This window comes from Protopterus annectens, chromosome 7.part0 (assembly GCF_019279795.1).
Source record: "Protopterus annectens isolate FY-2018-M chromosome 7.part0, PAN1.0, whole genome shotgun sequence".
Taxonomy (NCBI): domain Eukaryota; kingdom Metazoa; phylum Chordata; order Ceratodontiformes; family Protopteridae; genus Protopterus; species Protopterus annectens.
This window is the reverse complement of record NC_056739.1, coordinates 541,938,164-542,010,252: the sequence shown is the minus strand read 5'-3', so window position 1 is coordinate 542,010,252 and position 72,089 is coordinate 541,938,164.

The window sequence follows — 72,089 nt, the reverse complement described above, 5'->3', positions numbered from 1 at the left end:
GAAATAATAACCAAAATAAACTATATATAATATGTACAAAGACCTGAAATAGACTTAAATATTACACTCCTAGATAGATAAATAAAGAAAATGCATAGACAACTTTGATTTTTCATTAAAGAAAGTCAGGATCTAGCTGAAGAATATCAATGAGAGATATCACTTTCTTCCAAGGATTGTTGATGAAAGGTTTAGGATGGATCCTGTGTTCTTTGACTGGTTTCCTTATGTGCTGTTTCCTGTAAAAAGGATAAAAAGTCTTTAAAAACTAGTACAGTCCAAAGTAGAGAAAGGTTATCCTTATTCAAAGCAGGGGCATTATTAACATTAAATACAATTAAAGATTTTGATAATGAAAATGAGTCAGAAAATAAAGTTTTTTAAAAAATCATATAAGTCACACCAAAACTGTTTTAACAGAGGACAGTTATAAAAAATGTAAAATCAACCAGCTTTGCATTCTTGTATTTATCTCCAACAAGTGATATTTTTGCTTTTATTAAATTTAGGTAGCTTATTAGGAGCTAGGAATGCCCTATGCAAAAGTTTCAAGGTAAATATACTCCAATATTTTGACCAAGATGTAAGTTTGATGGATGATAAAATTTGAGATCTGTACTCATTTGGCAAACAAGATATATGACCCATAGTAATATGATTCCAGTATTTATCTTGTGGTTTTTGTCTTATATTTTATTAAGATTTTATAAAATTTTGAGGTTAGATTTCCAATTTTAGATTTATTGTAGATAATTTATTAAGTTAGGTGTTTCTTTAAAAAAATGAGTTACTAAAGATTTTACAAATATCATTGGAAGAGCTATCACACTTTGTAGCAGTAACCAATCAGGAGAATTCAAACCAAAATCCTTTATATGTTAACGAATTTCTTTAGCTCCGAGTTCTCCAATACAGTGTTGCCAACAAATGACATTTTTTGCTTCCCTAGAAATACGTATGTTCTTATAAATTTAAAAATAGTGATACTAAAGGGAATTAAAGCTTCCAACCAGATTTTAGTGTCAACATTGGCAAGAATAATGTCTAATATTAAGTACAAAGTTTATAAAATTACATTTTGTAGATATAGAGATATTATATTGTGTAAAACAGCAAAGAAAGTGCCAGAATTTATTAGTCTGACCTTTTAACGAGAAGCTAGCTAAAAGATTACTGTCATTTTGTAAAATAGTTAAATGTAAAGATTTCCAGTTAGAAATATAATTTGGATCTACTCAGTTCAAGATGATTTTAAATATTGAAACTGTGATGTAGGTTTCAGTATCTGGGAAATTAATCCCTCCCTGATACCATGGTCTAATCTGGAGAAGAAAAGCTATTCTATTTTTATTAGGGAACCACATGAAATTTAATAAGAGCTTATTTATGTCATTAATATTTTTTTCTGGAAAGGGCTTGAGCTATATATAATATACTGGGTAGAATAATGATTGTATTAGTTGAAGTCTATATTCAAAGGAGATGAAAAGTTTATTCCATTCATCAATGATATTTTTATTATGTTTATATTATTATTATAACACTCTGTTAGTGTCTGTTCTACAGATATAAGTAGGACTATACCCAGACAATCAAGGGAATTTGTTTGTCTTCCAATAATATGATTATTACGCCCCCACTCTGGGACAGTAATCAAGGAGCCCCCCCACACACACGCACACCTGGGAAAGGTTGGCACAGATTAACTAGCTATTCCCCCTTCTGCCCAGACTATAAAGTAGTTACTGCTACCAGACACTCCAAAACCAGCTACTCTAAGGGTACCCAATTATATTGAGTGAAATTAATATCAATATAAATGGTAATGTTGACCAAATAGCTCTGTCTTCACGAGTGGCCACAGTGTCACCAATAGATATAAGTAATCTCAAAGGTTAAAATATTCTCTAAAGGACCAATAATAAAAGAGACCAGAGTTTCAATCACAGGAAATATTAAAAATAGCATAGGTGGACATATTCCCATAGTTACAGAAAAAGAATACTTAACTAATCTCACTCTATTTTCCTGACTGATTTAAAGAATTATTATTTCCTGGTTACTTACTAGAGCAAGGCAAGATGAAGTAGGTGAGAGATCTTTCTTTGTCAGGGTACAAAAAACAGACTGCCTTGAGACTTCAGTCTCAGCTAGCATTAAACAACATTATTTTATTAATGGATTACAGAATGACATCACATTCATCTGGTCATCTAACGTCTGGTTCCCATGCAACCCCCCTTGGCTAGAAGCTGTCAGGATTTAGCACATATGTGTCAATAATACAGAAACAGAGAGCCTTGCTAAGACCTGCTACAGCTCCTAGAAGTCATAAAACAATTTCAAGCCTCCACCCTTCCAGAGTAGCAATTAGTTCACCTAAAAAACAAAGCAAAAACCTTCCTAGTAGAGGCTTTTTGCCTCAGACATTGAGAACGGTAAGATACAATCTTTATTGCCTAAAACAATTAATTTAATTTCAAACTATTTTCATAGGTGGATTGAGATTAACCACTTTCATTCCAATATTTTCTGTTAAAACACATACGTTTAGACAGTTACAATAATACATGTATATTTCTTTTTCTGCCCAGCAGGGCACACAGTTGGTACATTTTTTCAACACAAGCATCTGTAGAAACCAGTTTGATATACAAATGACATATAATTCTTTACAAAATTCCAGCTAGTTGTGCTGGCATATGCTACATATCCACTGCCCTAGTTCTTCTGGCATAGTTGGCAATACCTCATATCATCACAGTGATTTTTACAAATTTTTATTTATTTTTTTGTTTAATTTGTATTTAGATTTTGATAATTTAAACTGAAGACCAGAGACAGATTGAATCAAATTTATTAAAGATTCCAATTCTGAATGTTACTCTTAAATTAGGTAATGTTAGTAAAACTTCATCTGCAAATAACATGGTTTTTGAAGAGTATTGATTATATACATCAAGACCATTAATCCTTGGATTATTTCAGATTAGAACAGAAAAAATTTAATAGCAAGAGCAAATAAGATTGGAGATAAAGGGCAACCTTGTTTAGTACCTTTGGATATAAGAATGGATTCTGAAGAATAATGACCCAGTTTAACATATGCTAAGCTGTTATAAATATTTTTAAAGAGAAATAAATGAAGGTGAACAGTCAAATAAATTTAGACCTTTAAATGAATAATCCCAATTAACGAGTCAAATTCTTTTTCAATATCTAAACCACTTATCAAGGCTTCTTCATTTTCTTTATTTAAGAAATCAATAAGGCTTAATATTCTAACATGATCATGGATATGCCTATTATATATAAAATCTCTCTGAACATGATTGATTATTTAAGTTAAGGGTTGTTTTATTCTACCAATAATAATAGACATGAAAATCTTGTAATCGTTGTTTAGAAGAGGTTCGTTTTTAACATTGTCAGTAATTATTTCTAAATCCCAATAACTTTCCCAACCACAAAACATGATGGAAAATATAAACAATGCATTATTATGAATAATATAAGACTATTTATAACTAGGAAAGTAATAAATATTAATTCAGGCCTAATGAGAAAAGGAATAACAAAAATATTAAATGAAACATTATTATGATATAAATATAAAACTTTAACATCAGTCATGGAATTTTCAAAATTCCTAGTCCAATAGATAAACAAAAAATCCATCAGACTAACCAAGATAACTACCAAACTATGTCAAGTTAAGTTCTAGAGATTAAGAAGTAACTAATGGAGACTATATTAAGTAATTAAGGTAATTATAGGATGATCATGCTCTATCAAAAAGAAGATAAATTAGCAATAATGTGTATTTAAAACTATGAAATTATTCATATAAGAAACTGGGACCATTAAAGCAAATAAAAAAAAAATCTAGAAAACACCACCTAAAGATGTATTTTAGGAGTAATTATCCAGTAATATTACTTAAGTATATCTTAATTACAACTTATAATTAGCAATTAATTTGTTAGAAAGGATTTATATTACTAGTAATTCTTAACCGGTGTGTAATAAAACTTGTATTCTCTTCTTATAGGTGTTTATAGGTTCATAAGTGCTTACTAGGGTAACTACCACAAGGGCCTTTTAAAGCCTAGCCATGCATCCCAAATCTCTGATGAATTCTGATACCCTTGATAAGTGTAAACATGGGCCTGGGAGATGAACCATTTATAGTTTACCTTATTGTATCACAGACCTTCTTCCAATTATAAACATTTCTTCTTTCCTTTTCCCCTTTCTTTTCTTATTTACTTTGTTAGTGATTATATATTGTAGCATGTGAAAACATTATAAGATCTAAATAATGAAAGATGTGAATTGTACTGTACATTTATAATTATAGCACATGTTATCAGAATAAATACCAAAGAGATTCTATTCAATATTAAACAGGTGGTCAAGAATGTAATTATAAATGCATTTTCTGAGAATCAGCTTTATATATTGATCCTTATCATACCTCTCAACACAAAGTCTGGTCAAAGCCCCTATGAATGTGGAGAACAAAGGCCCAAAGACAGGTATTGACTTCATACTCTGTCTTAATAAACCTGGAAAATTTCCATGAATAGCAAAACTTGCTCCAGAATGCACTCTTCCAAAGAAAATTAAGATGAAACTCAAATGCATGCTTTACCAATGAGTCTAAAACCTAAACCACCTCAATAATTTGTCAAAATCATAGATTTAATGAGAACCATCCAAAGTATAGGGGACAACTCTGGATGTCCTGCAAAGATTATGTTTATTAGATTAGGTTTATGGCCAATACCCACTTATTTTCTCGTCACTACCCTTGGCAAAACTCCAGAAAGTGCTTGGAGCATCCAAAACATGTGTAGGTAAATAACAGTCACATATGCATGTGCTTGTCTTCCCTTGCTTTGCATCGGAAGATTCATTGGGGTTTTATGCAACTGTTGTGCCATTTAAATTGGATATCACTTAAATTGGTCCAGCCTAGAATATACATCATGATTTTAGATTTTCCTCCCACTACACTTCAGGTAACTTACAAATTGCCATATTCTCACATTTAATTATCAAAGGAATAAAATTTGAAATAACCTAACTAGAAACCCCCCACACAGATAGATAATTTACCCTCTTAAGAGCCCTTGTTCTTTACAAAATTAAATTAATTATTGCAGATTTACTTCATATATGTTACTTGTACATTCATTACACTTATTAATGGATAATGTCCACATCCGCTAATATTTCACAGCTTAAGATTATAGATAGGCTTCCTAATAATGCATTTGGAAGGATAAAAAGAATCTTTGTGCATCAGCTAATATGTCCCATTAAACAAACAATCCCTTGCTATCCATAATTCCCAATAAATAATTTGGGTGTTAGTGTGGGGACAGGAAGCCTTATTCTTTCCCATTGCCATAAAAACATGTGGAGATTAACGCTTTTTTCTCTGTTCGCATGTTTTTTTAATCCTCATAGATTTGAAATCCCGAAAAGAACATCACACCATTAGATAGTATGTCTTGTTGGAAAACTTTGTTCTTTAAATAATTTCAGAAGTGGATGGATTTCTACATATAACTGATTATTTCACATTCCAAAAAGACTATTATAGATAGGGGACAGCCTTTACACACAAAATGTAATAAGTGTAATTATACGTTTCCAAAACAGTAGTGAATGTACTGAAATGAATAGAGTGTAAATTATGTTGCCATATCTATTTGATAAAACTGGGCCAGCAAATAAATTACAGTATGACAAAATTAACCCTGGCATCGCATTTTTTTCTTTGCTTTCTCCTTCTCAAAGAATGATCAGTTAATATAATAAAATACAATTTAAAAGTGCTCAACTTTGCATCTCATATTTTGACTAGGATGATATATATCCTAAACTGCACTGTATCACAGTAAACCTTTGAATCCAGTACAATCAGAACTCCAGTCTTTTGTTGTTGTTACTTTATTCCATACTGCTCTTGATTTACCCCCTCTTGAACATAATCTCTCATCATTTTCTTGACTAATCTTACTTGGCTGGAAAAGCTTTAAATGTATATAATAATAATAGTAAAACAAACATGTGACATTTGCACTTTAATCCATTTCCAGTCTTTTGTGTTGATCCAAATAAATAAAGATGTGATCTGTGAATAAAGATATCTTGAATTCTTCACTGTTGCTCTATAGTCGCTTAAATCAGATGTTCTAATTTAAGCCCCTAATACTCCAAATATAAAGTGAACATCAAAAATGACAGTGAGCATCCCTGCTAAGTTCCCATGCTAACTGTTTATATATATATATATATATATATATATATATATATATATATATATATATATATATATATATCTTATATATATAACTTCATAACTGTACTTGTTTTAACTCATGTTTTTGGAATTTTATAAACTGCCTCCATCAATTCAATATTCATTCATAAAACTTAAAAGAGCTTCAGAAACTTAATTTAGAATCATTCCATTCTTCGGAAACCTTATCTACAATTAAACATTTACATGTAATGTAACAAAACTGTTTTTATATTCATGTATGTGTATAGCTGTTACTACAATCTAATCATAACTACTACTTCCTGGAAGCAGTGAATTAAACAACTCTAGATGCTAAGATAATAAAGGGGCACTAGTGTTGCTTTTAATGAAAATACCCATGACACTAACACACACATAAAAAAATTTCTTTGCATACATATATATGCATTTTTCCTTCCACCTTCCCTGAGTAGTATTTTAGAGATAAATAGATAGTGGAAAACGTTGGCACCAGTGACCAATATGTAGGGTATTGAAGTATTTTATGAATGGCTAAATAAAAATATTACCATATATTCTTAAAATAGTGAATGTCGGATAACATTAGGATAGACTTTTCTTTTTTTTTCAGTAATCATTTTATCTCTTTGAAAGGGAACAGCAGTTAGCTGGACTCATGCTGAGAAAATATTAATAAAGGCAGCAAAGCCAATCTGTATACAGAAATGAGGTTATCTACAATTTAAAGTGCTTATTTATAGGGGAAAGGAAGTAATCTTGGTCCACTCGACACACGAAACACGTTATAGAGGAAGCACTTATAGCTTGCCTTGAGTACAGCACAAGTAAGAAAGCCTTGTACAAACCACAGCTACAAACAAAATACCCAAATCCAAGAGCAGCTCGCAAAATATCTTGAGGTAAGTGTAGATACTTCTGATTGAAATCTCTTCTGAATATAAAGGTCAAGATGAAACGAGCAATCTTTTTTTTTTTTTTTTTAGATTTAAGGCAGTAATCCTATGTGCAGAAAAGGAGAAAAAAAAAAAAGAAAAAGAGACAGACACATGCATTCCCTATGCACATCTTCCAGCATGACAAATGAAGCAAGTCACTACACACTCACACAAACAAACCAGACATATCAAACTCTCCACTTCCAAATATACAGCCAAAACCCCAACAGGAGAAAACAGAGCAGTCAAGCCCAATGAACCTGAGCACCTGCACCATGAACTAACCATTTAACAAATGTTAAATAAAATGAACTGTAAACAGTTATTTGTGCTGTAAATCAAGAAAAAAATTATTCATGAGAATTAATATGTGACTATGGTAGAGATGTATTGTTACTTGTTAAAAAAACCTTTGAATTATTCATAGGTTCATAGGTTCATAAGCAGGTACTAGGCTATTAGCCCTAGGGCCTATATAAGCCTAGCCAAATAGGTACCCTGGCTTTCGCCACCCAAGAAAATTATTTTCCTGTGCCCCTGTCGAGCAGAGCCACAGAAGTGATCCCAGGGGTGAATTTCCTATTTCCCATCCAGTCATCAAGATTTTTCTTGAAGAGTGCTAATGAGGAGCTCTGTTTGACATAGATAGGTAGTCTGTTCCAGAGTATGGGAAGTCTCTGGGACAGGAATCTATCCCTCCAGCATGTTCTGTTTATTGTGGTGACATGGTTTAGGTCCCTAAATCATGTAGCTTGGGGGGATTGGGATTTCTTTAAGTGGAGCATGTCCAACAGCTCTGGGTTTGACATAGCTTTGTATGTTAGGCAGAGATCGCCTCTGAGTAGGCGATATGCGATGGAATAAAGCTGGAGTTTTTTGAGACAATCTGCGTAGGGCATCTGTTTGAGGTCAGTAATCCTTTTTGTGAGGTATTTCTGTGGCCTTTCCAGTTGTTGTAGATGTCTTGTGAGGTACATACCAAAATGGGAATTGTACTCTATAATGGGTCTAATGAGTGATGAGTAGAGGGGAACAATGACCTCTTTTTTTCTGGATGAGAAACCATTTGTCATGAGGTGATCCATGTAGAAGCATTTCCTGACCATTGTGGTGATGTAGTTATCAAAGGAGAGACTACTGTCCATCTGTGTCCCAAGGTCTCTTATCACACTTTCGGAGTTAAGTAGACTACCACTTATGTGGTAGTTCATGGGTACAGAGTTTTTACCAAAGGGGATGACAATACACTTTTTGGCATTGAGCTTCAGGCCATGGCTTTGACACCAGGCATCTGTATTGAAGACAGTAACAAAGTTACCTGTGAGAATTAATATGTGGCTATGGGGTCTATGGTTAATCATCGAACAGCATGTTAATTGAATGGCTGTTCATGAAATACTAACTGTCGAAACTTCCTTTGATCAAATGGCCATATCATCATAACAATTTTCATCTAATGATGGTAGTTGTCCAAAATAAAGGAAGTGTTACCAAATACTTAGTTATCAGTAACATAGCTATAAGGAAACCTGCCCTTTCCCCACTGTAGTGCTACATCAGAATTGGTATATATAATTAGCAGGGGGTGTGGGGGGCACAGTCTCCCATTAGAGGAACTTTAGTACAACACTGGACACTCATAATGTGGGTGTGTGTGCCCCCACACCCCACTTATTATATATATGCCAACTCCGAGGTCGCACTACAGTGGGGAAAGGGCATATTTCCCTATAGCCATGTTACCACTAAGAAAGTATTTTTAATGCTTCCTTTATGTTGGTCAACCATCATTGTTTGACAAAAATCATTATGATGATATGGCCATTAGATTAACAGAGGTTTTGACAGTTAGTACTTGATGAATAGCCGTTTGATGAACATGCTGTTTGCTGATTAACCATAGACTGTGGCTAAGATAGAGATGCATTTTCTACTTGTTAAAGTCAAATAAATCTGCGAATTATTCACTGAAGACAGTAAACAGAAAAAGATGTGTTATTTGTCTGGTTCTTACCAAGTTCAGATTTTGGTGGTTGACATTATAAGCTCAGATAAGAGTTATTAAAACACTAAAGAAATTTGACTAAACAGGACTAATTTAGAGGTTGATGCTTTGACAGCTTTACTGGCACTCACAAGGGAAGATTCTGACTTTTGCTTACTTTTCTTTAAATCAGTCTAGGAGTTTATTTTCCAAAGCTCTTTTCAGGGAAGAAAATGACCAATCCATGTCTTCTGAAATGGGAGTAATATTGTTATTTTTGATGAATGGTAAAGCTTCTTCTAGGTTTTTATTTTGTTTGACAGGTGTATTTAAATTTTAGCTGGATAGATTATTTGAGCTTCAATGTTATTTTGTTTAAAGTCTTAACAAGAAGGCAGCTTTTTTCCTTATGGCCATTAGTTTAGTTGAGTAATCATTGTCAAATCTGATTGAGTTCTGTTTATACTTGCTCTTTTGATACCATAAGAAAGTCCCTATTTTAGATTACAATCTCAGAAATCCAAGTGTTTAGTAAAGAAATTATATCCTCACCTTCATATTTTTCTGGAAGACCAAAAGTTCCAATGCTACATCTTCTTTCTCTGTTTTTTCAGATCATCATTTTTTTTAAGAAGCCATATATTCTGTTTAAGAAGTAAGTCAGTTTGGGATTCTTTTACTTTTAACCTCCCATCTATGTCATTCAAGGCAGTTTCCATGTCAGAGATTTTAAATTGTTGTTGTTGAAGCAGATTTTTGAAAACATCTGTTTGTTTAAGGCAGCTCTCTCAAGGATTTCCTAAATTCTCTTGGAAACTGTCCATTTTCAAGATAATTCCTGTACAGTGGATGTCACTAGTTGTAAGTCTTTCTTCAAGGATGTGTCATTGTGAGAATGCTTAGAACTGTTCATCTTTATTTGATGAGATAGTCTCCAGATAATGACAGGAACATATTTTTAATGTTTCCACCAAGGTCCACTAGGTTCCACTAGTGAAAAGGACCTTGTTTTTGATTTTTTTTACTGTTTCTAGATGTTGTAAAATAATTCTAGTGTACTAATGTTACTATGTTACTCTGTTTCTGTATTGTCATATATTACTGTGGAGCTTTTCTCCTTTGCTCTCCACTAAAAACAGGCCTCTGACCCAGTCAGACATACCTGGTCAACAAATGTAATAAATAAAATAAAAATAAAAATAAGGTTGAAAATAATGAAGTCAATACTATTATTAATAAGTTATAAAAAATTCTAAAAAAAGTGATTATTTTCCTGTATTTATGTTTAGTTCTGTAGAGCTCTTAAATTTTGTTGCCTTTACTTGGTCACCGTAGCTCTCCCCATCATGTCTCTCTTCATATAGTCCAGTGAGGTACATCTTAGGTCATTTACACCCACATGGACTATGACTGTGTCATACTGGTACTTATAGTTTAAAGACCCAAGTACATCTGTGATCTGGTGGATCCTGGCTCCATTGCTCACTGCAACTCTGGCTACCTGCTAAACATAACTCCTGGAAATATCTCACAACCTCCAAGCATTATAAATCCTAGTACTGGCCTTAGAAAAATTAGAGCAGAGGGTCAGAAAGTGAAGCCCTTTCTTATTTTTCATAATAGAACATTTTTATATTCAAGTCTTTATTGTTACCATTAATAAATTAAGGTTGGTTTATATGTTTAAGAAAATATGTTCTCATAAACAGATTGGACTTTATGGGAAGCATTATAAATCTAGAAGGAGCAAGACTCACTCTGAGGGCCAAAATCACAGTGTTATGCCTAAATCATGGCAAATAAGAGTTATGTTCCTGAACTATACAACATCACTCTAACCCACAAATGCATACCCACCAGACCTCATTCTAGAGCATAAAATCTTACCATAGCAATTAAATGTTAATCAAATGGCTGCCTTCATATCAGCATACTGCATCCTCTTTTATATATAGCAGAGATATCCTCCCCATTCTAGGCTCAACTATAATGCCCACAATAAGACAGGTAACCTAGCTCCTCCCCACATCTACAATAGTGTCCTGATACTAATAATTATGAATCATCAAATCATCTTTAACAAAGTACAAGATACACATGCTTGTATAGCCTTTTCCAACCCTGACATACTTGTCATTACTGAAACTTGGCTAAAACCAGAAATAAATGATGAAGAAATTAACCCACCAGGCTATAATATTCTCAGAAAGAATAGGATAAATAAAAAAGCAGCTGGTGTTGTTATAATTTACAAAGATACTCTAGACATAATATATTATAGCACTATATGTACTAACAGGAGATAATACCAATACAGCTGAAGATGTTCAATGCAGGATATCTCATAATATTCACATTGAAACCATAATACTTGGTAATATCAACATTGACTGACAGCTCACTAATACAATCACCCCAGCTGCACAATAAATCTCTATAACTTCACTCCTAACAATAGTTACTTTTGACTTTGACTTTTGACTATCAAAAAAACTGCAAGATACAAGAAAACTGCAAATATCCAGTCTAGACTTGACTGGACTCTTATCTTCAACCCACTCAATATAAGCTCCTTTTGATACTTACCTGATACAGTCAGTGCCCATCTCTACACATTTGCATTAAGACAACTAAATTAAAAAAATCAAGTCATCTACAAACCAGTACACAGTCTCACAAAATTAAACAGAGAAACTTTCAAAAATTGACTAAGAAACTGTAACTGGCCATACCTAACGACTCAAGTGTTTAACAAAGCAATATCTAAATTCAACACATTTATTAATATGCTGAATTAATATGCAACACTTTATAGAAAAAAAGAGTTAAAACAAACCTTGTGCTATGGTAAACTAAAGAAACCAAACATGTTATGGCTATAAGAGAGAAAGCATAATCAAAATGGCTTAAAAACAAAGGACAGAGTACCTATCAAAATTTCAGGCACTTTTGAAACCTTACTATAAAAAAGATTAATTCAGAAAAGCAATCCTACTGCCAACTGCTCCATCACAAATATCAGAGCAATCCAACACACTTCTGTTTTATCCTGGCCAATATAACACATTTTCAGCCACAGCAAACAACAGAACAGACAGCATTGCTTCCCATTTCAATTCCCATTTTAAAAAAAAAGCTGTTCTCTCCTTACTCAAGGATAAACCGTGTCCCCACCCACAACCCCACAAAAAACCTGAAATTCAGCCAGGTCAAGTTTAGTTTCCAGCCTGTCCTATCAGCAACTCTAAAAAAAATCTGCTTACACTAAAATCAGTCACCCTAGGAGCAGACAATGTATCTGTTAAATATATAAAATAGCAGCAGACACCCTTGCCTACCCTGTCTCTATCCTTATAAACCATTCTATCTCAAAAAACTATATCACAGCCTCTGGAAAAAAAAACACTCTTCCATTATACCCCTCCACAAAGGGGAGGCAGGAACACACCCACAGAATTCACCAACTACAGAACTATAGCTATGTTAACAACACCATAAAAACTCCTGCAAAAATATATCCATTCACAACTCTTAAAATACCTCATAAGAAATACCCTTCTCTCCAACATCCAACATTGTCTTTATCCCAAACATAGGACCACAAGCATCCTTCTCAGTTTTGCAAACACTATATACCACATGAGAAATTCTGGTCACTTAATATCATCTATTTACCTTGACTTAGCTAAAGCATTCAGCACCATCTCTCACCTAAATCTACTCACCAAAAGTTCACCCCTCAACTTTTCCCACTCAGCCCTTTCATGATTCTATGCTATATCACAAATAGTAGGCAGTAAAATGGTTTCAAGACTTTTCAGTCTTCCTCCTGTTTCTGGAGTCCCACAGAATTCAAAACTTGGCCTATTCTTATTCAATACTTTTATAAAAAAAAAAAACTTCATACACTCTCCAAGCATGCAACCCTAATAAAATACACAGAAGTTGCCATCCACGGGATTCGCTGTAATCCATTTAAGCACTGCCAAGAAATCTCACCATTGTCTAAATCCTACAAAAAAAAACAAAAAAACAAAAAAAAAACAGTGTTTCATCCCAAAACATTTCGCAGTCCAAAAAAAATCTATCAAAATACTCTCAAAAAAACCCACCAGAATGCAAATAGAGCAACAATCCAAGCAACTAGAAGTCACAATAGATAAACACCTAAAATTTGATCTAAATATTCTTCAAGCTGTAGATAAACACCTAAAATTTGATCTAAATATTCTTCAAGCTGTAGAAAAAAAACACGTGTAGAAACAGGCAACCTGATGTCCAGATAGTCAATACTAACCACAGGAAACAAAGTCCAAGTTTCTTCTTTAACGTAAAAGTATTTTATTTTTCAAAAAGACAACGTTTTCGCCGTGACCCCTGTCACAGCTTCCTCAGAAGAAGACAAGTAAAACAGCTAAACTGGTCTGTTCAAATACTCAGTTAACAGGAAGTGACAAATAATTGCACTTCCTGCACTAATTTGACTCAATAAAAATAATGAATAAAATCATGAATAATCATAAAACTCCATTGAATTATCTATAAATATTGTATGATAAAAGACAACATAAAAATGTTCTTACTAGTGCATTTACATTAACATTGTAAAAATGATGCATTAAACCCACAAAATAATGTACATATAGGCATTACCTAAAGTAGCTCCTTAGTTTAAGAACACATGAAATGTTACAGTTCTCATTGAGGCCATCTAGCCTAAATGCATCTAAATTCAACTGCCATAAAAGTTCGACACACTCAAGAACTATCTGAAAGGGGCCTCCCCTATCGGTTAAAGGTACTTGATCAATACCCATAAAACAAAAAGAGTGGTCAGGGTTACTGCTAACATGTTTTGCTAAGGCATTCTCTAAAAGAGGTTTTTATGGCATAAAGGTGCTGGTATATTCTCTCTTTTAGTTTACGATTGGTTTTTCCTATGTAAAAGGAAGGGCAGGAATTACACAAAGCAATGTACACCACTGACTTTGAATCACAAGTAATCCTCTGCTTGATGTTGTATTTTTTATTCCTAACTATAAAGGAATTTCCAGTTCTCATCACTTTACACATGTTGCAGCATCCACATTTAAATGAACCTCTAGGTCTTATGTGACCATAAGTGTTAGAAGTATGCTGTAAAAGTTCTTTCAAATTATTACTTCTCCTGTAAATTACATAGGGGCTGACCTAACTTGTCAATCAAGTTAACAGAATTAATAACTAGTGGCCAGTTTTTTAAGATAATGGCCCAAATTCCTGTTGAATTCAAGTTAAATTGGGTTATAAAACTTAAAGAAAAGTTTCTCTGCTGATTTAGTAAGGAATTTTGGTGTGCTAATTCATTATCATTAGTAGACCTACCTACATTAGATTGATCAAGTAGTGGTTTATACAACCCTTTTGTTCTTTTAGTGTCAACTTCATTTATAAGCCCTTCTAAAAGAGGGACAGGGTATCCACGGTTTATAAACATACCTTTCAAAATTGGCACTCAGCTTTAAAATCGCTGTAAGTGCTACACATCCTGCCTGCACGTACCAGTTGTCCTTTGACAATAGATTTTTCTGCCTAGGTGGATGTAGACTAGTGTAGTGCAGGAAAGAGTTGCAGTACGTCTGTTTCCTGAAAATGCCAGACAAATAAATCTCTTCATCTACTTCTTTAGTTAGTCTCACGTCCAAGTAGTCTGTTTCTATTGTTGAAAACCTATAAGTAAATTTTAACCATTGTGTAGAATTGTTCAAATAGTCTACAAAAGTTTTGCTTCAACTTCAGTCCCTTTAAAAGGATAAATATGTCGTCCAAAAACCTAGTGTAATATTTTATCTTCTGCATTACAGTTTCATTAGATAGTATATAAAGGTTTTCCCAAAGGCTACAAACAGGTTAGCCACACTGGCTCCAAGGAGCCCATGGCTATTCCACATTTTTGTAAATAGAATTTATGTTCAAAAACAAAAAGTTTGATGACAGTACTATGCTCAACAGTTCTGTTACAACGTCAATCTCCACTTGTGGTGCATTTAAGTCTTTAAGAAGCAGTTGAATCCATTCAACTGCCTCATTGTGAGGATGGATGTATATAAATCAATGACATCCACAGTCAAAAGTTACACTCAAGGTCAAACTTAATACTGTTGATATCACGTAAGAAAGACCAGGAGTCTTTGCAAATAGTAGGTATTTTCTTTACATATTTTGATAGAATACTATCTATCAATTTTGAACAGGGTAGGTCATAGAAGACCTACCATCTATTAATGCCCTCATGGGAGGATTCTTTTGGTCTTTGTGTATCTTGGGTATTCCGAACATTACAGGCAACTTTGGCTGAATAATGTCAATATAGTTGTATGTCTCTAAGTCTATTTTGCCTGCTAGGAAAAGGTCACGGAAATACCCAGGGTACCTTGAACTACATTAATCTCATTAAGGGAAGAAGTAACATAGGCATCAGATGATAACACTTGCATCATTTTTTCTGTGTATTGAGCGTTGTCGAACACTACCAAGCCCCTCCTTTGTCAGGTTTCAAAACCTGACAGTTAAAGAGCCCAGGTTTTTAGCCATTCACGTTGTGCAAGTGAAATATTCATCTCATTCAAAATACTACTTGATTTTTGTGTAGAAAACAGATGTCTTATATCTAATTCACACATTTGTTCAAATAGTAATAAATTTTGTTGTGTAGGAGGGTTAAAAACGCTAGTCAGTTTCAATTTGTCATTAACATTTGTTGTTTCATTGTTAAAATATAATTTTAAATTTAACTTGCGATGTAGCATTTCAGATCAATCAAAACTTTAGCTAAACTTCCATAGGTACTTGGAATAAAAGTGTATCCAAGAGCTAACAATTCAACTAAGTCAGAATCTAGTTCCAAAGATGAAAAGTTATAGATAGTAAAGTCTTTCCTTGTGTTAGTATATATAACAGGGCCTTGCAAAAATCCCTCGGACCTGTGGGAGAAACATTGTCTGTTAACGTTTCCTCCAATACACATTCCCTTGTTTCTTCTGTTGATTCCTAAAAACTATATCATTAGGGAGCTCTAAAGGAACCTGCTTATTCTGGTCAGTTCTCCCTGGTCCTCTTTGGTTCTTATAATTGTAGTTAACAGCAGTGGACCCTTTTAACCTATTACTTCTTCTAACTTCCTGTCTAGGTGTATTAGTAAGGTGTTCACCATTTTCACCTTCCAACGAAATTAATTCAGCATTAACAGAAGTAGAAGGCCCATTTAAACCAACAGTATTGGACCCTGCACTTGGAATGTTCAAATGGGAATATGCTTGGTTAGAAAAATAAGCTGTTCTATCCCTTACTAACTTCTTATTTTTGTTAATTTTAATTTAAGTAACAATGCATCAATGCTAGAAAAAATACGGTCGTAGTCATATTTAAACTGCAAAAAAGTATTAATTTTGATTTCTTCATCCAAAACATTCACTTCAGAAATAAGAGACAAGATATGCATATCATAATGTTTAACTATCACGTTTAGCAATTGTAACCCCTGTTCCTGAAACAAACATTTCAATTCTGAAAAATACACTTGGTCCAACAGTAGTCCAGAAGGAGTGAAGTTGTTCCTAAGGCCTTTTGGAACCAGTTTCTCATTTAAACATTGCCTAAAATAAGCAGCTTCCAGCTGCAGTTTTAATTTAAGCAACTTAATGTCAAGTACCTTTAAACGGTCACTAAACCAGTTGTTGTCGTTTTCTTGAACAGGAAAAGAGCTGGCAGTTAACCCAGTGTTAGCCTGACAAAAGCACGGGTTCTCTTTATTAATCCAGTCGTTCAAGGTTCGGCGTTCCTCCACTGGCTCCGTCCTATGCTCCTCATTTAAGTTAGATGCTGGTGGTGTAATTGGATTAGCATTAGTTCCTACAGCATGACTAGTAGAAGGGATCCGAAAGATGCATGGAGTTGAAGGAAACAAGTCCGTTTCCCTACTGGTAGAAGCAGTAGCGTTTTGAACAACAGAACTTCCTGCCTGTTGTTTATTTGGTCGAGGAGGCAGTCCTCTAAGCTGTTGTGCTGCAGGAAGTAACGTAGCAGACCCTTCGAGTCAGAAACTGAAACAACATTCTGGTTTGCAATAGTTTCAGACTTTTCTTTTCTATAAAAAGTTGGAAGTTGCTCTAAAACATCCATACGAACATGTAAAGCTTCCAATTTTTGTGAGATGGAAGCCAATAAAGAGAATAAGTCTGTTTCACTTGATTTTTCAAAAGTAGCTGTTAGACAAAGGTTAGGACTAACAGGACTGGCAGGAGTGCCTGAATCCATGGCAATCAACAAACAGTCAAAAATGAGCAAACAAACTTGTAAAAATGTGTGAAACAGACTTATTCTCTTTATTGGCTTCCATCTCACAAAAATTGGAAGCTTTACATGTTCGTATGGATGTTTTAGAGCAACTTCCAACTTTTTATAGAAAAGAAAAGTCTGAAACTATTGCAAACCAGAATGTTGTTTCAGTTTCTGACTCGGAAGGGTCTGCTACGTTACTTCCTGCAGCACAACAGCTTAGAGGACTGCCTCCTCGACCAAATAAACAACAGGCAGGAAGTTCTGTTGTTCAAAACGCTACTGCTTCTACCAGTAGGGAAACGGACTTGTTTCCTTCAACTCCATGCATCTTCGGATCCCTTCTACTAGTCATGCTGTAGGAACTAATGCTAATCCAATTACACCACCAGCATCTAACTTAAATGAGGAGCATAGGACGGAGCCAGTGGAGGAACGAACCTTGAACGACTGGATTAATAAAGAGAACCCGTTGCTTTTGTCAGGCTAACACTGGGTTAACTGCCAGCTCTTTTCCTGTTCAAGAAAACGACAACAACTGGTTTAGTGACCGCTTAAAGGTACTTGACATTAAGTTGCTTAAATTAAAAAAACTGCAGCTGGAAGCTGCTTATTTTAGGCAATGTTTAAATGAGAAACTGGTTCCAAAAGGCCTTAGGAACAACTTCACTCCTTCTGGACTACTGTTGACCAAGTGTATTTTTCAGAATTGAAATGTTTGTTTCAGGAACAGGGGTTACAATTGCTAAACGTGATAGTTAAACATTATGATATGCATATCTTGTCTCTTATTTCTGAAGTGAATGTTTTGGATGAAGAAATCAAAATTAATACTTTTTTGCAGTTTAAATATGACTACGACGTATTTTTCTAGCATTGATGCATTGTTACTTAAATTAAAATTAACAAAAATAAGAAGTTAGTAAGGATAGAACAGCTTATTTTTCTAACCAAGCATATTCCCATTTGAACATTCCAAGTGCAGGGTCCAATACTGTTGGTTTAAATGGGCCTTCTACTTCTGTTAATGCTGAATTAATTTCGTTGGAAGGTGAAAATGGTGAACACCTTACTAATACACCTAGACAGGAAGTTAGAAGAAGTAATAGGTTAAAAGGGTCCACTGCTGTTAACTACAATTATAAGAACCAAAGAGGACCAGGGAGAACTGACCAGAATAAGCAGGTTCCTTTAGAGCTCCCTAATGATAAAGTTTTTAGGGAATCAACAGAAGAAACAAGGGGAATGTGTATTGGAGGAAACGTTAACAGACAATGTTTCTCCCACAGGTCCGAGGGATTTTGCAAGGCCCTGTTATATATACTAACACAAGGAAAGACTTTACTATCTATAACTTTTCATCTTTGGAACTAGATTCTGACTTAGTTGAATTGTTAGCTCTTGGATACACTTTTATTCCAAGTACCTATGGAAGTTTAGCTAAAGTTTTGATTGATCTGAAATGCTACATACGCAAGTTAAATTTAAAATTATATTTTAACAATGAAACAACAAATGTTAATGACAAATTGAAACTGACTAGCTTTTAACCCTCCTACACAACAAAATTTATTACTATTTGAACAAATGTGTGAATTAGATATAAGACATCTGTTTTCTACACAAAATCAAGTAGTATTTTGAATGAGATGAATATTTCACTTGCACAACGTGAATGGCTAAAAAACCTGGGTTTTAACTGTCAGGTTTTGAAACCTGACAAAGGAGGGGCTTGGTAGTGTTCGACAACGCTCAATACACAGAAAAATGATGCAAGTGTTATCATCTGATGCCTATGTTACTTCTTCCCTTAATGAGATTAATGTAGTTCAAGGTCGCACGTGGGTATTTCCGTGACCTTTTCCTAGCAGGCAAAATAGACTTAGAGACATACAACTATATTGACATTATTCAGCCAAAGTTGCCTGTAATGTTCGAATACCCAAGATACACAAAGACCAAAGAATCCTCCCATGAGGGCATTAATAGATGGTAGGTCTTCTATGACCTACCCTGTTCAAAATTGATAGATAGTATTCTATCAAAATATGTAAAGAAAAAACCTACTATTTGCAAAGACTCCTGGTCTTTCTTACGTGATATCAACAGTATTAAGTTTGACCTTGAGTGTAACTTTTGACTGTGGATGTCATTGATTTATATACATCCATCCTCACAATGAGGCAGTTGAATGGATTCAACTGCTTCTTAAAGACTTAAATGCACCACAAGTGGAGATTGACGTTGTAACAGAACTGTTGAGCATAGTACTGTCATCAAACTTTTTGTTTTTGAACATAAATTCTATTTACAAAATGTGGAATAGCCATGGCTCCTTATGGAGCCAGTGTGGCTAACCTGTTTGTAGCCTTTGGGAAAACCTTTATATACTATCTAATGAAACTGTAATGCAGAAGATAAAATATTACACTAGGTTTTTGGACATATTTATCCTTTTAAAGGACTGAAGTTGAAGCAAAACTTTTGTAGACTATTTGAACAATTCTACACAATGGTTAAAATTTACTTATAGGTTTTCAACAATAGAAACAGACTACTTGGACGTGAGACTAACTAAAGAAGTAGATGAAGAGATTTATTTGTCTGGCATTTTCAGGAAACAGACGTACTGCAACTCTTTCCTGCACTACACTAGTCTACATCCACCTAGGCAGAAAAATCTATTGTCAAAGGACAACTGGTACGCAGGCAGGATGTGTAGCACTTACAGCGATTTTAAAGCTGAGTGCCAATTTTGAAAGGTATGTTTATAAACCGCGGATACCCTGTCCCTCTTTTAGAAGGGCTTATAAATGAAGTTGACACTAAAAGAACAAAAGGGTTGTATAAACCACTACTTGATCAATCTAATGTAGGTAGGTCTACTAATGATAATGAATTAGCACACCAAAATTCCTTACTAAATCAGCAGAGAAACTTTTCTTTAAGTTTTATAACCCAATTTAACTTGAATTCAACAGGAATTTGGGCCATTATCTTAAAAACTGGCCACTAGTTATTAATTCCGTTAACTTGATTGACAAGTTAGGTCAGCCCTATGTAATTTACAGGAGAAGTAATAATTTGAAAGAACTTTTACAGCATACTTCTAACACTTATGGTCACATAAGACCTAGAGGTTCATTTAAATGTGGATGCTGCAACATGTGTAAAGTGATGAGAACTGGAAATTCCTTTATAGTTAGGAATAAAAATACAACATCAAGCAGAGGATTACTTGTGATTCAAAGTCAGTGGTGTACATTGCTTTGTGTAATTCCTGCCCTTCCATTTCCATAGGAAAACCAATCGTAAACTAAAAGAGAGAATATACCAGCACCTTTATGCCATAAAAACCTCTTTTAGAGAATGCCTTAGCAAAACATGTTAGCAGTAACCCTGACCACTCTTTTTGTTTTATGGGTATTGATCAAGTACCTTTAACCGATAGGGAGGCCCTTTCAGATAGTTCTTGAGTGTGTCGAACTTTTATGGCAGTTGAATTTAGATGCATTTAGGCTAGATGGCCTCAATGAGAACTGTAACATTTCATGTGTTCTTAAACTAAGGAGCTACTTTAGGTAATGCCTATATGTACATTATTTTGTGGGTTTAATGCATCATTTTTACAATGTTAATGTAAATGCACTAGTAAGAACATTTTTATGTTGTCTTTTATCATACAATATTTATAGATAATTCAATGGAGTTTTATGATTATTCATGATTTTATTCATTTTTTTTTATTGAGTCAAATTAGTGCAGGAAGTGCAATTATTTGTCACTTCCTGTTAACTGAGTATTTGAACAGACCAGTTTAGCTGTTTTACTTGTCTTCTTCTGAGGAAGCTGTGACAGGGGTCACTTAATTAAACGTTGTCTTTTGAAAAATAAAATACTTTTACGTTAAAGAAGAAACTTGGACTTTGTTTCCTGTGGTTAGTATTGACTATCTGGACATCAGGTTGCCTGTTTCTACACATTTTTACAAGTTTGTTTGCTCATTTTTGACTGTTTGTAGAAAAAAAACACCATCAACTTTGTTTAATATACAGAAGTAAACACTATCACAATGACAGCACTAGAAAAGACATTACATCAAGCTACTTCCTACCATCTGTCTTTTTTATACTTACGTCAGCTAGACTAACCTTCATAGCACCCAAACCATGAAACTAGAAAGTCATAACAAAACATTTCTTAATTTGCCTCCAATCTTCCTGCACCACTGCATTGCCTTAAAACATCTATACTGGCTGGAGTTCCCACAACATCTTACCTACACCAAACTAATTACTGTCCATAACCTAATATATAAACCAGAAGATTGTCCAGCACTACAAAAACAAACTATTATTCCCCAGTCAGGGAACTACACTCACAGAAATAATCTAGCTAAATATTATTCTATTGCTATCCTTCTCAACACCATAGGCTAATACCTTAACTGTAAGTGCCAAATGCTCTTTCCTATTTCACTACATCATAATGCTGCTCTATGTAATTTTCTGCCTCCTAACTTATGCTCTGTTTTAAAATACAAGTCCCTGTTATTTCATTCCTCACTCCTGAAAGGTTATTTAAGTACTGATCAACTGCTATTCTCTTTCATTTAACCATGGCCGGGATTCACTAATCCTCCGTGGAAGACCAACTAAGTCTTACTCGGAAATGGCAGATTAAGAGTATGATGTCAGTGCATCATGCATATTCATGAGGGCGTGCTGACTCAACTCTAAGGCTAACATGGAGCGTGCACGACTGCAGGGGGTGTGTCAGACTGGCGAGCAGTCCAAATATCCATGCCCCTGCAAGTGCCTAAACAGCAAATGTCAAGAGAAATGAGCGAGTCCGCTCAAATGTCTACATACCCAACACTACACTCCCCCACATTCTAAACCCCTGTGCAAGTTTAAAATGTAAAGCTTTCCGTTTTATTTATTTTTTATTCCTGATATAGCTGCCCGTATTTGCGCGTGTATGCGTGGGTTTTCCCATTGCTTAGCTACAGTTAGCAGTGAAGACATCAAAGAGAATAATAAACTACTTATATGCAAATTAAGCCAAATAGTAATAGCGTAGTGGTAGAGCCTTCGCACAAAGAGGAGGCATTCCCGGTTTGAGTCCCAAAACACCCCTTCCCATTTTCTGTAGGAAATCTATGCATAAAATAACTCCTGGCATTTACCTTTTAATTGTTAGTAAAGTGCATTGAAATTACTTATGTTGTAGTGAACGATATTATATATATAAGAAGGTGGAATGGTTATGCATACTGATAAATGCATAAGTAACGATCTTAAGCAATGTGAAGCACTGCTAAGCAAAGTTTACTAGTATTAAGCACAGTTAAGTATAATTGCTCATAGCTTAGCAATGCTTTAATTAGCGCAATTGCTTTGCTGAGCTGCGATTGCCAACTAGCGCAAACAAAACATGTTTGCGCTGAGCTGCACACCGCGCTAACTAGCACAATGTCGGGCAAGGTCAGGCAACGTAGACCAATGCAGAGCAATGTCGAGCAACGTTGGGCAAAGTTGAGCAAAGTTGGCTAAACACAGCCACACCTCCTAGCCGGTCTGGCAATTAGTAAAATAAAAGCAATGACAGGCCTGGAACCCGGGATACTATGCACCATAATCACAGTACTAAACCACTAAGCCATGACAGCTTTACATATGGATGCATTTCCAACACACTCATATATATCAATGGAAGTTTACCCATTGCTAAGCAGGTTTGCTTTTAGATGAGAATTTTCAAAACCGCCAATCACAAATAAGTGAGGGAAATGAGGCATATTTAAGCTCCATAGGCAGGAATAATTGCCATAACTGGTTGTAGCTCCCATCTGCAGACAGTATGGCTGGTGTCGGAGAGGGCTCTCATTTTCAAGCGCAACGGTGGGGCATTGAGGTGTCAAAGTAATGGTTTGGCTCCTCATCCATCATCATGATGCAAGACTCCTGCAGGGCCAGTTTCAGGGCACTGAGTACAAAGCGGAAGCCTGGAACCATCTAGCACATGATCTCACCAGTGCCACAGGCATTCCTCGGACTGATGAGCAGGTCAGACACCACTACTCAGACCTGAAGAGATGCAAGGAGGAACGACTGAACCAGTGGAAACAGGAGGCCCGTGAAATGGAAAATGCCCCACTACTGAGTATGTAGCCATGTAATAAAGTATGTAAGAATTGCTATTGTAGTCTATATTATGGATAGGTATGTCTCAGTATCCCTTCATTTACTTCACAGCTGCAAATGTCCATGCTGCGAATCAGCAAGCCTATGCAGATAGGCTGCTGAGGCTGCACCACCAGGCAGGTTAGTAATTATGCTGCATGTGTTGTCATATTAAAGAAGTGAGAAAGCCTGAAAAAGAGTGTTGTCACCCATTAATAAAGGTATAATAAGTGTTGAATAACTTCTCTGCATGTACTATTATATAAAATAAGTGAGACAGCGTGAAAAGGTGGTGTAACCCATAAATAAAGATATTTACTTTTGTCAGAGCTGCAGAGAGTGAGGATGGCGAATGAAAGTAATGTGAATATTGAACTGCCTTATGTACCGAGAGTGTTAGAACCTACTTCAAGTGTCCTGGACAGATTTAAGACTTGTGTCTCTGGGAGTACAAACCTACTCATGGACTTTAATCCAGTCGTAGATGGAGGAACTGATACTCAGTTAGGTATGACTAACTTGGATGTTTCCAAAGACTTACATGAATTAGAGACTGTGTTTACTAAATTAATCAAACTACAAGTTCAGAGACATTATTTTGAAGTATGTTTAAATAAGCAAATCATACCTCGTGGGCTAAGAGTACTAAAATGCCCACCTCTGGTACTTCACTGCCAGATCTTCTATATCGTTGGCAGCAACTCAACCTTGAGTTGAGTTTTAGCTATATGAAACTTTTGATTGAATTTCACCTACCTGAAGAGGAGAGATTGAGATTGGTTGTTAACAATTTGTTTAAAGATTTTGAATGCAAATATAGTAATAATGAAATATGTTTGAGTAAACTAAGAAAAGTTATAGAAGATGTGTTATTTTAGAGAAACGGATGTTAGACCAGAAAAAGTAAAATTACCAGGATTTACCAGATTTTAGAAATAATAATGTTTTCACTTGGCCCAGGGAAATGACACCGAACTCACACTTCAATTCTGATTTAAATGGATCTCAGAGACCATCAGGTGTAACAGGTAAAAGTTTCAGGAATACCACCTTAACCACACCTGTTAACAAACCAGATAGTTATCAACAAAATATTAACACAGAAAATAGATTGTCCAACAAACTCACCCCACGTAATAAACAGAGTGATGGTCCTGAAGTTCCAATTATTGGAAACAGCACAGGACCTGATCCACAGTTGACAGAATCTAATCATATAGAGACAGAGACTCACAGCCCCTCACAGATACTAAGTAATGGGAGAGAGAACCAAGGTGAGTTAGGTGAGAGTTTGACAGGTTGCATCACAGACGTACAGAGATCAGGTGCAGCAGTAGTTAGACCAAAAACAAACAGTGCCATTTTCAATTCAAACAGATGTCCGGCCCCCCTCCCCATAGCCCAGAACCATTTTTTGGACAAAAGAAGGTCCACAAGCAGGGGGAGACAGAAAAGGAAAGGCTCAATAGACGAACAGGAACAAGAGACAAAATCGTTAATCATGAATTTATCTGGTAGGGCACTGAATGAATATGAAATACAGGTCTTAAGTAAAGGCCTAGGTTTTATTCCTACAAAACCTAACGATCTAGTAGATACTATTATAGAAACAAAAATGTATGTTCGGAATTTACAATTAAGGTTGGATTTTGGCAACTCAGATAGTAGCCAAGTTATGAGTAAGCATCGTCCAAATAGTACATATGTTCCACAACTGAACCCGACTATAGAGGTATTTGGGAATGTAGTGGAAGATGAAATATATAGAAGTCATCAAGAGAATAAACCATCCAAACATGGACGTAATTTAAACTATAAACAAAGGCAAGCTTTGAATTCATTGAGAAATGACAGGTCTATTGTAATAAGACCAGCAGATAAAGGAGGACCGGTTGTCATTATGGACTATACTTACTATGCAAATAAAATGTTTCAGATGCTTGAAGATACAACTACATATACAAAAGTAACTAAGGCTAATTTAAATAACATGGTCTTTAGTGTTTACAATACCCTAGATGACCTGGTACTATCGCATGACATAACACAAGAGCTGTATGGATACCTAAAGGTGAACAATCCCACTATACCGATCATACAGGGACTTCCTAAAGTCCATAAGAACAGCAGAGACCCACCATTTAGACCTATTGTTGCAGGTCAAGGGTGGGTAACAGAACCTATCTATTTATCTAGAGAGTGTACTTAGACCGTTAGTTAATGGTAATAAGAAGATCCTGAAAGATAGTAAGCAATTTCTTTTAGACCTATATTCTCAAACTCACTCATTGGATACGAACCAACATTTTTCTTTGTGACACTTGATGTGGTTAGCTTATTCACAGTGATCCCCAATGACGTAGGAATAAGACTGATCACTGAATATTTGAAAGCACATTCAGACTTCACTGATAGAAAGATTGACCTTGTGACCCTGCTATTAGAGACTATATTAACTAATAATGTCTTTGGATTTGAAGAAGTCATTTACTTACAGAAGGATGGCGTGGCTATGGGCACATCATGTGCAAATAGCTACGCCAACCTAGTCATGGCCAGATGGGAAGATATTTTTCTCTTCAATAATCTATCATTTATAGAACATGCTGCAATGTACTGTCGTTTTGTGGACGACCTCTTTTTATATGGCTTGGAGATGAACCCTCCCTATTAAACTTTGTTTCTTACTTGGACAATACCACGGACTTCTTAAAATTTACTGCAAACTTCTCAGTTAGCAATCTTCCATTTTGGACGTGGAAGTATTTAGAATGACCAATGGTATGATCAACACAACTATTTATAGGAAAGATTGCCAAAGAAACAATATATTACATAGACAAAGTATGCATCCCGGCCATGTATTTCAAAACGTCCTTAAAGGACAATTTATGAGGGTATCTAGATTGAATCCACAACAAGAAACTTATGTTTCAGGAATAGAGGACATGAAGGAGAGATTTCTGGAGAGAGGTTACAAAGAAAAGAAATATTAGACACTATTAACACAGTGGAGACCTTAAGAACAAGTACTGCGAAACCATATTTTATGGCACATGAAGCAATGACCACTAGCTCAGGTTCCCTAGGAATGAAGTTAGAGCTAACCTTACTTTTAGTAAAATGAGCCTGCAAGTGAAAAGCATTATGAAGAAACACTGGGGTATATTGAATTCAGATATAGAAGTTAGTGAGATTGCTGGCCCCACACCTCGTATAGCTTATAAAACCTTCCCAATCTGAAGAGTATCCTATGTAGACCAAGACATCCACTAGTTAACAGGTTGACAGTGAATAGAAACACAGTACCCTGTGGTCATTGCAATCAATGTATTTATATTAATAAAGAAACTAGTTTTGAGCACCCTACTACAGGACGCATTTACAATTTTAACACTAACACCAACTGTGAAAGTAAAAATGTCATATATATGGCTAAATGTTTAGGATGTAATAGTTACTACATAGGAAAACAAATAGATCATTTAAGGAGAGGATTAGGAACACACGTACCACCTTAGAGTAGGTACAGAAACCAATGCATTGGCTAGACATAAAAGTTCAACTGGTACCAGTCATTCCTTTAAGTTTTGTGCCATTCAATGTGTGTATGAAGGATTCAGAGGTGGTGATCTAATTAACAGAACTTTAGAACAAGAAACAAGATGGATCATAAGATTAAGGTCCGATAAACCACCAGGCCTTAACGATAAAATCCAAATAAAGCCATTTTGAAAAGTAGAAGATTACGAGGTAAAGAGCTCGCCCACTAACTGTTCTAAATTCCACATTAGTTAGGTACATTTTCCTCACAACATTATGACCATGGTGTAGATGACCTATCTATATACTCAGACATATTGTAGGCATTTCATATACTTTCAACATTTGTCATAAGAAATGAATCTTTGCACACATATATTTAGTATTGAAAAGTACTGTTTATAAAACTAATGTAAGACACCTCAGGATGCCATTCGGGATTAACAGAATATATGTGCCAAAATACTTCCCATTTCCCTTTCCCCTCATGTATTCCTTCCTATATTTTCCTTCACCACATAAGAGTTTTAACATTTCACAATGTCTATATTTTAAATTTGGGTATCAAGGATGTAACAATTATAAAGTGCAATTAATGGTTGCTTAAGTCAGTGTGCTTATTTCCACCATTGTGGATCTGTACGAGAGTCAAGTTAATTATTAAGATATTGCTCTGTTTCCATATAGACGTTTTGTGGCTTCGCTTATTGTTGAAGCATTCTTCCACCCACATTTTTGTAAGTTACGTTCACAACCTGAAATGTCAAATGTCCCTGTTTATTAACGGAGATTGAAGAGACTAAGGCATGAACTAATGGACAGCTATTGAAAAGCTCGTCATGTACTTATGCCTGTTGTAAGCCTAATCGGCTTTTTAAATAGACACAATGTTTATTTTTATGAGCGCTATATGCGTAAATGCACAGTAGCGTTCTTTGTTTTGCATTCAAGAATTAACCAGGCACATACGCAAGGAATACTTTGTTGTGCTGTGATTTTTAAAAGCGTTTCAGAGTCTGCAGAAAATAAGTAATTTTGAAAAACTGTTTTTAACTTTTGATTTATACAGAATAGCCTAACTAATGTGATACAAGTTTTTAACCACCTGTAATTGTTGACTGTTTTACGAGTCTACTCTGGATAGTATGAACTTCCAGTAAAACACGGAAATATCTAAAGTCACACTTTGTAAATATGTGCATTACAAGCAGTTTGGGTTATACTAACCAAGTCTGAAATGGCTTTTTGATATATACTGCCTGAAAGTTCAGTACGAGATTTTCCTAAAGCACCATGAGATGATAAGTAAATATGACAAGGCTCTGAGATATACTCAATTGTTTAATATAATATAATGTATGTTTGGGCACCGATGCATTTTTATGTATGTTTTTATGTATGTTTTTATGTATGTTTATTTTGAACTATTCAGTTCTTACTTTTAATATACCAGTACTTTTCTTAGCTGAACAAGGTAACATTCATGGAACTGAGTTTAATGGGTTACTGTATTTTTAAATGAAGGAAACATGTGATTATAGAGATCCTATCACAAGCTTTTGTTGGTTTTAAAAGTGATGTTCAAAGTTTTAGTTTGTGTAAAGAGTCTGAAGAAGCCTTTGGCTAAGCTTACTGTTTGGAATAAACAATTTGCTAACTTACATGGATTTATTTGTTTGAATTTCTACTTTCATTTTATTGCTCATTGGAAAGTCACGCATCTTTTTGGACTGAGTTTTACTAGTGTTTTAGCGTGAGTATCCTACCTCAACTAACAGCAGCTCTGAGTTTTGGATTTGTGAATTAGATATAAGACATCTGTTTTCTACACAAAAATCAAGTAGTATTTTGAATGAGATGAATATTTCACTTGCACAACGTGAATGGCTAAAAAACCTGGGCTCTTTAACTGTCAGGTTTTTGAAACCTGACAAAGGAGGGGGCTTGGTAGTGTTCGACAACGTTCAATACACAGAAAAAATGATGCAAGTGTTATCATCTGATGCCTATGTTACTTCTTCCCTTAATGAGATTAATGTAGTTCAAGGTCGTACCCGTGGGTATTTCCGTGACCTTTTCCTAGCAGGCAAAATAGACTTAGAGACATACAACTATATTGACATTATTCAGCCAAAGTTGCCTGTAATGTTCGGAATACCCAAGATACACAAAGACCAAAAGAATCCTCCCATGAGGGCATTAATAGATGGTAGGTCTTCTATGACCTACCCTGTTCAAAATTGATAGATAGTATTCTATCAAAATATGTAAAGAAAATACCTACTATTTGCAAAGACTCCTGGTCTTTCTTACGTGATATCAACAGTATTAAGTTTGACCTTGAGTGTAACTTTTTGACTGTGGATGTCATTGATTTATATACATCCATCCCTCACAATGAGGCAGTTGAATGGATTCAACTGCTTCTTAAAGACTTAAATGCACCACAAGTGGAGATTGACGTTGTAACAGAACTGTTGAGCATAGTACTGTCATCAAACTTTTTTGTTTTTGAACATAAATTCTATTTACAAAAATGTGGAATAGCCATGGGCTCCCCTTGCGGAGCCAGTGTGGCTAACCTGTTTGTAGCCTTTTGGGAAAACCTTTATATACTATCTAATGAAACTGTAATGCAGAAGATAAAATATTACACTAGGTTTTTGAACGACATATTTATCCTTTTTAAAGGGACTGAAGTTGAAGCAAAACTTTTTGTAGACTATTTGAACAATTCTACACAATGGTTAAAATTTACTTATAGGTTTTCAACAATAGAAACAGACTACTTGGACGTGAGACTAACTAAAGAAGTAGATGAAGAGATTTATTTGTCTGGCATTTTCAGGAAACAGACGTACTGCAACTCTTTCCTGCACTACACTAGTCTACATCCACCTAGGCAGAAAAATCTATTGTCAAAGGACAACTGGTGCGTGCAGGCAGGATGTGTAGCACTTACAGCGATTTTAAAGCTGAGTGCCAATTTTTGAAAGGTATGTTTATAAACCGGATACCCTGTCCCTCTTTTAGAAGGGCTTATAAATGAAGTTGACACTAAAAGAACAAAAGGGTTGTATAAACCACTACTTGATCAATCTAATGTAGGTAGGTCTACTAATGATAATGAATTAGCACACCAAAATTCCTTACTAAATCAGCAGAGAAACTTTTCTTTAAGTTTTATAACCCAATTTAACTTGAATTCAACAGGAATTTGGGCCATTATCTTAAAAACTGGCCACTAGTTATTAATTCCGTTAACTTGATTGACAAGTTAGGTCAGCCCTATGTAATTTACAGGAGAAGTAATAATTTGAAAGAACTTTTACAGCATACTTCTAACACTTATGGTCACATAAGACCTAGAGGTTCATTTAAATGTGGATGCTGCAACATGTGTAAAGTGATGAGAACTGGAAATTCCTTTATAGTTAGGAATAAAAATACAACATCAAGCAGAGGATTACTTGTGATTCAAAGTCAGTGGTGTACATTGCTTTGTGTAATTCCTGCCCTTCCTTTTACATAGGAAAAACCAATCGTAAACTAAAAGAGAGAATATACCAGCACCTTTATGCCATAAAAAACCTCTTTTAGAGAATGCCTTAGCAAAACATGTTAGCAGTAACCCTGACCACTCTTTTTGTTTTATGGGTATTGATCAAGTACCTTTAACCGATAGCGGAGGCCCTTTCAGATAGTTCTTGAGTGTGTCGAACTTTTATGGCAGTTGAATTTAGATGCATTTAGGCTAGATGGCCTCAATGAGAACTGTAACATTTCATGTGTTCTTAAACTAAGGAGCTACTTTAGGTAATGCCTATATGTACATTATTTTGTGGGTTTAATGCATCATTTTTTACAATGTTAATGTAAATGCACTAGTAAGAACATTTTTATGTTGTCTTTTATCATACAATATTTATAGATAATTCAATGGAGTTTTATGATTATTCATGATTTTATTCATTATTTTTATTGAGTCAAATTAGTGCAGGAAGTGCAATTATTTGTCACTTCCTGTTAACTGAGTATTTGAACAGACCAGTTTAGCTGTTTTACTTGTCTTCTTCTGAGGAAGCTGTGACAGGGGTCACGACGAAAACGTTGTCTTTTTGAAAAATAAAATACTTTTACGTTAAAGAAGAAACTTGGACTTTGTTTCCTGTGGTTAGTATTGACTATCTGGACATCAGGTTGCCTGTTTCTACACATTTTTACAAGTTTGTTTGCTCATTTTTGACTGTTTGTAGAAAAAAAACACCATCAACTTTGTTTAATATACAGAAGTAAACACTATCACAATGACAGCACTAGAAAAGACATTACATCAAGCTACTTCCTACCATCTGTCTTTTTTATACTTACGTCAGCTAGACTAACCTTCATAGCACCCAAACCATGAAACTAGAAAGTCATAACAAAACATTTCTTAATTTGCCTCCAATCTTCCTGCACCACTGCATTGCCTTAAAACATCTATACTGGCTGGAGTTCCCACAACATCTTACCTACACCAAACTAATTACTGTCCATAACCTAATATATAAACCAGAAGATTGTCCAGCACTACAAAAACAAACTATTATTCCCCAGTCAGGGAACTACACTCACAGAAATAATCTAGCTAAATATTATTCTATTGCTATCCTTCTCAACACCATAGGCTAATACCTTAACTGTAAGTGCCAAATGCTCTTTCCTATTTCACTACATCATAATGCTGCTCTATGTAATTTTCTGCCTCCTAACTTATGCTCTGTTTTAAAATACAAGTCCCTGTTATTTCATTCCTCACTCCTGAAAGGTTATTTAAGTACTGATCAACTGCTATTCTCTTTCATTTAACCATGGCCGGGATTCACTAATCCTCCGTGGAAGACCAACTAAGTCTTACTCGGAAATGGCAGATTAAGAGTATGATGTCAGTGCATCATGCATATTCATGAGGGCGTGCTGACTCAACTCTAAGGCTAACATGGAGCGTGCACGACTGCAGGGGGTGTGTCAGACTGGCGAGCAGTCCAAATATCCATGCCCCTGCAAGTGCCTAAACAGCAAATGTCAAGAGAAATGAGCGAGTCCGCTCAAATGTCTACATACCCAACACTACACTCCCCCACATTCTAAACCCCTGTGCAAGTTTAAAATGTAAAGCTTTCCGTTTTATTTATTTTTTATTCCTGATATAGCTGCCCGTATTTGCGCGTGTATGCGTGGGTTTTCCCATTGCTTAGCTACAGTTAGCAGTGAAGACATCAAAGAGAATAATAAACTACTTATATGCAAATTAAGCCAAATAGTAATAGCGTAGTGGTAGAGCCTTCGCACAAAGAGGAGGCATTCCCGGTTTGAGTCCCAAAACACCCCTTCCCATTTTCTGTAGGAAATCTATGCATAAAAATAACTCCTGGCATTTACCTTTTAATTGTTAGTAAAGTGCATTGAAATTACTTATGTTGTAGTGAACGATATTATATATATAAGAAGGTGGAATGGTTATGCATACTGATAAATGCATAAGTAACGTATCTTAAGCAATGTGAAGCACTGCTAAGCAAAGTTTACTAGTATTAAGCACAGTTAAGTATAATTGCTCATAGCTTAGCAATGCTTTAATTAGCGCAATGGCTTTGCGCGGAGCTGCGCATTGCGCCAACTAGCGCAAACAAAACATGTTTGCGCGGAGCTGCACACCGCGCTAACTAGCACAATGTCGGGCAAGGTCAGGCAACGTAGACCAATGCAGAGCAATGTCGAGCAACGTTGGGCAAAGTTGAGCAAAGTTGGCTAAACACAGCCACACCTCCTAGCCGGTCTGGCAATTAGTAAAATAAAAAGCAATGACAGGCCTCGAGCCCGGGATACTATGCACCATAATCACAGTACTAAACCACTAAGCCATGACAGCTTTACATATGGATGCATTTCCAACACACTCATATATATCAATGGAAGTTTACCCATTGCTAAGCAGGTTTGCTTTTAGATGAGAATTTTCAAAACCGGCCAATCACAAATAAGTGAGGGAAATGAGGCATATTTAAGCTCCATAGGCAGGAATAATTGCCATAACTGGTTGTAGCTCCCATCTGCAGACAGTATGGCTGGTGTCGGAGAGGGCTCTCATTTTCAAGCGCAACGGTGGGGCATTGAGGTGTCAAAAGTAATGGTTTGGCTCCTCATCCATCATCATGATGCAAGACTCCTGCAGGGCCAGTTTCAGGGCACTGAGTACAAAGCGGAAGCCTGGAACCATCTAGCACATGATCTCACCAGTGCCACAGGCATTCCTCGGACTGATGAGCAGGTCAGACACCACTACTCAGACCTGAAGAGATGCAAGGAGGAACGACTGAACCAGTGGAAACAGGAGGCCCGTGAAATGGAAAATGCCCCACTACTGAGTATGTAGCCATGTAATAAAGTATGTAAGAATTGCTATTGTAGTCTATATTATGGATAGGTATGTCTCAGTATCCCTTCATTTACTTCACAGCTGCAAATGTCCATGCTGCGAATCAGCAAGCCTATGCAGATAGGCTGCTAAGGCTGCACCACCAGGCAGGTTAGTAATTATGCTGCATGTGTTGTCATATTAAAGAAGTGAGAAAGCCTGAAAAAGAGTGTTGTAACCCATTAATAAAGGTATAATAAGTGTTGAATAACTTCTCTGCATGTACTATTATATAAAATAAGTGAGACAGCGTGAAAAGGTGGTGTAACCCATAAATAAAGATATAATATGTCTTGAATAAAAGACCTCTGCATGCACTGATATATCAAATAAATGAGAGAGCCACTAGAAAAGTGTGTAATGTAATTAATAAAGGTATAATTCCTGGAGTGTGTCCGTGTCACTTTCTTCAATATGTTGTTGTACCCTTGCATTATAGAAATAGTACTGTTGTATTAAGCGCAGTCAACCCACACATGGGTAGGCCCATATAAAGTGGATGAAGGGAGTGCCAGTAGCTGTTAAGCATATACACAGTCCTCAACTGTCGGTTCATGCCCGGCATGTACAGGTTAATCTGGCACATGAGTAGCTTGTTATTGTGTTCCCCAGAAATGTCAGTGTGCTGCTAGAAATGTAGGGGGCTGTCAACATATACCTGATAATGTCACCTGAACACATCCAGATATGTAGATATATAAATATAAATGAAATATATAAATATGTAGCAGTAACATCTGCATCCAGGATAGTTTGTATGTCAGATACAGGTCAGGTATATCAAGAACTAGCAAAACCCATTTCACAATTTAACGGACATTGCCTAGTGTAATAATACATGTAGGGGATATATAACTGCAGTCAATAAGAATGTAGTGTAAACTTATAAGTACATATAAGTTGTTAATAGAGGTATCTTTTTACACCCTACTGTATGTGCATAAACAATGTAATTCCACACTTCAATGGGTATGTCTAATCTCATATCATTTGTTGGGACACGTCCTATTGGTTCATAAATATCTGCATTTACTATGATGCATGTGCCCTGTTCACATACCACAATCTTGGTGGCCTGTTGCCACCAATCAATCCTGCATGCTGTTGGAATGTCCACTGTTGTTCTATATATGCATGTTGGAACTCTGGTGTGTTGGGTTAATGGGAATACTACTGTATGCTGTTACAACTAAATTGGAATGCTGTTGGCTATTACTAACCCATATCATCATTAAATCCTCCTAAACATAGAACGTATGGGAAGGCCAGTCCCAGCGGACCCACCTGTCCCACCTCAGCTGACAATAGCACCTGGCACCAGCAGGTCTGGTGCCCAGCCCGGGACCTCCTCCTCCGTTGGTCCTGTGCCACCTTTGAGTGGAAGCACTGCAGGAGTTGGGGCTCATCCCCCCATGCAAGCGTGGATGGAGGAGGGCCACCTATCATCCTCTGAATGATCCGGGCTGTGGTGCATAGGGAAATCAAGTGTTCAGTCGCTGATCCTCTACGCCAACTCGAGGCAAGAGTGGCGTGACTCATGGGTGAGCCTGCCCCTCCTACGCAGCCCCCAGCACAGCCACCCTCTGGGCTGTGAAGGAGCAGTGGTGACTGCCCATGTGTGGGGATCTCAGTTCCACTGTTGCCATCTGTGGGCTCATGGGCTTGTGATTTCCAAACATCCTTCCCCATCAATGGTGTTCACTGACCCCATGTGTCATATTCCGCCCCTATATGCATCTTGTTTGTCTTGTCTGTTTACCTCCCCAACCTACCTCCCAAAATATACCTACTTCCCCTACCCCACATTCCATTCTCATCTGAAAAAAAAAATGGGCAATCTGTTCCCACAAAAAAATTACACCCAATACATAGCTGCCCATTTTGCACAAATGTCCACTGGACACATAAACTGAAATTCAAGTGACAGTACAACATACTTTGTTGTCCTCACCCCTCTCTCAGGGGTGGAAGGTTTCAAATTTCCCTCCAAATTACTAGTATATGCACAGCTGTTGCTGTTAAAGAAATGGGCAGCTATGGAACTTCCCTACACCTGTCCTGCACATCCCGAGCTGTTTTCCCTACTGTCTTTCCCTCTTTGTGCCCCTTTTTCACCACTTTCCTATCTCCCCATTTTCTTTTCTTTCAAAGAAATGAGCGCGGGGTTAGCGTGGGTAAGCACTTTTAAGCAGTAGTTAAGTTTGCGTGAGGGTGCGCTTGTGTGCGCTTAGCTAAGTATTGCTAAGTGTCGCGCAAACCCACGCAAACCCGCTTACAAATGCTTAAAAGTGCCTTAGTCACCCTGCATATGACGGGCCTTCTTCTGCTCAGCAGCAAAATAAAACACCACTGTCAGTCTTGAACCCCAGACATTGAACACACTAGACTGCATGAAGTACCACTAAGCCACAGTAGATATACAGTAGGTTGTTGCTGAAATATATATATCATGCATCAGAATGAGTGAATGTAAAGGAAAGATAGGAATGCCATAACACAAAACCTGTTCTGTGGAACTTTACCAGCAGTTGTTGTGGAATTGCATTAAATGACTGTGATACCAGAACCAGACATTCTAGCAGTAAATAATGCTACAGCAGAACTTTACAACCCCCACACAGTATCATAGCAGGACAATCCCCACCCAAATGTACAAAATACCTGTGTGTTCAAGGTACAGCAAGGATGTAGGTAGGCATACTCAGTACTGGAATTGTCCAGTTTTCATGAGCATCCTGTGATAATGTCAACAAAAGAAAAAGCACAAACTGTGCAGAAGTGAGTACATTAATATCCACAGTACAGCAGTTCCCAAACAGTTCATGTGCCAAATGAAAACATCGCAATAACTATGTATGTATGGCAGCTAATTGTATAAGTAGAAAAGAAACTACATACTCCCATGTATCTTGTGTTAGCATTTGTAGGGGTGAGTACAATTCTACACTGTCAACTGTGTACTGGATGTGGCAACATTCAGGTCTGAGTACAACATTCAAATCACTGGCTACACCCCTAGCATCAGTTTTGAGAAGTATACCAACCTTATGACTTACACAACGGTGTCCACAGCAAACAAGCATGGTCCCCACTTTGGAAAGCTGAAAGGGCTACGCCTACCTGACTTAGCAATTTATAGTATTGGGTTGCTATGACAGTGAGTACTGCAAGTACTACACAGCAGGCTGCATGCAATTGCCAAATGGTGGCCACCAATTGGTGCAGAGGCCATCACATGCACATGTGCAGATACTTATAAAAGCAGGCTGTACTTGCTGTCCACACATGCAATCATTTCATTGTAAGTATGGAGGAAGAGAGAGAGAGATTGAGAGAGAGAGAGAGAGAGAGAGAGACGGACGGACGCAGACAACATCAGCAGGAAAAAAGAAAAAAGATCAACAAATAATATATTGAAATAAAAAGTAATATATTGAAAAAAAAAGAAAAACTAAAAGAATATATTGAAAAAAATATATTGAAAAAAATACATTGAAAAAATATATATCATATTGAAAAATAAAAAATGTATTGAAAAAAGATATTGAAAAAAATATATATTGAAAAGAAAAATATATTGAAAAAAATAATATTGAAAAATAAATAATATATTGAAAAGAAAAAAATAATTACATTGAAAAAATATATATCTTGAAAAAAATCATAAGCTATAAAAATAAAAGCTATTACAAAACACACAAAACCGACAAATACGAACACATACAAAGGAAAGGTATGTAACAGCTATGTATTTACTGGCATGTAGTAGATGTTTATGAAGAGTACTCTACATAGTTTGAATCATCCATATGTGGCAGCAGTACGTATCTATGCATAGATGCCCTGCATAACTACTGGCATGGAGAAATCAGTGTGTAGCTGTGTGCAGTGGGATATGACTGTGACATATGTAGTTCAGCATTACATGTCAAACATCTGATCCATGTTATCTGTGTTCTGTACAGTAGTGTGTACAATGTCTTTATGTGGAAGTAGCACATACGGTTATATAAACATGGATGTGACAGAGTAACAAATGCATGATAGTCATATTAATGTGTAGCTTAGCATTGGCAACAGCTGTACCAGGCTAGTATGCTAATCTAGCATTTGCAGCTATATATACACCCTCTAATAGTACTGTGTGCTCACATTTGACACCTGTTCATGTTGCAGCAAGGCCCAATAGGTCAGCCGTGAGGTACACAAGCTTACAATAGTGTGGACCTTGTGTGTGTATGGCACACACTTACGGAGAGATCTGCCTGTGTCAGATATATTAGCATCTGTATATGTGCATAGAGCAAGGGACATACTGCAACTGTTTATGAAGGGTGGACAGATATATGTTGTTGAAGGTTGTTATGTGCATATTTCTATGTAGGTTGTAGTGTGTGGCAAACAAGGCAGCATACAGTGCTGTTATATGACATGTGGTGGTTAAACGCTGTGGGTATGATTCGTCAGGTTTGCAGTGTTGCAGCCAGTGAGGCCTGCTAAAGTTACATGGGCTGAGAACACCTTCAATACATTCCGCACAACACTGTGCAATATTATGACATAACTGTATACCTCACAACCTTTGCATAATTGATATCCCCACCATGAAAGGTGGACTGTATATGTGCCTATATGTATATCTACATGTACACCAATGGATGTTTATATGTGTGTGTGTGTGTGTGTGTATATATACATATATATATATATATATATATATATATATGTGTGTGTGTGTGTGTGTGTGTATCTATATATATGTGTGTGTATCTATATATATATATATATATATATATATATATATATATATATATTTAGAGAGAGAGACAGGGTCATATTTACTGCAACAGATGCCTGGTGACAAAGCCATGGACTCAAGCTTAATGTTGACACTGCATTGGCATACCTTCTTGCAAAAACTCTGTACCCATGAACTACCACACAGGTGGTAGTCTACTTAACACCGAAGGTGTGATAAGAGACCATGGGACACAGGTGGACAGTAGTCACCCCTTTGATAATCACAGTGCTACACTAGTCATGTCATCTGTCTACGTGGCACACATCATCACAAAAGGTGTGTCATCCAGGGAAATATAGGTCAGTGTTCCCCTCTACTCATCACACATAAAGCCCATTATAGAGTACAATGCCCCATGCGGTATGTACCTCACAAGACATCTACAGCAACTGAAAATGACACAGACATACCTCACAAAGAGTAATACCGGCCTGAAACAGATGCCCTATGCAGACCATCTCAAAAACCCACATCTAGACTGTGTCGCATACTGCCTACACAGAGGTGACCTCTGCCTAACATACTAAGCTATGTCAAACCCAGAGCTGTTGGACATGCTCCACATAGACAGATCACAATCCCTATGAGCTACATGCTCTAGGGACCTAAACCTTGTGAACTCAATAAACAGCACATGCTGGAGGGATAGATTCCTATCTCAGAGACATCCCATACTCTGGAACAAACTACCTATCAATAGCAAACAAAGCTGCTAATTAGCAGTCATCATAAATAATCCTGATGATTGTATGGCAGATAGGAAATACACACCGGGAATCACCTCTGTGGCTCTGCTTGACAGGGCCACTTGAAACGTACTTACCTGTGTGTCAAAGGCCAGGGTAGTGTATGGCTAGACTTCTATAAGCCCTAGGGCCAATAGCCTATTACCTACCTATGAAGTGATACACACCCACATGTACTTGTTGCAATAATTGCTATGTGAGGTTGACTGAGTGTGACGCTGAATGTGTTGGTGAATGTGTCAGAGTTCTGTATATGTGTGATAGCTTAGTGGGAAACTGTTTCTGTTATGGTATTATTTGTCCTAGCTGTGATCCCAGCAAAAGATGTGTATGCAATTGCTAGGCAGAAAAATCAGTATGCCATATGGTCTGACGTAGTCCCTTGGTGTCGACTGGGGTGTTCCATTGTAGGCTAAAGCAGTACATGTGTGCTTATTGAGTGTTACTGCTGGTGAATCCAACTCATGTATGAACTGTAGTACTACCTGAAGCTGTATGCCTACACAGCACAGTATGGTGTATGTCCACATTTCTTGAAACCACTGTTTTGTTTGTTCCCTGTAGTCCTCACAGATTACATACCTCAGGCATAAGGCTTTGTAACTACTGACACACAGTACTGTATGGTACACAGGTAAAGGTCATCTGGGTTGCCATACCTTTGTGTCTGGTATGTATGTCTGATGTGTGTGTGGGTATGCCTGTACCATGGCCTCGGTCATATGTGTGTTACAGGATATAAGTGCATATCTAGCAACATGTATAGTCTAGTACAACAGTATGCCACCTATAAAACAAAATCCACGTCAGCAGAACCAGCAGCAAAAAGTCCAATGTTAAGTGTTTTATTAACATCCACTTTTCGTTCAAAAAAAAAAACTGAACTTCTTCAGACAGACATCACAAGGTAGCAAATGTAAAAAAACTCCTTAAATACACAATTAACAACACATGATACATTTGAATGGACCAACCAACTGGTTGAAACTCACTGACATCAATGTGTGGGAAAAAGCTGATCTCAAAACTTCTTAAAGTCCTACTGCATACAACAGTCAAATCCATGGAAAATGTGTTTTAAAAACAAAACAAAATGGAAATATGTATGAAAATAATGTTTAAAATGTTTAAAACCAAAGAACATAGTATATAAAACCTTTTTAATGACACAAGGTAAAAAGTAAAAAAAATTGTGAAAAGTACTCATAATAACATTACCTCTGCATGCTTCTAAGTTTCAAAATGCAAGCTAAACTTACTCTGTCATTGAGACCTGGAAGTCTATAAGAACAGCTGAAACTCTGTTCTATTATTATTATTATTATTTAAGGAGTTTTTTTACATTTGCTACCTTTTGATGTCTGTCTGAAGAAGTTCAGTTTTTTTTTGAACGAAAAGTGGATGTTAATAAAACACTTAACATTGGACTTTTTGCTGCTGGTTCTGCTGACGTGGATTTTGTTGTATTTATTTCAGTTTGTTTTAATTTTTCTGTTGCTTCAGTTTGTTTGTTTTGCATCCACTACCAGCAGTTTTAACCGGTAGCAATTATGGAATTGGAAGAAGGTGCTAGTTTGGACAATTCTGCACTGGTTTCTTTGACTAATATGGTCAAAAAGCTTAATGGAGGGATGGATGTGCTTTCTCAACGTTTGGATGGGCTAGTAGCAGTCAAGGGAAGTGCTGACAATTTGGTAGAAGAAGTTCTTGGAGCTGATTCAGCTCCTGTGGCGACAACTCCACCAGTTATGTGTCGAATGACCATGAGGACAGTGGAAGTTCCACCTCAACTGTTTCAAAGGTTCCTGTACATCCTAGACCTACCGGTGAACGTTCCAGGACCGGTTCATCTCTGAGCCGAACTGGAGACCCACTTAATGTTACATCTTGGTTGAATGAGCAACTCCCAGTTTTTGAGAATAGGAACGGGTTTGCGTCCAGCGACACAGGGACACCAGAAGCTCCTTTAGTGGACTTTTTGAAGACCTTGGATCACAAATCTTTAAAGGTAAAGAAGCTTCAGTTAGAGATTTCCTATTTCAATGAATGTAAAAAAGTGGGGGTTGTGCCAAAGGGCTTGCGCTCTTGGCAGTACCCCACTGGACTGATAGCTGGTTCAGAGTTCCACATTGAGCTGATCAGTTTGTTTGAAAGACATAGACATGAGTTAATGGATTTAATGGCTAAATTCTATCAGAAATTTATAGACCTATTGAGTGGTGAAATTGAAATTTTGGACACTAATATCAAGTCACATGTAGATTTCAACAGGTATAATTATGAGTATAAACAAATTTTCTCGACTATAGACCAACAGATATCTCGTAACATGGAGATGAAAATGAAAAAACTGAAAAGAGACATAGATGCATACAACAAACTAACTGCATATCCCCCCCCCATTCTCAGAGTGTTGGCGACAGTCTAGGTGCTCCTATTAACCTAACTAATGGGGTCATGAGGCAGACAGCTAGTTCCAGTAGGCCGGTCACTGGAGGGGGTGTGGAGGATGTTGTTCTTACAGAAAATTTTGTAACTGATGGTGGTAGGGACGAGGAGATTTCTCGTCCTACACCGTCTTTTTCCTCGAACCGGGGACAGAACCACCAGAGGTTTTACAACACGAGGAGCCATTACAGGAACAACAGCAAGAAGCCTTTTCAGAAGTAACAAGAAGGACAAATCCTGACATTATCAGTAACAGTTTTGGAGACTTTTTTGTTTATAACTATTCGAGTTTTACAATTACTATGGAGATGTCTGATTTATTTTCAAAAGGTCTTACCTTTGTTCCATGGAGACATTTTAACTTAGCATACACACTACTTGATTTGAAGTTGTTTATACGTAGGTTGAATTTATTGTCAATTTTTGGTAACACTGCTTTAGACAAAAAAACTTTGAGAGTCTCAAGTACATTCAACCCCCCTATCCATCCTTTACTTTTTTTATTTGAACACTTGTGTGAAACTGAAATTAGAAACTTGGTTAACTGTTCTAGGACATTTGCGAACAAAAACTTGTCTGGCAGAAGTAGACTTGTTGGATACTTTAAAAAGTTTACCTGTCAGGATCCTTAAACCGGACAAGGGGGGTGGTTTAGTACTAATGGACACTTGTCATTACGAAAACTGCCTCATCCACATGTTATTGCAGGATGCTTATACACTATCTAGCATTAATGAATTGAATGCAGCGTATAGGTGCATCCATGTTTTCTTGAATGACTTGTTTTTAGAAAATGTTATAGAACAAGATGTGTTGAAATATTTGACTGTTTCGTTCCCTAAGATTCCATCGGTTTTCGGATTGCCCAAGATCCATAAAGATGTGTACAACCCCCCCATGAGGCTATTGGTTAACACTAGGGGTTCTATCACTTACCCGATAGCCAAGTATGTGGACAACATATTGAAAAAATATGTTGAAAAGGAAACACACATTTGTAAAGATTCTTGGGCTTTTTTGAAAGCCATAGGTGCTTTAGAATTCAAGAGAGGCCATAGATTTTTTACAATAGACGTAAAAGACCTCTATACGTCTATTCCTCATGTTACAGGGATAGACTGGGTCACTGACCTTTTATTGCATCACAATGCTAGCAGTGTAGAAATCAGATTGGTGCAGGAATTGTTAGATGTCATTTTGAGGTACAACTTTGTAACATTTGGGGGAGAGATATATTTACAGAAGACTGGTGTAGCCATGGGCTCACCAGTAGGGGCCAGTTTTGCCAACATGGTTATGGCCGAATGGGAACACAGATATGTGCTTGGCAATTACAACGGTCAGTTTAAAATTAATTTTTACACTAGATTTTTGGATGACATCTTTATACTGATGGAAGGTTCAGTCAATGATGTGAGAACCTTCATGGACTATCTCAACTCCAGCACATCTTTTTTGAAGTTCACATTTGTAGAGTCTGATTCTAGAATTTCTTATCTGGATGTAGACTTATATAAAGACATTTCTGCTGGTAGCTTTAAGGCTAAAATATTTCGGAAGAGTTCTTACTCTAATACCATGTTACACTTCACCAGTGCCCATCCTGGGCATCAGAAAAGAGGGGTAGTCAAGGGGCAACTTGTGCGCGCTGCTCGAATGGTAACCGATGATGAACTATTTTTAGAAGAATGTGAGTTCATCAAGGGATTGTTCCTACATAGAGGTTACCCAGACAAGTTTATTCATGACCTGGTCACTGAGGTCCAGACTAAAAGGTATGGGGGGTGTTTATAAACCTATTTTACAAAGTAGTTCGTTCACAAGTTGTTCACTAGAACATCCATCTCCAGTTATGCCTGAAGTCTTTTTAGACAGCAAGAAAGTTGACACTTCTATCTCTTTCATCACCAATTACAGTGCTGAGATTCATCTAATTAAGGAGGTGGTTGTCAAGAACTGGAGTATTTTCTTGTGTGATGATGCCTTACAAGCTAAGTTTGGCACTTTGCCTAGGTTTATATATAGGAGGGGTGACAACCTCAAACGGATATTAGAAACAAAAAAGGACGCTCGTGTTAGAACAGAGGGCACTTTCAAATGTGAGAGTTGTAACATGTGTAGGCATATTGCCACTGGTTTGAGCTTTAAAATTGCTGGGTCTTCTTTCTCCACTGTTGGTAGATTCAACTGTAAATCTCGATCGGTTGTTTATTTGGCTTGCTGCCAGTCTTGCCCAGCATTTTATGTGGGCAAGACTGACAGAGGTTTTAATGAAAGAATCTATGAGCATTTATACTGTATTAGGAAAAACAAGTGTGAAAATGCTTTGGCGAAACATGTTAATGACCACCCTCAGCATAGTTTTACTTTTAGGGTGTTAGTACAGGTTTCCTTTGACATCAAGGGGGGTCCTTTTCAACTACTATTAGAGCGCCTAGAAGTGATTTGGCAGCTAAAACTCTGTTCTTATAAACTTCCAGGTCTCAATGACAGAGTAAGTTTAGCTTGCATTTTGAAACTTAGAAGCATGCAGAGGTAATGTTATTATGAGTACTTTTCACTTATTTTTTACTTTTTACCTTTTGTCATTAAAAAGGTTTTATATACTATGTTTTTTGGTTTTAAACATTTTAAACATTATGTTCATACATATTTCCATTTTGTTTTGTTTTTAAAACACATTTTTCATGGATTTGACTGTTGTATGCAGTAGGACTTTAAGAAGTTTTGAGATCAGCTTTTTCCCACACATTGATGTCAGTGAGTTTCAACCAGTTGGTTGGTCCATTCAAATGTATCATGTGTTGTTAATTGTGTATTTAAGGAGTTTTTTTACATTTGCTACCTTTTGATGTCTGTCTGAAGAAGTTCAGTTTTTTTTGAACGAAAAGTGGATGTTAATAAAACACTTAACATTGGATTTTTGCTGCTGGTTCTGCTGACGTGGATTTTGTTTTATTTATTTCAGTTTGTTTTAATTTTTCTGTTGCTTCAGTATGCCACCTATATTAACGAATGTGCACATATGTTAGGAAGGGGTTTGCCATCAACGACTAGTGTGGTATACTGGTAATACTGTAACTGGACTTTATAATCATTGCAATGGAATACATATTTGCTGATGCATTAACTTGATATATACCTCATGTGGCTAGATGGTGCATCGTGTCGCATACAGTGTGCCATGTACTGTTGTATAGTCTTACATACTGGTTTATCTTTGTTGCTGTGCAGAACATGGTTTGATATATAGAGTGTGCCAGGCACTGTCAGGCAGTTGTGGGCTGAGCACTGATATGTGGTATTGAAAGTGTGCATCCTCTGACAGCCAATAGGTTGCTATATATGGCAGTTAATTGATATCTGTACTTTAGAATGTTAAGTGTGCCACATGACTTGCTCACACATATTGTTTCATTGTCTTCCAGGGTAATGGCCCACCATTATAACCCCACCTACAGCACGGCAGAGGAGGAACAAATAACAACAAGCCTGGTGCAGCACTATGCCCTGCTGTTCTCCAGAACCAGCCAGGACCAGCATGAGCGGACTGCACTGTGGCAAGATCTTGTCCATAGGGTAAATGACATAGGCATGCATAACCAGACATATGAGCAGGTACGCCATCACTGCAGTGATTTAATTAGACATGTCCGGCAGCATGCGTCATATATCCATAGACAACAGCTTGCCACAGGTGGTGGGGTAGCCATCCACCCCCCCCTCAGAGTGGAGGAGCTGCTCCTGAGCCAGGTGGCTCCTGATCAACAACAACAACAAGCAACATGTATCATCATGGAAGCCGGAGCCACCCAGCAAGTTGACATGGAGCGTGCAGGTAACATGGCAGAGCTGAAGACTGCTGTCACCTCTACTGGTAGAGCATGCTCATGTGAGATGTGTACTGTGTAGTTAGAGGATGTGGTGCCTAGTGTTGTGCAATTCTAATAATTAGGAATGTAATCTTTAGGCCTGTGACTGTCAACCTTTGTACTACTGTAAGATTGCAGACACACAGTAGCAATACCACAGTTGTTGCCACTGACAAACTGTCTCATATCCTTGTAGGTCCCTCTGGTGTGATATCAAGGCAGCAGACCCATACTGGTGAGTGTGTTCTACATTTAATATTGCTAATTAAATGTGCATGTCATAGGTGAGCTGTAGGCCATGTACACGTAACACACCTACGCATAATGCATGCTGTGCATGTTTGCTGTGAGACTATGCACATCCCAGTAACGTGGGTAGCTGCCTAAAACACATGCAATACACAGAGCATACCACACAATTGTGGCAACACTGTAGTGGACATTGGATAGGCAGAGGCAATACACATGCACACAACATACACAACTTTGTCATACGCTGTACACGTTCACATGCTACACATGGCGTATTCAGACACCCGCTGCAAGGTCACACTCCAGTATCCCAAATGTCATCCACATAGCACACATAATATACCTGAGGGGCAGATGCCTCTCATGTAGCTGTGCGACACTCTTCAACACATAACACATTCATGTTAGGCAATGCCCCCTATTGGGCACCATACAAACCCATGTAACAACTGGCTGTGAAATGGTGAAATGGTGAATGTAGCCATGGTACAGCAGTTCTGGTACAGCATGGTATGTGCTGGTCTGGCACACATTAGTAGCCTTGAGTGACCACATGATGCTGCATGATGATGGCTCATGGTACTACACCCCATCCAGTTACAGTGACCACAGTACTACACATAGCATTAACTGCTATGCACCTCAATGTTGTATGTGTGCAAACATATGGACCAATACACACTATGCATAGCAATCACCTTTTGTACAAAGTGACACATATATGTCTTGTAATGCTATTGAGTGTATAGGTCACATGACACACACTGTGTATGTGTGATGTTTAATGTTGTAGTTGTGTTGTAACATGCCATGTCATGGCTGGTACTGGCATGGCCACAATATGTCCTACACTCAACGTAACCACTGTACAATGGCTATGTTGAGCAATGGTATTCCATCAGGTATACATGCACCACTCATCCTTTGTGTATACATAGCATGCATGTGCTAAACCTGTGTCCACATTTATCTGCTAAAACACAGACGCTCTAATCAGAAATGGATATCTATGTGACACACAGATACACATCCAGCCATGGTATGTATACCTGTGAGTGATGGTGCACAGGACATTGCAGAGCTTTTAATACTTACACAGCAATGTTGTGTCCATGTACACATTGCATTCCAGGGTGAGGCCAATCACTGAACAACAACACACATGCATCAAAGCCATTTATACTGTTATTAGCAAGGGCTGTCTACACCCGCACTGCATGCTGTTAAGCAACACACGTCCTGCATGTTGACATGTGATATAACTGTTTGCCTTGTGATACTGTACCCCACCATCACCTGCTATTGAGTACATTCTGGATTGCTGGTGGTGTGTGTGTGTGTGTGTGTGTGTGTGTGTGTGTGTGTGTCTGTTTGTTTTAGTGAGGAGTGCATTCGTGTGCATGTGTGCATGTGTTCATGTGTGCATGTGTTCATGTGTACATGTGTGGTTGTGTGCATGTGTTCATGTGTTCATGTGTGCATGTGTTCATGTGTGCATGTGTGCATGTGTGCCGACATCATGTACAGGTCGTAAAGTGTGTTTCCTGTCTTCCTCTCACAGGTGCTGACTTTGGGCTGGTTCACTGCAGCAGGGAAACTGATGTCACGGAGCAAAATAGTGATAATGATGATAGGTGTGTTGAGGCACAGGGATGTTTGCCAGGGTCTGTCATTGGGCCACCAATCGACAGTACACAAGTGTCCACCCCATCCATGCACACAGTCATACTGCCAATACATCCATCACCAATGCTCTTAGCTGAGGGACAGCGTACAGTCGGCATTGGCCAGGACAGTGTGGTATCCATGGCACATGCATCCTGACACAGCAGCCATACCCAGATGTCTGGAAGGGTACCACATAGGCAGATGTCCAGGGGTTCTCGTCGGATCACTGCTGCTCATCATGCCACTGGCAGACATGCCACAGGTCTTCCAACTTCACGCATGTTCCAGGCTGTCATGGAGGCACAGGCATGTATGGAATGGTACACCAGACAGGGACTAAGGACACAGAGGGCACATAACACCACCGTAATTGACAGTATCCATGACCTAGCTGGTGCCATCCGTAATTACACTGAGGTCACTGATAGACATTGGGGAAAGACATTAGATGTCATCTGCAATGTCATGTCCATGTGTCAGGACAGTGTGGGATGGTTGAGTCATCGATGTGGACGTATGCCAGCAACATCAGCAGCTGGCAGTCCCACGGATGTCCCTCAAGCCACAGCTGCTCCCGTAGTGCCAGCACTAACCCCAGCAATGTTGGGGGTGGGCTGTCCATAGAACGTCCTAGAAGACCACATGCACATGGCTCTGGACAGTCCCAGCAGGGACCTGGGTCCAGTGTACATCCATCTACCTCTGGGGATAGTATCCAGTCTGACTTAGTACCTGATAGTGTCAGTAGCACCCCTGCCAGGCGCAGGTACCGTATCCGTTGCCAGAGACGGTGATCTGTAAAGCCTCGCAGGTACAGTCTGTGGCTGTCCCACAAATACCCGTATATGGCAGCCACATGTTGGAACTGTGTGCATGCAGACACACACACACACACACACATAATCCAGACACCTAAGGCTAACACATACCCACACACATTACATCAACATTGGCCCATAGCAGTATTGTTGCCTCTCACACACACACACACACACACACACACACACACACACACACACACACACACACACACACACACACATGCATACATGTTGATTGGTTGGCTCACTGTAGACCTCTGGCAAACGAATAACACACCCTGTGCATATGATGAAACCTGTGCCACCTCCTGTCATCTCTAACATTGATGCAGGAACAGGCTACCATGGTGCTGATGCACAGGGTGTCTTTATAGCAGTATAGCAATGTTAGCATGTTGTCAGCAGTAGAGTGTAATGATATGCTTGAAGGTGTAGCTGAGCACGCATGATGCATTAAAGCTATGATTGTCATTGTAGTGTTGTTTACACCAGTGTTAGTTCCAATAGTATATTGTCTGCCCACGTGCCACTTGGCTGATGTGTGCAGTATTGGCAGCATGTGCTAGAGATTGGACAGAATGTGTGGGATGTGTGTAGCACAGATTTGCCGGTGTACAGTTGTGAACATGGTGGAGGTGCACTGCCTGCATGTACATGCATAGTGGACACATCAACAGCCTGAACATAACCAATCGTTAGATGTTGTCTTGACAACTGACACACAGATGTAGGACACACAGCAACATTTGGATCCTTCAGGTACTATATTATGCCAGTAACCAGTGGTATTCACCTGCACTCATTACTGAGACCACTCCTGTTTGGCATATAGCTCTCTTAGGTACAAGCAATCACAGTAGGGATATGTCTGTCCATGTCTGGTAATGCATACTGTGGCCTATAATGCATTCTCCAGGTGACATACACATTCTCCACAAGGGTATCATACAGACAGATACCTGTTGTCAAACCCATGCTGTAAAGCTATAAGCCAAACTAAGCATAGTCATCCACCTTTACAGAACATAGTATCCCCACAGTAGCACATAGGTAGTAGCCACCAACATGATGAACAGGTACTAATGTGTACATGCAACCTAGTGTTACGTCATCTCTCCTTTGATAATCACATTTCCTAAGATATTTTGAAATCCCTCAGTGGATCACATAAGCAATAAGGGGTCTGCATGCATATCCACAAAGGTTGTTGTACACCTATAATGAATAGTCACCATTGACAGACTTTGCTGCATTTGAACAGGTCTGACATATACCTTGGCCATAAACCCTCACTCACACAATTCAATAGAAACCGTAATGAGTGTGTGTGACACGGATGACCTAGGCCATGGAGCACTGCAGTGGGTGGCCTTGTCACCAGCATACAGATGTGACCTAAGGTCTGGGAAGCAGCAGCTCAGTCTGGCAAAGATAACAGCTGTGTTCTTGGATAAAGCAGGGTACCCACACATGCAATAATTGAGGTAACATGTACGTATATGTATTTGCCACACAGCTACCTCACATGTGCAATGCATACTGATATGTCATACAGTAGTAAAAGCAAAAATCACAGCACATTGTCCATAAGTGTCACACACACTCACCAAGTGTAGGATTCAAACCCCTATCTAACTACTTCATGATACAAGATGAATACGCATTAACACGACACACTATACACATTACTGGGAGGACTTTTTTCCACAGGTATATTTGTAGGATGGTGACATCATCAGACTTGACAAAGATAAGTATACCACTTGTAAGGTGTTCTACTACTCTACAAAAAAGGTTGCGCGTGTCCAAGTTAATAACGCACACACACTTGTCAAGTGTAGGATTTAAACCCCTACCTAACTACTTCATGATACTAGAGGAGCACACATTAACACAGCACGCTATACACATCACTGGGAAGTCTTTTTTCCACAGGTGTATTTGTAGGATGGTGACATCATCAGACTTGACAATGATTAGTATACCACTTTTAAGGTGTTTGACTACTCTCCAAAATGGTTGCTCCTTCCCAAGGAGACCACACACACACTTGTCAAGTGCAGGATTCAAACCCCTACCTAACTACTTTATGATACTACAGGAGTATGCATTTACATGACGCACTATGTACATTACTGTGAGTTTTCCTTTCCACAGGTATATTTGTAGGATGATGACATCATCAGACTATACAAAGTGGGTTACATTAGGTGACATTAGGTGGGCTACATAGAATGAATGTCTAAACACTTTGGCCATGTGACCACCAAAGGGGAGTTTGCTATCTACCTGTGTCCCCAGGGCCATAATGACTTTCTCTGTACATACTGGATTACCACCTACGTGGTAATTTGTGTGCACATTGTTTTACCCAAAGGGGATGACTATGCATTCATTGGCATTCAGCTTGAGGGCATTGTTTTCACACCAGGTATCAGTCTCTGTAAGACACTTCTGGAGGATTTCTGTGTCAGCCGTAGAGTAGATTATGGACAACAGTTAGCAGTCATCTGCAAACCTGTTCATCCATACAACTCCCATGCTTGCCTGTCCCTCTGAGCAGTATCTACTGAACAGGTGGGGTCCCAGGACCAAGGCCTGTGGGATGTCATTTATGACTGGCTTAAAGTCAGACATAGCACCCGCAACTCTGAACATGTGTGTTTGACCTGTGAGCTACTTGGCCACCCATCCTGTGACATAGCTGTTAATGTTCAAGCTGGTACGCTTGTCAATGATGACAGAGTGGGGAATGGTGTAGAAAGTCCTTGGTGAGGTCCAGGTGGGCTGTGTGGACTACTTTCACCTCCATCTATGTCCTTGGTAACTGTTTGAAATAAGTCAACTAGGTGTAGGAGACAGGATCTGCCTTTAACAAGGCTAAGATGTGTAGAGTCCAGTGTCTGGAGGTCTTCAATGTCTCTGTTTATGGATTCCATAACAATTTGCTCAATAGCTTTGTAGACCAGGCTGAGTAGACATATAGGGCAATGGTTTCCAGGTTCTGTTGTGGCACCCCCTTTGTGGAGCTGGATGATGTTTGTGTATGCCATTCTTTGGGTACATAGCCTGTGGTAGGTGAGGGTGTAGTTCCTTTTGGGCCTAGTGTAAGACATAGCCTGGGACACCATCCAGTCCCATTGATGCTGTGTTCTTAGCTTTGAAGAGGGCTGTCTTTACTTGCATGTCCATGACATCTGGGGCTCAGCATCCTTCTGTGATGGACACAGGGCCATTTAGGGGTGATGGGGGGGAGTTTATACTGAACTTGTCCCCCTGGATGTGGGCAATGAAAGTTGGTTCAGTGTATTTCTTTCCATTTTTAGTAGTTGACAGCATATTTGGAAGTTGACACCTACATGTCCAGTATAGCTACCAAAGGCTTTGTGGTTGTTATTCTTACATTCCTTGGCTATTTGTCTTTAGAAACAGTCCTTGGATTATTTTATGAGCGATCATTGTTTCTTCCTGATAATGATAGTGATGCCTTTCCTTTAGTGAAGTTGGATCTATCATGTGTTCGTTTCCTCCTTCTCTTGTCTCGCTTATTTAAGGGCAACAACCACCTGATTGTTGTCTTATTTTTGGAGGAGTGCATCTTGGATTTATTTGTGTTGTCTCGTTCCATGCATCCCTGTAGATGCTCATTGGATGCACTTGTAAATGATTCGGCAGATTGTATACCAAGAGGTCTTTGGGATGTTCCACTTTGGTCTTGGGAAGTGTCCAGTTTGCTTTGGAATATGTCTTCACAGTGGTTTCATTGACTGTGTGGGGGGGGGATGTGGATGTCCAGTGTGATTACTTTATGATCTGATATTACCAGTGAGGGGTTTATCTCTGTTGTGGAACACTGGTACCCCATGTTGGTGATGATCATGTCCAGTATGCTGTCACTTCTAGTGGGCATGGTGACCAGCTGTTCCAGGGTGTTAGAGTTTTTAAACTCTAGGAAACATTGGGCAAAGGACGTTGTACACGAGTAATTCTCCCACTCAATGTTTAGGTAGTTGTAATCCCCTCATATAATGGTGTTTAACAGGACCTTTGTATTTTCCACTGTTCTCAGGAATACTGAGTGAAGTTCCTGAGACAAGGTATGGATCTGTAGCAGGCTACAATCTGATGAGCAGCTTTGCCCAATGTTAGTTACACTTGCATGGTCTCCAAGGCCTCATGCAATGCCACTAACCTGAAGGTGTGGGTATCCATAAGGTAAATGGGTACACCCCTTCCTTTTGTATTTCACTCGTGGTTTTGGGTCCGAAGGTCGGAGGGATTGTGAGTGTTTTACGTGGAGCATGTCCAACAGCTCTGTGTTTGACATAGCTTTGTATGTTAGGCAGTGAACACCTCTGAGTAGGCGATATGCAAGGGAGTACGGATGGAGCATTTTGAGATGGTCTGTGTATGACATGTATTTCAGGCCGCTAATGCTCTTTGTGAGGTATTACTGCAGGCTTTCCAGTTGTTGTGGTTGTCTTGTGAGGTACATAGCAAAAGTTGCGTTGTACTCTGTTATAGTTCTAGTGAGTGATGAGTAGAGGGGAACAACGTCCTCATCTATTCTGCATGAGACACATTTTGTGATGTGGTGTGCCACATAGGAGGGTTTCCTGACTACTGTGGGAATGTGATTATCACAGTTGTGTCAACTGTCCACCTGTGACACAAGGTCTCTTTGTCACACTTTCAGTATGAAGTATACTACCAACTATGTTGTAGTTCAGATCTGAAGAAGGTTGATAAACCGAAAGCGTTCATCTCTCTTTTTTGCATTACAATGCTAACTTTCAAATGGTTAGGTTGTAGCTTTTATTTTGTTTTTTGTTTTAAATCTTTTTAATAAAAGTTATTTTAAAGAAGAAACAAGGAGAAGCATCTTAACAAGAATTTTAACAGCAGTAGCCAAGGAGGAAACCACCATTATTTGAAAACATATTTGCAGCATTTCTTGGGTTTTCCGTAAGCGTTTGCTCACTACTCTCTCTACTATACTACCAACTATGTTGTAGTTCTTGGCTACAGAGTTTTTAACAAAGGGGATGACAATGCACCTTTTGGCATTGAGCTAGAGCCCATGGCTTTGACAACAGCCATCTGTCTCAGTGAGGCCCTTTTTTAGGATCCACATCTTTAGTGTTTACAATTATGGCTCCTAGTTTGCAGTCCTCTGGAAACTTCAGTAGCCACAGACCTTCCATGTTAAATTTTACTTCAGGGAAGTAGATGCTACACAGCCTGGGATGTTATCTGGACCCATGGCTGCTGTGATACTGGCTTTGGAGAGTGTTATTTACCTGTGCAGCCGTGTTGACAACAACTTTGCAGTCTTCCATAATAAAGATGTGCTCTTTCGTGGGTGAGAGGGGGGTAAAGTTAACACTGATCCTATCTGCCAGGATGTTGGCAATATCAGTTGGGTCTGTATATTTAGTGCCATTGAGCTGTAACTCAGAACAGATCTGAGTGTAGCCATGACATGGACCTGTCTTTTGGGCAGAGATCTCCTGTGTAGACAGTATGCAACAGAGTACAGATTGGGTTACATTCAGTCTTATTGCATGGGGCAACTATTTGAGGCCAGTAATCTTCAGCTGCGTCAGATGCCAGATATGGGAATCATGGTAGCTTCCAGGGCAGCCAGTGCACACATTCAGTATTATGCACTGGGCATCGCACATGACCTGGCAGTTGATGGAGTGGAAGCCCTTGTGGTTGATGTAGGCCCTACCCCGCTCACTGGCTGGTGCTTTGATGTGTATGTGCATGCAGTCAATTGCACCCACTACCTCAAGGTATTCCACTATTTGCTGGAAGAGATGCATATTGCTGGCCAATACCTCATGGGAATTGGGGAAATATACATGATCACCGATATGCGCTGACATGGCATTCAGGAACTGGTGCAGTACCCTGGATGCTGATGCCTGTGAAATCCCTATCATATCACCAGTTGGTCTCTGGAAGGTACCTGTTGCTAGTATTCTTAGGCCAACACATACCTTGGTTTCCACTGGGATGGGTTCCCTTCTGTTGGTTCTGTGTGTGAGGCATGGCCTGCACAGCTCAACAATTTGCTGCAGGAGCTCTCTGTCCACTCTATAGCCCTCCACTATCTCCAGCTCATGTAGCCCCTGGTAGGTTACCCTGGGTCTGTACACTCTTCTCCATCTCCTCACTGTGGGTTGCTCAACAGCATTTGCAATGGCACCACACTCAGCATCTTGCACATTTTGCCTTATAATAGCAATGGCAGCCCCTAACATTTTTTTGTCTCAGTTAAGCTTTTTAAGTTTTCACTTCTCTTTGTAGACTGCAGTGTTGCAGTGTTTCTGAGAAAAACATGGGGAAAGTTGTTTACAGAGTTTTAAGTGCTAGGCTGGGCTAGTGTACTGCCTGTGCAATTGGCTGATTCTGATTGATTTCACCTGGCAGCTCTACTAGTTCTCCTTGGTTAACGTCCTACTACTTATTTTCCTTCCTTTTCCCTTTCTGTTTCCACAGGGGGCAGTGATGCGCAAACAAGCGCAAACACGTGCACACGCACACACACTGGCTTACACAGGCTTACACAGGCTTACACAGGCTTAGGTGGGTGCACATGCACGCACACAGGCTTAGACAGCAAAGCCTAGGGCATAATACTGAATGTGTCTGCTGGCTGCCCTGGAAGCTACCATGATTCCCATATCTGGCATCTGTCGCAGCTGTACCACACATTTGCCAATGGGGACATCCCTGACAGTCACCTAGTGGGAGATGCTGGATACGCACTGGAGTCATGGCTGATGACACCCATCAGAAATGCACACACACCTGAACAAGAACTCCATAATGCGGCACACGCACAAACACAAAATGTAATTGAGCATGTGTTTGTGATGCTCAAGTCTCGGTTCCAGTGCCTGGACACATCTTGTGGAGCCTTGCAGTACTCACCAACTACATGTACCCAAATTGTCATGGTATGTGCCATGTTACACAATATGATCCTGCAAAAACAGCAGCAGCAGGAACAGCATGAGGCAGGGCCAAACAGACCCCCACCATTGCCAAGGCCTGCATAGGCACAGTGTGACTTGGAGGAGGAACAGCCTGAGCCTGCTCCAGTAGGCAGAAGGAGGCATGCCCAGTATGCCTTGGCCTTGGCAAAGGGATAACGCATAGTACATACACTAGCTCAGTAGGAACCCTGGAAATGATACCTCCCTCTGACTCACACATAAAATAAAAGGGATGCCTAACTTGACACTACCTGTTTCCAAACATGTATAGGGAGTGTAGTATGTGCATCCCACATAGGCAGCCCTGCAGCACCACCTGATGCATAATTGCCATGTTTTAAGCAATATAAAGCAGTGCTAAGCAGCTTTTACCAATATCTAGTATATGTAAACAAAATTGCTCGTGCTAACTAGTGCAACGTCGGGCAACGTTGAGCAATGTTGGGCAAGGTTGGGCAAAGTTGAGCAAAGTCAGTTAAACATGCTCATATCTGCTTTACTGTTCCTTAAGTAGTCTGGTCTGCCCAGCATGAAAATAAAAAGCAGTGACAGGGCTCAAACCCAGGATACTGTGCACTGTAGTCACAGTACTGAACCACTAAGCCATGACAGCATTTCAGTGGCGCAGACACAGCAGGACAATTGTACACTAATGCAAACACAAAGAAATGCTGTATCATGCCCCTAAAGAGGCAAATGGGTAACCTCCCCCACACGCCTATGCAGACAGAGAACATCAGGCCAGGCGGTGTGATGTGGGTTGTGTAGGCTATGAAGTCGCAATCTAATATACGTGACACTGGACGCTAAGATCTGTAGTACAGTAGTATGCCTCAAGCCAGTACGATAGGCAACAGTACAGACTGAAATGGTGTCCTGTACATAGCAGTGCAGGAATAGCAAATGTGTATGTGTCAGGTGAAACCCACATCCTATGTACTCCCACAGTAACAATCAGGTGTGCCCCCAGGTAGAAATGTATAAGAATAGCTGTCCCACCTGTATGTAGAAATGTTGATAAGTCTATGCAAAGTGTCGCATGGAAGCCCTGCAGGCACAGCATGATCCCTGTTGATCTATGACACAAAGGTGAGTCCTGCTGTAAAAATACAACTTGATGTTCCAAACACATATAGTATAAATGTCTATACCGGGCGTGCTCACACACTCCAACGAATGTAATGGATTTCATTCAGCATCACACTGAAAGGTCATACTGGGCATGCTCACACACTTAAAGAAATGAAGCAAATGTCAGGCAGCAACATACTGAAAGGTCATACTGGGCATGCTCACACAGGCTAAATACGGATGTGATAATAAGGGATCTATGGACAAATGTGGATAGTCATCTCTACTTCCAGAAACACATTCACAAAGTGGTCGGAAAATCATGCTATGTGTTCACACAAACTGCCAAGGTCTGTGCATGTAGGTCAAAGGAAGTTCCCACTACTCAGCAGTCATCAGACCTGTCAGAGAGTACCACAACACACTTACGATGAATCTGACTAGGCATGTTCAACAGCTAGAAAGAAAATTGAAGTACCTTAACAACAGGATTACTGGCCTCAGATAGTTGCCCCATGCAACAAGACTGAATGTAACCCAATCTGTACTCTGTTTCATACTGTCTACTCAGGAGATCTCTGCCAACAGACAGGTCCATGTCATGGTTATACTCAGATCTGTTCTGAGTTACAGCTCAATGGCACTAAATGTACAGAGCCAACTGATATTGCCAACATCCTGGCAGATAGGATCAGTGTTAACTTTACCCCCCTCTCACCCATGGAAGAGGACATCTCTATAATGGAAGACTGTAAAATTGCTGTCATCACGGCTGCACAGGTAAAAAAACACTCTCCAAAGCCAGTATCACAGCAGCCATGGGACCAGATAACTTCCCAGGCTGTGTAGCATCTACTTCCCTGAAGTAAACATTAACATGGCAGGTCTGTGGCTGCTGGAGTTTCCAGAGGACTGCAAACTAGGAGCCATAATTGTAAACACTAAAGATGTGGACATCCTACAAAAGGGCCTCACTGAGACAGATGGCTGTTGTCAAAGCCATGGGCTCTAGCTCAATGCTAAAAGGTGCATTGTCATCCCCTTTGTTAAAAACTCTGTAGCCAAGAACTACAACATAGGTGGTAGTATACGTCACACTGAAAGTGTGACAAGAGACCTTGGGTCACAGGTGGACAGTGGATACAACTGTGATAATCACATTCCCACAGTAGTCAGGAAACCCTCCTATGTGGCACACCTCATCACAAAATGTTTCTCATGCAGAATAGAAGAGGACATTGTTCTCCCCTACTCATCACTCACTAGAACTATAATAGAGTACAACGCCACTTTTGCTATGTACCTCACAAGACAACTACAACAACTGGAAAGCCAGCAGCAATATCTCACAAAGGGCATTAGTGGCCTGAAATACATGCCATACACAGACCATCTCAAAATGCTCCATCCGTACTCCCTTGCATATCGCCTACTCAGAGGTGTTCACTGCCTAACATACAAAGCTATGTCAAACACAGAGCTGTTAGATATGCTCCACATAAAACACTCACAATCCCTCCGACCTTCGGACCCAACACCATGAGTGAAATACAAAAGGAAGGGGTGTACCCATTTACCTTATGGATACCCACACCTTCAGGTTAGTGGTACAGCATGAGGCCTTGGAGATCATGCAAGTGCAACTAACATTGGGCAAAGCTGCCCATCAGATTGTAGCCTGCTACAGATCATGAACCTTGTCTCAGGAACCTCACTCAGTATTCCGGAGAACAGTGGAAAATATAAAGGTCCTATCAAACACCATTATATGAGGAGATTACAACTACCCAAACATTGAGCGGTGGAATTACTCATGTACAACGTCCTTTGCCCAATGTTCCCTAGAGTTTAAAAACCCTAACACCCTGGAACAGCTGGTCACCATGCCCACTAGAGGTGACAACATACTAGACATGATCATCTCCAACATGGGGTACCAGTGTTCCACTAGAGATAACCCCCTCGCTGGTAATATCAGATCATGAAGTAATCACACTGGACATCCACATCCCGCCCCCCCACCCAGTCAATGAAACCACTGTGAAGACATTTGCAAAAGCAAACTGCACACTTCCCAAGACCAAAGTAGAACGTTCCAAAGACCTCTTGCCATAGGATAATGGTATACAATCTGCAGAATCATTTACAAGTGCATCCTATGAGCATCTATAGGGATGCATGGAATGAGACATCACAAATAAAACCAAGATGCACTCCTCCAAAAATAGGACAGCAATCAGGTGGTTGTTGCCCATAAATAAGCTAGACAACAGAAGGAGGAAATGAACACATGATAGAGCCAACTTCACTAAAGGAATGGCATCACTGATCATTATCAGGAAGAAACAATGATCACTCATAAAATAATCCAAGGACAGTTTCTAAAGACAAATAGCCAAGGAATGTAAGAATAACAACCACAAAGCCTTCGGTAGCTATACCAGACATGTAGGTGTCAACTTCCAAATATGCTGTCAGCTACTGAAAAAAGGAAAGAAATACACCAAACCAACTTTCATTGCCCACATCCAGGAGGACAAGTTCAGTGTAAACTCCCCCCCCCATCACCCCCAAAAGGGCCTGTGTCCATCACAGAAGGCTGAAGAGTCCCAGACATCATGGACATTCAAGTAAAGACAGCCCTCACCAAAGCTAAGAACACAGCATCAATGTGACTGGATGGTGTCCCAGGCTGCGTCTTACACTAGGCCCATAAGGAACTATACCCTCACCTACATTCACTGCCCAGACACAAGCGTACCACAGGCTATGTACCCAAAGAATGGCATACACAAACAGTCATCCAGCTCCACAAAGGGTGTGCCACAACAGAACCTGGAAACCATTGCCTAATATGTCTACTCAGCCTGGTCTACAGAGCTATTGAGCAAATTGTCATGGAACCCATAAACTGAGACATTGGAGACCTCCAGGCACTGGACTCTCCACAACTTCACCTTGTTAAAGTCAGATCCTGGCTCCTAAACCTAGTTGACTTATTTCAAAAAGTTACCAAGAACATAGATTGAGGTGAAAGTAGTTCACACAGCCCACCTGCACCTCACAAAGGACTTTCTACACCATTCCCCACTCTGTCATCATGGACAAGCATACCAGCTTGAACATTAACAGCTATGTCACAGGATGGGTGGCCAAGTGGCTCACAGATCAAACACACATGTTCAGAATTGTGAGTGCCATGTCCAACTCTAAGCCAGTCACAAATGGCATCCCACAGGTCTTGGTCCTGGGACCCCAGCTGTTCAGTAGATACTGCTCAGATGTACAGGCAAGCACGAAAGGTGTATGGCTGAACAGGTTTGCAGATGAATGTTAACTGTGGTCCATAATTGACTGTACGGCTGACACAGACATCCTTCAGAAGTGTCTTACAGAGACAGATACCTGGTGTCAAAACAATGCCCTCAAGCTGAATGCCAAAGAATGCATAGTCATCCCCTTTGGGTACAACAAAGTGCACACAAATTACCACATAGGTGGTAATCCAGTATGTATGGAGAAAGTCATTATGGCCCTGGGGACACAAGTAGATAGTAAACTCCCTTTTGATGATCACATGGCCAAAGTGTTTAGACATTCCTTCAATGTAGCCCACCTAATGTCGCCTAATTTAACCCACTTTGTATAGTCTGATGATGTCACCATCCTACAAATATACCTGTGGAAAGAATAATTCACAGTAATGTGTACAGTGCGGTGTGTAAATGCGTACGTCTATAGTATCATAAAGTAGTTAGGTAGTGATTTGAATCCTGCACTTGACAAGCTTGTATGTTTGTGTGTGGTCTCCTTGCAAAAGAGCAAATGTTTTGGAGAGTAGTAAATCACCTTAAAAGTGGTAAACTCATCTTTGTCAAGTCTGATGATGTCACCATCCTACAAATATACCTGTGGAAAAGAGAGCTCCCTGTAATATGTATAGTGCGTTGTGTTAATGCGTACTTCTCTAGTCTCATAAAGTAGGGGTTTGAATCCAGCACTTGACAACTGTGTGTGTGTTCTCCTTGGGAAGACGCAACCTTTTAGGAGAGTAGTAAAACACCTTAAAAGTGGTAAACTAATCTTTGTCAAGTCTGATGATGTCACCATCCTACAAATATACCTGTGGAATAGCAAACACCCAATAATGTGTATAGTGCTTCGTGTTAATGTGTACTTCTCAGGTATCATGAATTAGTTAGGTAAGGGTTTGAATCCTGTACTTGACAACTGTGTTTGTGTGTGGTTTCCTTGGGAAGGAGCAACCTTTTAGGAGAGTAGTAAAACACCTTAAAAGTAGTATACTAATCATTGTCAAGTCTGATGATGTCACCATCCTACAAATATACCTTTGGAAAACAGACTTCCCCGTAATGTGTATAGCACGACGTGTTGATGTGTACTTCTCTAGTATTATGAAGTACTTAGGTAGGGGTTTGAATCCTGCACTTGGTGAGTGTGTGACAGTGTTGGCCAATGTATTGCAGGTTTTGCTTTTACTACCGTATGACATATCAGTAGGCATTGCACATGTGAGGTAGCTGTGTGGCAAATACATATACATACATGTTACCTCAATTATTGCATGTGTGGGAACCCTGCTTTGTCCAAGAACACAGCTGTAATCTTTGCCAAACTGTGCTCCTGCTTCCCAGACCTTAGGTCACATCTGTATGCTTGTGACAAGGCCAGCCACTGCAGTGATGCCTGGCCTAGTTCATCCGTATCACACACACTCATTACTGTTTCTACTGAATTGTGTGATTGAGGGTTTATGGCCGAGGTATATGTCAGACCTGTTCAAACGCAGCAGAGTCTGTCAATGATGACTATTCATTATAGGTGTACAACAACCTTTGTGGACATGCATGCAGACCTCTTATTGCTTATGTGATCCACCAAGGGATTTCAAAATACCTTAGGGAATGTGATTATCAAAGGAGAGATGACGTAACACTAGGTTGCATGTTCACATCAGTACCTGTTCATCATGTTGGTGGCTACTACCTATGTGGTACTGTGGAGATACTATGTTTCGTAAAGGTGGATGACTATGCTTAGTTTGGCCTATAGCTTTACAGTATGGGTTTGACAACAGGTATCTGTCTGTATGATACCCTTGTGGAGGATGTGTGTGTCACCTGGAGAATGCAGTATACGCCACAGTATGCATTAGCACACGTGGACAGACATATCCCTACTGTGATTGTTTGTACCTAAGAGAGCCATATGCCAAACAGGAGTGGTCTCAGTAATGGGTGCAGGTGAATACCACTGGTTACTGGCATAGTATAGTACCTGAAGGATCCAAATGTTGCTGTGTGTCCTACATCTGTGTGTCAGTTGTCAAGACAATATCTAATGATTGGTTATGGTCAGGCTGTTGAAGTTATGTCTACTACCAGAATGCAAAACAATGACAGATAGTAACAGTATTACCCACAGCACAGTGTCAAACCATGTCATACACACATGTGTAGTCAGGTTCTGAAATGTGTGTAGTACAATGCATACTGGCCACCAATAGAAACTATGGAGTGTTACTGTGTAATGCAGAGCATGTCACCCTGCCCATGTGCCACTATGCATGTACATGCAGACAGTGCACCTCCACCATTTTCACAACTGTACACCTGCAAATCTGTGCTACACACATCCCACACATACTGTCCACTCTCTAACACATGCTGCCAATACTGCACACATCAGCCAAGTGGCACGTGGGCAGACAATATACAATTGGAACTAACACTGGTGTAAACAACGCTACAATGACAACCATAGCTTTAATGCATCATGCCTGCTCAGCTACACCTCCAAGCACATCATTACACTCTATTGCTGACAACATGCTAACATTGCTATACTGCTATAACGACACCCTGTGCATCAGCACCATGGTAGCCTGTTCCTGCATCGATGTTACAGATGACAGGAGGTGGCACAGGTTTCATCATATGCACAGGGTGTGTTGTTGGTTTGCCAGAGGACTATAGTGAGCCATCCGATCGACATGTATGTGTGTGTGTGTGTGTGTGTGTGTGTGTGTGTGTGTGTGTGTGTGTGTGTGTGTGTGTGTGTGTGAGGGGTAAGAATACTGGTATGGGCCAATGTTGATGTAATGTGTGTGGGTATGTGTTAGCCCTAGGTGTCTGGATTATTTGTGTGTGTGTCTGCATGCACACAGTTCCACCATGTGGCTGCCATATACGGGTATTTGTGGGACAGCCACAGACTGTACCTACGAGGCTTTACAGATCACCGTCTCTGGCCATGGCTACAGTACCTGTGCCTGGCAGGGGTGCTACTGACACTATCAGGTACTAAGCCAGACTGGATACTATCCCCAGAAGTAGATGGATGTACACTGGACCCAGGTCCCTGCTGGGACTGTCCAGAGCCATGTGAAAGTGGTCTTCTAGGACGTTCTATGGACAGCCCACCCCCAACATTGCTGGGGCTGGTACTGGCACTACGGGAGTGGTTGTGGCTTGAGGGACATCTGCGGCGTCTGCCAGCTGCTGATGTTGCTGCTATACGTCCACATCGATGACTCAACCATCCCGCACTGTCCTGACACATGGACATGACATTGCGGAGGACATCTAATGTCTCTCCCCAACATCTATCAGTGACCTCAGTGTAATTACGGATGGCACCAGCTAGGTCACGGATACTGTTTATTACGGCGGTGTTATGTGCCCTCTGTGCCCTTAGTCCCAGTCTGGTGTACTGTTCCATATGTGCCTGTGTCTCCATGACAGCCTGGAACATGCATGAGGTTGTAAGACCTGTGGCACATCTGCCAGTGGCATGATGAGCAGCAGTGCTTCGACGAGAACCCCTGGACATCTGCCTATGTGGTACCCTTCCAGACATCTGGGTATGGCTGCTGTGTCGGGATGCATGTGCCATGGATACCACACTGTCCTGGCCAATGCCGACTGTATGCTGTCCCTCTGCTAAGGGCATTGGTGATGGATGTATTGGCAGTATGACTGTGTGCATGGATGGGGTGGACACTTGTGTACTGTCAATTGGTGGCCCAATGACAGACCCTGGCAAACATGCATGTGCCTCAACATACCTATCATCATTATCAGTGTTATGCTCAGTGACATCAGTTTCCCTGCTAAATTGAACCAGTCCAAAATCAGCACCTGTGAGAGGAAGACAGGAAACACACTTGACGACCTGTACATGATGTCGGCACACATGCACACATGCACACATGGACACATGCACACATGCACAAATTACTGTGCAGGTATTAAAAGCCCTGCAATGTCCTGTGCACCATCAGTCACAGATATACATACCATGGCTGGATGTGTATCAGTGTGTCACATAGATATCCATTTCTGATTAGAACATCTGTGTCTTTAGCAGATAATTGTGGACACAGGTTTAGCACATGCATGCTGTGTATACACACAGGATGAGAGGTGCATGTATACCTGATGGAATACCATTGCTCAACATAGCCATTGTACAGTAGTTATGGTGAGTGTAGGACATATTGTGGACATGCCAGTGCCAGCCATGACATGGCATGCTACCACACAACTGCAACATGAAACAGCACACATACACAGTGTGTGTCATGTGACCTATACACTCTATAGCATTACAAGACATATGTGTGTCACTTTGTACAAATGGTGATTGCTATGCATATTGTGTATAGGTGCATATGTTTGCACACACACAACATTGAGGTGCATAGCAATTCATGATATGTGTAGTACTGTGGCCACTGTAACTGGATGAGGTGTAGTATCATGAGCTATCATCATGCAGCATCATGTGGTCACTCAAGGCTACTAATGTGTGCCAGTCCAGCACATAGCATGCTGTACCTGAACTGCAGTACCATGGCTACATTCACCATTTCATGGCCAGTTGTTACATGGGTTTGTAAGGTGCCCAATAGGGGGCATTGCCTAACATGAATGTGTTATGTGTTGAAGAGTGTCGCACAGCCACATGTGACTCATCTACCCCTCAGGTATATTATGTGTGCTGTGTGGATGAAGTTTGGGATACTGTAGTGTGACCTTACAGCGGGTGTCTGAATACGCCATGTGTAGCATGTTAACGTGTACTGCGTATGACAAAGTTGTGTATGTTGTGTGCATATGTATCGACTCTGCCTATCCAATGTCCACTACAGTGTTGCCACAATTGTGTGGGATGCTCTGTATTTTGTATGTGTTTTAGGCAGCTACCCATGTTACTAGGATGTGCATAGTCTCACAGCAAACATGCACAGCATGCATTATGCGTAGGTGTGTTATGTGTACATGGCCTACACCTCACCTATGACATGCACATTTAATTAGCAATATTAAAGGTAGACACACTCACCAGCATGGGTCTGCTGCCTTGCTGTCACGCCAGAGGGACCTACAAGGATATGAGACACTTTGTCAGTGGCAACAACTGTGGCATTGCTACTGTGTGTTTGCAATCTTACAGTAGTAGAATGGTTGACAGTCACAGGCCTACAGATTATATTCCTAATTATTAGTATTGCACAACACTAGGCACCACATCGTCTAACTACACAGTACACATCTCACATAAGCATGCTCTACCAATAGAGGTAACAGTAGTCTACAGCTATGCCATGTTATCTGCACCCTCCATGTCAACTTGCTGGGTGGCTCTGGCCTCCATGATGATACATGTTACTTGCTGTGGTTGTTGTTGGCCAGGAGCCACCTGGCTCAGGAGCAGCTCCTCCACTCTGGTGAGGGGGGGATGGATGGCTACCCCCCACCTGTGGCAAGCTGTTGTCTGCAGATATCAGATGCACGCTGCTGGGCATGTCTAATTAAATCACTGCAGTGATGGCGTACCTGCTCATATGTCCAGTTATGCATGCCTATGTCATTTACCCTACGAACAAGATCTTGCCACAGCGCAGTCCACTCGTGCTGGTCCTGGCTGATTCTGGAGAACAGCAGGGCATAGTGCTGCACCAGGCTCACTGTGATCTGTTCTTCCTCTGCCGTGCTATATGTGGGATTACGTTGGTGGTACATTACCCTGGAAGACAATGAAACAATATGTGCGAGCAAGTCATGTGGCACACGTTACATTCTAAAGTACAGATATCAATTAACTGCCATATATAGCAACCTATTGGCTGTCAGAAGATACACACTTTCAATACCACATATCAGTTCTCAACCCACAAATGTCTGACAGTGCCTGGCACACTCTATATATCAAACCATGTTTTGCACAGCAACAAAGTTAAAACAGTATGTAAGACTATACAACAGTACATGACACACTGTATGCAACACAATGCACCACCTAGCCACAGGAGGTATATATCATGCTAATGCATCATGAAATATGTAATCCAGTGCAATGATTGTAAAGTCCAGTGACAGTATTACCAGTTTACCACACTAGTTGTTGATGGCAGACCCCCTGCCTAACATATGTGCACATTCGTTAATATAGGTGGCATACTGCTGTACTAGACTATACATGCTGCTAGATATGCAGTTATATCCTGTAACACACATATGATCAAGGCCATGGTACAGGCATACCCACACACACATCAGACATACATACCAGACACAAAGGTATGGCAACCCAGGTGACCTTTACCTGTGAAACTTACAGTACTTTGTGTCAGTAGTTACAAGACCTTATGCCTGAGGTATGTAATCTGTGAGGACTACAGGGAACACACATAACAGTGGTTCCAATAAATGTGGACGTACACCATACTGTGCTGTTTAGGCATACAGCTTCAGGTAGTACTACAGTTCATACAGGAGTTGGCTTCACCAGCAGTAACACTCAATAAGCATACATGTACTACTTTAGCCTACAATGGGACACCCCAGTCGACAACAAGGGACTACGTCAGACCGTATGGCATACTGCTTTTTCTGCCTAGCAATTGCATACACATCTTTTGCTGGGATCACAGCTAGGACACATAATACCATGACAGAAACAGTTTCCCACTAAGCTAGCACACATATACCGAACTCTGACACATTCACCAACACATTCACCATCACACTCAGTCAACCTCACATAGCAATTATTGCAACAAGTACATGTGGGTGTGTATCACTTCATAGGTAGGTAAGAAGCTATTGGCCCTAGGGCCTATAGAAGTCTAGCCATATGCTACCCTGGCCTTTGACACACAGGTAATTACATTTCACATGACCCTGTCAAGCAGAGACACAGAGGTGATTGCCTGGGTGTATTCATTATCTCCCATACAATCTTCAGGATTATTTATGATGACTGCTAATTAGGAGCTTTGTTTGCTATGGATAGTTGGTTTGTTCCAGAGTATGGGATGTCTCTGAGATAGGAATCTATCCCTCCAGCATGTGCTGTTTATTGTGGTCAAAGGGTTTGGTTCCCTACAGCATGTAGCTCGTAGAGATTGTGATCTGTTTACGTGGAGCATGTCCAACAGATCTGGGTTTGACATAGCTTAGTATGCTAGGCAGAGGTCACCTCTGGGTAGGCGGTATGTGACACAGTCTAGTTGTGGGTTTGTGAGGCGGTCTGCATAGAACATCTGTTTGAGGCCGGTATTACTCTTTGTGAGGTATGTCTGTGTCCTTTCCAGTTGCTGTAGATGTCTTGTGAGGTACATACCACATGGGGCATTGTACTCTATACTGGGTTTTATGTGTGTGGAGTAGAGGGGAACACTGACCTATATTTCCCTGGATGACACACCTTTTGTGATGACGTGTGCCACGTAGATGGATTACATGACTAGGGTGGCACTGTGACTATCGAAGGGGAGACTACTGTCCACCTGTGTCCCATGGTCTCTTATCACACCTTCGGTGTTAAGTAGACTACCACCTATGTGGTAGTTAATGGGTACTGAGTTTTTGCAAGGAGGGGTGCCAATGCAGTGTCAACATTGAGCTTGAGTCCATGGCTTTGTCACTGACCCTCTCTCTCTCTCTCTCTCTCTCTCTCTATATATATATATATATATATATATATATATACACACACACACATACATATAAATATCCATTGGTGTACATATAGATATACATATAGGCACATATACAGTCCACCTTTCATGGTGGGAATATCAAGTATGGGAAGGTTGTGAGATATACAGTTATGTCATAATATTGCACAGTGTTGTACGGAATGCATTGAAGGTGTTTTCAGCCCATGTAGCTTTAGCAGACCTCACTGGCTGCAACACTGCAAACCTGACAAATCATACCCACAGCATTTAACCACCACATGTCATATACCAGCACTGTATGCTGCCTGGTCTGCCACACACACTACAACCTACATAGAAATATGCACATAACAACCTTCAACAACAAATATATATATATATATATATCCACCTTTCACAAACAGTTTCAGTATGTCCCTTGCTCAATGCACATATGCAGATGCTAATATATCTGACACAGACAGATCTCTCCGTATGTGTGTGCCATACACACACAAGGACCACATTGTTGTAAGTCCATGTACCTCACGGGTGACCTGTCGGGCCTTGCTGCAACATGAACAGGTGTCACATGTGAGCACACAGTAATATTAGAGGGTGTATATATAGCTGCTAATGCTAAATTAGCATACTAGCCTGGTACAGCTGTTGCCATTGCTAAGCTACACGTTAATATGACTATCATGCATTTGTTACTCTGTCACATCCATGTTTATATAACTGTATGGGCTACTCCTCCAAACAGACATTGTACACACTACTGTACAGAACACAGATAACATGGATCAGATGTTTGACATTTAATGCTGAACTACATATGTCATAGTCACATCCCACTGCACACAGCTACACACTCATTTCTCCATGCCAGTAGTTATCCAGGGCATCTGTGCATTGATACGTACTGCTGCTACATATGGATGATTCAAACTATGTAGAGTACTCTTCATAAACATCTACTACATTCCAGTAAATACATAGCTGTTACATATCTTTCCTTTGTATGTGTTCGTATTTGTTGTTGTATATCTTGAATTAATTTTTCAAGGTATATTTGTTTTTCAATATACATTTTCTTTTCAATATATCATTTACTTTTCAAGATATTTTTTAATTTCAATATATTTTTTTCTTTCAGTATATATTTTTTCAATATATTTTTTATTTCAATATATTTTTTTCAATGTATTTTTTTCAATATTTTTTTTAATATAATTTTTTTCAGTATATTATTTTGTTTTTAATATATTCTTTTTGTTATCTTTTTTTTCAATATATTACTTTTTCTTTCAATATATTTTCTTTGGATCCTTTTTCTTTATTTCTGCTGCAGCTGTTGTCTGCCTCTGTGTGTCTCTCTCTCTCCCTCTGTACCTGCAATGAAATGATTGCATGTGTGGACAACAAGTACAGACTGCTTTTATAGGTATCTGCACATGTGCATGTGATGGCCTCTGTACCAATTGGTGGCCACCATTTGGCAATTCCATGCGGCCTGCTATGTGGTACTTGCAGTACTCACTGTCATAGCAACCCAGTGCTATAAATTGCTAAGTCAAGTAGGCATAGCCCTTTCAGATTTCCAAAGTGGGGACCATGCTTGTTTGCTGTGGACACCATTGTGTAAGTCATTAGGTTGGTATACTTCTTCTAACTGTTGCTAGGGGTGTTGCCAGTGATTTGAATGTTGTACTCAGACCTGAATGTTGCCACTTCCAGTACACAGTTGACAGTGTAGAATTGCACTCACCCCTAGAAATGCTAACACAAGACACATGGGCGTATGTAGTTTCTTTTCTACTTATACAATTAGCTGTCATACATATGTAGTTATTGAGATGTTTTCATTTGGCACATGAACTGTTTGGGAACTGCTATACTGTGGATATTAATGTACTCACTTCTGCACAGTTTGTGCTTTTTATTTTGTTGACATTATAACAGGATGCTCATGATAACTGGACAATTCCAGTACTGAGTATGCCTACCTAGATCCTTGCTGGACCCTGAACACACAGGTATTTTGTACGTTTGGGTGGGGATTGTCCTGCTATGATACTGTGTGGGGGTTGTAAAGTGCTGCTATAACATTATTTACTGCAAGAATGGCTGGTTCTGTTATCACAGTCATGTAATGCAATTCCACAACAACTGCTGGTAAAGTTCCACAGAACAGGTTTTGTGTTATGGCATTCCTATCTTTCCTTTACATTCGCTCATTCTGATGCATGATAAATATATTTCAGCACAACTTGCTATACATCTATTGTGGCTTAGTGGTACTTCATGCAGTTTAGTGTGCCCAAGGTCCGGGGTTCGAGACTGACAGTGGTGTTTTATTTTGCTGATGAGCAGAACAAGGGCCCTGACATGCAGGGTGACTAAGGCACTTTTAAGCAGTTGTAAGCAGGTTTGCACGATGCTTAGCAGTACTTAGCTAAGCGCACACAAGTGCACACTCACACAAACTCGCTAACTACTGCTTAAAGGTGCTTACTCCCGCTAACCCCCATGCTCATTTCTTTGAAAGAAAAGAAAATGGGGAGATAGGAAAGTGATGAAAAAGGGGCACAAAGAGGGAATGACAGTAGGGAAAACAGCTCGGGATGTGCGGGATGGGTGTAGGGAAGGTCCATAGCTGCCCATTTCTTTAACAGCAACAGCTGTGCATATACTAGTAATTTGGAGGGAAATTTGAAACCTTCCACCCCTGAGAGAGGGGTGAGGACAACAAAGTATGTTGTACTGCCAATTAAATTTCAATTTCTGTGTCCAGCGGACATTTCTGCAAAATGGGCAGCTATGTATGGGGCATAATTTTTTTGTGGGAGCAGATTGCCCATTTTTTTTTTCAGGTGAGAGTGGAATGTGGGGTAGGGGAAGTAGGTATGTTTTGGGAGGTAGGTTGGGGAAGTAAACAGACAAGACAAACAAGATGCATACAGGGAAGGAATATGACACATGTGGTGGGTAAACACCATTGACGGGGAAGGATGTTTGGAAATCGCAAGCCCATGAGCCCACAGATGGCAAAAGTGGAACTGAGATCCCCACCCATGGGCAGTCACCACTGCACCTTCACAGCCCGGAGGGTGGCTGTGCTGGGAGCTGAGTAGGAGGGGCAGGCTCACCTGTGAGTAGTGCCACTCTTGCCTCAAGCTGGCGTAGGGGATCAGCGACTGAATGCTCGATCTCCCTACGCACCACAGCCCAGACCATTCGGAGGGTGATAGGTGGCCCTCCTCCAGTCACACTTGCAGGTGGGGGGGGGTCGAGCCCCATCCTTTGCAGCGCTTCCACCCGAAGGTAACACAGGGCCAACAGAGGAGGAGGCCCCTGGCTGGGCACTGGACCTGCTGGTGCCAGGTGCCATCGCCAGCTGAGGTGGGACAGGTGGGTCCGCTGGGACCGGCCTTCCCATACGTTCTGTGTTTAGGTGAATTTAATGACAATATGTGTTGGTAACAGCCAACAGCATTCCAAATTAGTTGTAACAGCATGCAGTAATATTCCCATTAACCCAACACACCAGAGTTCCAACAGTTGAACAGCAAGCATAACACATGCATATATAGAATGACAGTGGACATTCCAACAGCATGCAGGATTGATTTGTGGCAACAGGCCACCAAGATTTTGGTGTTTGAACAGGGCACATGCATCAAAGTAAATGCAGATATTTATAAACCAATAGGACATATGTTCCAACAAATGTTTTGAGATTACACATACCCACTGAGGTGTGGAATTGCATTGTTTATGCACATACAGTAGGGTGTAAAAAGATACCTCCATTAACAACTTATATGAACTTATAGTTTACACTACATTCCTATTGACTGCAGGTATATACCCCCTACATGTATTATTACACTAGGCAATGTCCATTACATTGTGAGATGTGTTTTGCTAGTTCCTTATATACCTGACCTGTATCTAATATACAAACTGTCCAGGATGCAGATGTTACTGCTACGTATTTATATATTTTATTTATATTCATATATCTACATATTTGGATGTGTTCAGGTGACATTATTAGTTATATTTTAACAGCCCCCTACATTTCTAGCAGCACACTGACATTTCCGGTGAACACAATAACAAGTTACTCATGTGCCAGATTTACCTATACATGCCAGCCTTGAAACTACAGTTGAGGACTGTATATATGCTTAAGGGATACTGGCACCCCCTTCGTCCTCTTTCTATGTGCCTACCCAAGTGTGGGTTGACAGCACTTAATACAACACTACTATTTCTATACTGCAAGAGTACATCAACATTTCGAGGAAAGTGACATGGACACACTACAGGAGTTATACCTTTATTAATTATATTACACACTTTTCTAGTGGCTCTCTCATTTATTTGTTATTACAGTGCATGCAGACATCTTATTCAAGATGTATTATACCTTAATTTATGGTTTACAACACTCTTTTTCAGTCTCTCTCACTTATTTTATATAACAATACATGCAGAGAAATAATTCAGGACTTATTATACCTTTATTAATGGGTTACAACACTCTTTTGCAGGCTCTCGCACTTATTTTACATAACAGTACATGCAGAGAGGTTATTCAAGCCTTATTATACCTTTATTATTGGGCTACGACCCTTTTTGTCAGGCTCTCTCACTTATTTTATATAACAGTACATGCAGAATAATTACTAACCTGCCTGGTGA